The sequence below is a fragment of the Phyllobates terribilis genome, unplaced genomic scaffold, assembly GCF_046119375.1.
Source record: "Phyllobates terribilis strain yellow unplaced genomic scaffold, ASM4611937v1 Scaffold_259__1_contigs__length_2703414, whole genome shotgun sequence".
Classification (NCBI taxonomy): domain Eukaryota; kingdom Metazoa; phylum Chordata; class Amphibia; order Anura; family Dendrobatidae; genus Phyllobates; species Phyllobates terribilis.
In genome coordinates, this window is record NW_027363019.1 from 464,941 (window position 1) to 537,029 (window position 72,089).

Consider the following 72,089-nt stretch of genomic DNA (forward strand, 5'->3'; position numbering starts at 1 on the left):
CGTGACAGGTTTGTAGTTTTCAGGGAGGCCTGTAAGCTTTACTTCCGGTTACTTCCTACCTCTGCAAGTACCGAGGAGCAACAGGTGGGGATAGTAATCGCGCTCCTTTAGGGTGACCCCAAGCATGGGCTTTTTCTCTCCTGCCGGACTCCCAGTCTCTCCGGACAGTGGAGGAAATTTTTCTTACCCTGGGTCTAATATACACAGACGCCGACCGTGTCTCCCTGGCTGAATCCATGCTACGTCAGCTGCAGCAGGGAGTCCGGCCGGCAGAGGAGTATTGCTCTGAGTTTCGTAGTTGGTCCACGGACACTAAGTGTAATGACCCCGCACTCCATAGCCAATTTTGTCAAGGGCTGTCGGCATGGTTATTGGATACCCTTGCATTATATGAGACTCCAGTCTCCCTTGAAGTGGCCATGTCTCTGGCGATCCGGGTTGATCACCGTCTTCACCACAGACAAAAAGGGACACCCCAATGTGCGGGAGATCCAGGGCTAAGGGAACCCTGGTCTGAGTCATCTGAGAAGCCCATGCAGTTGGGTGGGGCAACTCATTCTAGGGATCAAACTGGAGTTTGGGCATAAAGGGGCTGTGTGTGTTTTTACTGTGGAGGGAGGGGTCATTACATAGGTGCTTGTCCTTCCTTACCTCGCCGTAAAACAGCCACCAGGAAACCAATGAACTCGGGTTGCGGGGAGGTTAGCAACCCAGGTGTACGTGTCGCCTCCGTGAGTGGTTCTCAATTCTTCCTACCAGCCGAGATCCATCTGGGCAAAAATAAAGTGACCATTTGAGCCTTTCTGGACAGTGGACGGGGTTTAATTTGATTGACGCTGAGTTCGTCCAGGCCCAGGGCCTCAAACCGCAAACACTGTCCAGACACATACCCTTGACCCGGGGGTATTTTTCTCAAGTAATCCGAGGGTTACATTTACAGGTTGGGGCCATACACTCAGAATGTATTGACTGTTTTGTGCTAGAGGGCCTGCCCTCTCCTGTGGTTCTGGGACTACTGGGGCTCACGCTGCACAACCCTGCAGTAGATTGGCAGACGTGGGAGGTGGTTAAATGGAGCGAGTATTGTCATGGTCACTGTTTGGGCACTCGGCTGGCTAGGGTGGATACCCAGTCCGTGCCTAAATACCTGTTAGACTTTGAGGACGTGTTCTCGGAGCAGGGGTGTCAAGAACTCCCTCCCCATCGTTCTTATGACTGCGCTGTTAATCTGGTTCCTGGAGCCAAGCTGCCAAAGAGCAGACTATATAATATCTCGGGTCCGGAGAGGCAGGCCATGAAGGACTATATTGTGGAAATTTTGGCTAAGGGTCATATCAGACCATCCTCATCCCCTGTTGCTGCAAAGTTTTTCTTTGTTAAGAAGAAAGATGGGGGGTTATGCCCCTGCTTATATTTCCACAAACTCAGTCTGATCATGGTCTGGGATTCATATCCGCTCCCTCTCATCCCGGGCCTATTTAATCAGATTGTGGGTGCAAAATGGTTTTCTAAACTGGATCTCAGGGGGGTATATAACCTCATTCATATTAAAGAGGGGGACGAGTGGAAGACGGACTTCAACACGCCTGAGGGTCATTATGAAAACCTTGTGATGCCATTCGGGTTAACTAATGCTCCCGCCGTTTCTCAGCATTTTGTTAATGACACCTGGCAGGTAGATTTGTGGTGATCTATCTTGATGACATATTAATTTATTCACTTGACCTTGAGTCACATCAGGTAAATGTCAGGCAGGTCCTTCAGATACTCAGAGACAATAAATTATTTGTCAAGCCAGAGAAATACATGATTTTGGTTGAGGAAATCCCTTTTTTGGGTTATATTTTATCGTCCACCGGTTTTCGCATGGATCCGGCAAAAATTCAGGAGGTACTGGATTGGGAGCGTCCTGAGGATTTAAAGGCGTTACAAAGGTTTTTGGGTTTCGCCAACTACTACCGCAAGTTCATCAAAAACTTTTCTGTGGTAGCCAAACCTCTGACGGATATGACCAGGAAAGGGACGGACTATTCTAAATGGTTCAGTCCAGCCAGGGAGGCATTTAATACCCTAAAGGAGTGTTTTGCATCTGCGCCGATTCTCATACGGCCTGACGTCACTCAGCCATTCATTGTAGAAGTTGACGCGTCTGAAGTGGTGGTGGGGGCTGTTTTGTCGCAGGGTGCGTGTCCTGGTAAATGACATCCGTGTGCATACTTTTCTAAAAAACTGTCGCCCACTGAGAGAAATTATGACATTGGTAACAGAGAACTGTTGGCAATCAAGTGGGCTTTTGAGGAGTGGCGTCATTTTTTGGAGGGGGCATTTCATCCGGTTATGGTAATCACGGATCATAAGAATCTGGTATATCTAGGGTCTTCAAAACGTCTAACGCCCAGATAAGCAAGATGGGCATTATTCTTTACCAGGTTTAACTTTTTTGTCACTGTCACGTATAGGCTGGGGAACAAGGGCATTAAGGCAGATGCCTTATCTCTCTGTTTTCCTGGAGGTGGAGATAATTGTGAACCGGTTCCTATACTTCAAAAAGGGGTTGTGGTTGTATCTACAGGTGCTTCTCACAAAATTAGAATATCATCAAAAAGTAAATTTATTTCAGTTCTTCAATACAAAAAGTACAACTCATATATTATATATAGTCATTACACACACAGGGATCTATTTCAAGCGTTTATTTCTATTAATGTTGATTATTATGGCTTACAGCCAATGAAAATACAAAAGTCATTATCTCAATAAATTAGAATAATTAACAAAAAACACCTGCAAAGGTTTCCTAAGCGTATAAAATGCCCCTTAGTCTGTTTCAGTAGGCTACACAATCATGGGGAAGACTGCTGACTTGGCAGATGTCCAGAAGGCAGTCATTGACACACTCAAGGAGGGTAAGCCACAAAAAGTCATTGCTAAAGAAGCTGGCTGTTCAATGTTCATAGAGTGCTGTATCCAAGCATATTAATGGAAAGTTGAGTGGAAGGAAAAAGTGTGGTAGGAAAAGGAGCACAAGCAACCGGGATAACCGCAGCCTTGAAATGACTGTTAAGGTCATTCAAAAATTTGGGGGAGATTCACAAGGAGTGGACTGCTGCTGGAGTCATTGCTTCAAGAGCCGCCACACACAGACGTATCCAGGACATGGGCTACAAGTGTTGCATTCCTTGTGTCAAGCCACTCATGACCAATAGACAACGCCAGAAGCGTCTTACCTGGGCCAAGGAGAAAAAGACCTGGACTGTTCTAAGTGGTCCAAGGTGTTGTTTTCAGATGAAAGGAAATTTTGCATTTTATTTGGAAATCAAGGTCCCAGAGTCTGGAGGAAGTGTGGAGAGGCCACAATCCAAGCTGCAGGAGGTCTAGTGCGAAGTCTCCACAATCAGTGATGGTTTGGGGAGCCATGTCATCTGCTGGTGGAGGTCCACTGTGTTTTACCAAGACCAAAGTCAGCGCAGCCGTCTACCAGGACATTTTACAGCTCTTCATGCTTCCCTCTGCCGACAAGCTGTTTGGAGATGGAAATGTCATTCTCCAGCAGGACTTGGCCCCTGTCCACACGACCAAAAGTACCAATACCTGGTTTACACACAACAGCATCACTGTGCTTGATTGGCAGCAAACTCGTCTGACCTTAACCCCATAAAGAATCTATGGGGTATTATCAAGAGGAAGATGAGAGACACCAGAGCCAACAATGCAGACGAGCTGAAGGCTGCTATCAAAGCCACCTGCGCTTCATAACACCTCAGCAGGGCCACAGGCTGATCCCTCCATGCCACATTGCCGCATTGATGCAGTAATTGAAGTGAAAGGAGCCGACCAAGTATTGAGGGCATTTACTGTACATAGATTTGAGTAGGACAACATTTCGGATTTTAAAATCATTTTTCAAGCTGTTGTTATAAAGTATTCTAATTTACTGAGATAATGACTTTTGTGTTTTCATTGGCTGTAAGTCATAATCATCAACATTAACAGAAATAAACACGTGAAATAGATCACTCTGCGTGTAATGACTCTATATAATAGATCCCTCTGCGTGTAATGACTCTATATAACAGATTTCTCTGCGTGTAATGACTCTATATAATAGATCCCTCTGCGTGTAATGACTCTATATAATAGATCCCTCTGTGTGTAATGACTCTATATAATAGATCGCTCTGCGTATAATGACTCTATATAATAGATCCCTCTGCGTGTAATGACTCTATATAATAGATCCCTCTGTATGTAATGACTCTATATAATAGATCCCTCTGTGTGTAATGACTCCATATAATAGATCCCTCTGCGTGTAATGACTCTATATAATAGATCACTCTGTGTGTAATGACTCTATATAATAGATCCCTCTGTGTGTAATGACTCTATATAATAGATCCCTCTGTGTGTAATGACTCTATATAATAGATCCCTCTGTGTGTAATGACTCCATATAATAGATCCCTCTGCGTGTAATGACTCTATATAATAGATCCCTCTGCGTGTAATGACTCTATATAATAGATCACTCTGTGTGTAATGACTCTATATAATAGATCACTCTGTGTGTAATGACTCTATATAATAGATCCCTCTGTGTGTAATGACTCTATATAATAGATCCCTCTGCGTGTAATGACTCTATATAATAGATCCCTCTGTGTGTAATGACTCCATATAATAGATCCCTCTGCGTGTAATGACTCTATATAATAGATCCCTCTGCGTGTAATGACTCTATATAATAGATCGCTCTGTGTGTAATGACTCTATATAATAGATCCCTCTGTGTGTAATGACTCTATATAATAGATCCCTCTGTATGTAATGACTCTATATAATAGATCCCTCTGTGTGTAATGACTCTATATAATATATGAGTTTCACTTTTGTATTGAAGAACTGAAATAAATTACCATATTTTTCGGACTATAAGACGCACTTTGTTCCTCCAGAATTTTGGAGAAAAGTTGGGGGGTGCATCTTATAGTCCGATATACATAAATACTGTGGCTGTGGGTGGTGGGGTATGTAGGGGAAGCGACAGCGGTGGAGTAGCGGGGCACAGGAGGCAGCAGCCTGCACTGTGCCCGCTACTAAATAAAATTAATATTCACTGCTCCCCACGCCCATAGGCGTGGGGAGCAGTGAATATTCATTTTCCTTAATAGCCGGCACACTGTGCCTGTAGTGCGACTCCTGGTATGTATGGCCCCCCTCATCCTGGTATGCTTGGCACCCCCTGATCCTTGTAGCACTTCACAAAAAAAAACAAAAAAAAAAAATTACACTCACCTCCTCTCTCCTCCAGCGCTGTGTCCCACTCTGTGCCGGAATAGTCACTGCTCTCCATGAAAGAATATTTTGTGTGCCTGGAGTTTTATGCTTATCCCTGTCTGTGCTACCCTGTTTTTCAGGTGGGTGTACTTCGGTGCACAGTAGCGCCCCCTCTTCCCCGAGTGGGGGAGAACAAGCGGAGGGCTAACTCAGGAGTTAGAACGAGAGTGGAGGCCTCGGCATCCTCACCTTCAGAGGTATCCTGGGGAATAGGGTGAGCTAGGGTGCCCCCTAGTGTTAGGGTCAGGATAGGAACCCCTGATCTGTGGCCACCCAACAGCTGTGTCATGACATGGATCCTTTAACTAAGGCTCTGATCACATCGACAAAATGACACCAACCACGACCGATGGATCCTGTAACTAAGGCTCCGATCACATCTAGAAAGACATCAACAACCACGAGCGATGGATCCTGTAACTAAGGCTCCGATCACATCTACAAGACGTCACCGACCACGAGCGATGGATCCTGTAACTAAGGCTCTGATCACATCTACAAGACGTCACCGACCACGACCGATGGATCCTGTAACTAAGGCTCCGATCACATCTACAAGACGTCACCGACCACGACCGATGGATCCTGTAACTAAGGCTCCGATCTCATCTACAAGACGTCACCGACCACGACCGATGGATCCTGTAACTAAGGCTCCGATCACATCTACAAGACGTCACCGACCATGACCGATGGATCCTGTATCTAAGGCTCCGATCACATCTACAAGATGTCACCGACCACGACTGATGGATCCTGTAACTAAGACTCCGATCACATCTAGAAAGACGTCACCAACCACGAGCGATGGATCCTGTAACTAAGGCTCTGATCACATCTACAAGACGTCACCGACCACGAACTATGGATCCTGTAACTAAGACTCCGATCACATCTACAAGACGTCACCGACCACGAACTATGGATCCTGTAACTAAGGCTCCGATCACATCTACAAGACGTCCACGAGCGATGGATCCTGTAACTAAGGCTCCGATCACATCTACAAGACGTCACCGACCACGAGCGATGGATCCTGTAACTAAGGCTCCGATCACATCTACAAGACGTCACCGACCACGACCGATGGATCCTGTAACTAAGGCTCCGCTCACATCTACAAGACGTCACCAACCACGACCGATGGATCCTGTAAGTAAGGCTCCGATCACATCTACAAGACGTCACCGACCACGAGCGATGGATCCTGTAACTAAGGCTCTGATCACATCTACAAGACGTCACCAACCACGACCGATGGATCCTGTAAGTAAGGCTCCGATCACATCTACAAGACGTCACCGACCACGACCGATGGATCCTGTAACTAAGGCTCCGATCACATCTACAAGACGTCACCGACCACGACCGATGGATCCTGTAACTAAGGCTCTGATCACATCTACAAGACGTCACCGACCACGAGCGATGGATCCTGTAACTAAGGCTCCGATCACATCTACAAGACGTCACCGACCACGACCGATGGATCCTGTAACTAAGGCTCCGATCTCATCTACAAGACGTCACCGATCACGAGCGATGGATCCTGTAACTAAGGCTCCAATCACATCTAAAAGACGTCACCGACCACGACCGATGGATCCTGTAACTAAGGCTCCGATCACATCTACAAGACGTCACCGACCACGACCGATGGATCCTGTAACTAAGGCTCCGATCACATCTACAAGACGTCACCGATCACGAGCGATGGATCCTGTAACTAAGGCTCCGATCACATCTACAAGACGTCACCGACCACGACCGATGGATCCTGTAACTAAGGCTCCGCTCACATCTACAAGACGTCACCAACCACGACCGATGGATCCTGTAAGTAAGGCTCCGATCACATCTACAAGACGTCACCGACCACGAGCGATGGATCCTGTAACTAAGGCTCTGATCACATCTACAAGACGTCACCAACCACGACCGATGGATCCTGTAAGTAAGGCTCCGATCACATCTACAAGACGTCACCGACCACGACCGATGGATCCTGTAACTAAGGCTCCGATCACATCTACAAGACGTCACCGACCACGACCGATGGATCCTGTAACTAAGGCTCTGATCACATCTACAAGACGTCACCGACCACGAGCGATGGATCCTGTAACTAAGGCTCCGATCACATCTACAAGACGTCACCGACCACGACCGATGGATCCTGTAACTAAGGCTCCGATCTCATCTACAAGACGTCACCGATCACGAGCGATGGATCCTGTAACTAAGGCTCCAATCACATCTAAAAGACGTCACCGACCACGACCGATGGATCCTGTAACTAAGGCTCCGATCACATCTACAAGACGTCACCGACCACGACCGATGGATCCTGTAACTAAGGCTCCGATCACATCTACAAGACGTCACCGATCACGAGCGATGGATCCTGTAACTAAGGCTCCGATCACATCTACAAGACGTCACCGACCACGACCGATGGATCCTGTAACTAAGGCTCAGATCACTGATGGATCCGGTCTCTCGGCCTCTGGTCTCCTCCTGGAATCCCCTCAGTGCTGACGTCACACAGATCCTGCTCTGTCTCCAGGAATATAATCTGCGGGGAATGTTCTCTGCTCTGTATATAATGTCTCCTGGGCGCAGGTCTCTGTATAATGGCTGATAACAGAGAGAACAGAGATCCAGGAGAAGTATGAAGTGTCTGCTGCACTGAGGGGGAGGAGCTGTGGTGACGTCATCATTATCACAGGTCCTTCACCTATCTCCTGAGCTCCGCCCCCTGATCACATGGCGGTGACATCACCACAGGTCCTCCAGCTCTCAGTGCAGATCTCCGTCCTGGTTGTGTGCAGCTCTTGCTCTCTGTTATCAGCCGGCAGGACGAGATCCCTCCAGCTGATCCAGTGCTCCTCCCTCCTTCTCCTGAATGACCCCCGGAGGATGGACGAGGACGAGACCACCAGAAGATTATTACACTTCACCCTGGAGATCATCTCCCTGCTGAGCGGAGAGGTAACTCCTCTACATTTCTATCAGCTTTATTGTGTTATGTAACAAGTCCGACATCTATCTGATATGAGAGCATCATGATGTGGGGGCAGAGACCTTGATTCGGTCGCTTACTGGGCTGCTAGCTGCAGTTCTGATGAAATCCCTGTTTATTCTGCTGTAGCTCTAGTAGTGCTCTGAGCTCTGTATAGCTTCACCCACAGCCCTGATTGGCCGCTCTCTGTACACTGTGCATAGGCAGAAAGCTGCCAGTCAGTGGCAATAACTTAGTGACAGATTCCATTTAACCTCTTCATGACATCCACCGTACATGCAGCACCTGATGCAAGCAATCCAGAGTATTAGATCAGCGATCCGGGCAGGAAAAGTTGATGTCCCGTCCAGAGACAAGGTAAACAACAACAAAGAAAGGAAAAATTATTAATTAAATACACATATTTACATAAAAATAAATAAAGTACACTTTTGGTATTGCTGTGTCCGGAACGACCTGACCTATAAAATTGTCCCACTAGTTAACCCCTTCAGTGAACACGGTAAAAAAAAAAAAAAAAGAAGCAAAAAACAATGCTTTATCACCATAGCGCCAAACAAAAAATGTAATAACACGCGATCAAAAAGGCGAATGTAAATAAAAATGGTATCGCTGAAAACACCATCTTGTCCCGCAAAAAACAAGCCGCCATACAGCTCCATCAGCTTAAAAATAAAAAAGTTATAGCTCTCAGAATAAAGCGATGAAAAAAAAATAGTTTTCTATAAAATAGCTTTTATTGTGTAAAAGCGCCAAAACATAGAAAAATGATATTAATGTGGTACCGCTGTAAACGTACTGACCCGAAGAATAAAGCTGCCTCATCAATTTTACCACACGCGGAACAGAATGAAAAAAAAAAACATAAAAAAAATTCTGGAAGTTCTGTTTTTTGTTTATTCTGCCTCCCAAAAATTGAAATAGAAAGTGATCAAAAAATGTCGCGTGCCTGAAAATGGCACCAATAAAAACGTCAACTCGTCCCGCAAAAAACAAGCTGTCACATGACTCTGTCGGCCAAAATATGGAAAAATTATAGCTCTCAAAATATGGCGATGCAAAAACTAGATTTAAAAAAAAAAAATGCGTCTTTTAGTGTGTGACAGCTGTCAATCATAAAAACCCGATATCATTCTGGTATCACTGTAATCGCACCAACCCGAAGAATAAAGCCGTCTAATCACTTATACCGCATGAGGGACGGCGTAAAAAATAAACTCTAGGGTTAGGGTTGTGATGGGGTTAGGGCTGGGTTTGGGGTTAGGGTTGTGATGGGGTTGGGATTTTTTTCAAAAGTAGAAAAAAAAAAGATGACGATATGGCGACTAGTGTCGAGCGCAAGTGCTCGCTACCTGAGTTTGCATCGGGTGCTCGGGTATGCACCGAGTATAGCGGGTGCTCGTGTCTCCGCCCCATATGCATTGTGGCCAAAAAAACCTAACGGGGATTGCCTGCCATGCACAAGCGATCCCCACATGTTTTTTTTTGGGTTTCTAATAACCATGAAACATGCGGGCGGGGACTCGAGCACTCGCGATACATGGTGCATACCCGAGTACCTGCTGCAAAATCATGTAGCGAGCACTAATGACAACTTATTCAATATGATGACCTAATATTATCAAATTCTGTGTCGTACCTCTGGGTTCAAAATGTTCACTATACTCCTTAATAAAATCCTTGAGGGGTCTAGTTTCCAAAATGGGGTCACTTGTGGGGATCAGGGGCTCTCCAAACGCAACATGGCATCGCTAATTATTCATTACATTCAAAAAGTCAAATGGCGCTCCTTCCCTTCCAAGCCCTGCCGTGCGCCCAAACAGTGTTTTTTCCTCACATATGGGGTATCTGCATGCTCAGGGGAAATTGCACAACAAATTTTGGGGTCCATTTTTTCCTGTTACCCCTGCGAAAAAAAAAATTGGGTCTAAAGTAACATTTTTGTGAAAAAAGTTAAATGTTAATTTTTTTCTTCCACATTCCAAAAATTCCTGTGAAGCACCTGATGGGTTAATAAAGTTCTTGAATGTGGGTTTGAGCACCTTGAGGGGTGCAGTTTTTAGAATGGTGTCACTTTTGGGTATTTTCTGTCATATAGACCCCTCAAAGTCACTTCAAATGTGATGTGGTCCCTAAAAAAATGGTTTTGTAAATTTTGTTGTAAAAATGAGAAATCGCTGGTCAACTTTTAACCCTTATAGCTCCCTAACAAAAAAATTTTGGTTCCAAAATTGTGCTGATGTAAAGTAGACATGTGGGAAATGTTATTTATTAACTATTTTGTGTGACATATCTCTCTGATTTAAGGGCATAAAAATTCAAATTTTGAAAATTGCTAAATTTTCCAAATTTTCGCCAAATTTCCCTTTTTTTCACAAATAAACGCAAGTGATATCGAAGAAATTTTACCACAATCATGAAGTACAATATGTCACGAAAAAACATTCTCAGAATCGGGGGATCCGTTGAAGCTCCAGAGTAATTACCTCATAAAGTGACAGTGGTCAGAATTGAAAAAATTGGCCTGGTCATTAACGTGCAGACCACCCTCGGGGGTAAAAGGGGGTTAATATTAATGATATAACTTAATATTCAGAAGAATTAAAGGGGTATTCCCATTCTCCAATGGGATACCAGATATATAGTGTGTTTCATATAAATGATGTGTTTTTTTGTGTAAACTGTGCATTTTATATAAATTGTGAGACCTGCTGACAGGCAGCACAAAAAGGGTTAATCTTCCTCTAACAGGCTTGATCATGTGACCCAACTCTGTTTAATATGCAGAAGCTTCTGGAAAAACGCCTCTGGGCAGTCAGCCAATGACTGCAGCTCTAACAGTCACATGGGAGTGGGAGGAGTTAAATCCTGTGAGGTAGTTAAGGATTGAAGAGGCAGTTGGTGGTCAGACATTTTGAGAAGAGGAAGCCATTTTGTAGGTGAAGGAGTTACCTACCTTCTCCCTGACTGCTGCGCTTAAAAAAGGGACAGACACAATAAGGGGAGCTGATAGTCTTCATATTAGGAAGAATTACCTCAGGGCAGAAACAGAGCACAGCGCTGAGGAAGAAATATTCAGATTTGATGAAACCAGAGGTTTCCATGATCTGCCTGTCTGCAGGTGTACAACAATATTCAACCATGAGTGTCATCCTGTACCTCAGCTCCCTACCGCTTGTGAATAAGGCTATGTGCCCACGATGCAGAAATGAAGCAGAAATTTTCCTGACCATTTCTGCATCTCCCTGGCAGAAAAAACGCATGCAGATTGTGCATGCGGTTTTCCTGCAGAATATATGCGGATTCACATGCAGATTGTGCATGCGGTTTTTCCTGCAGAATACATGCGGATTCACATGCGTTCCCCCATGCATTTCCGCATGTGGATTGACAAGCGCTTTCCAGGCGATTTTAGCATCACTTGGAAAGTGCTTGACAACTAGGTCACACTATATAAATCCATGCAACCGGCATGGATTTATAAAGTGTGACCCGAGAGAGTGGTAAAAATAAAAAATACATGTATACTTTACCCTCCGATGGCCCCCGGTATCCCGCTCATTCCGTTCTCCCTCGCCGGCAACTTTGAATTGAAAGACCTGCCGACGTCAGCGTCACGTGACCCGTCACATGACTCTGATGTCAGCGCAGGTCCTTCAACTCACTGCAAAGTGCCGGGAACCAAGCAGGAGCGCTGCGCGGGCCGACAGAAGGTAAATATACATTTATTTTTTATTTTATCCTTTTTTTACAGATTTTTTAATGGTACCTGGGTGCGGATGAGACTCTCCTCTCCTCCACACCCGGGTACCATCCGCACATTAGAACGCGCCAATTACGCAAGTACAGATGCAGTCTTGCGGAATTGGCGCGTTCTAATGCAAGTCAATGGCGGCGAAAACGCAGCTTTTCCGCAAAATTAATGGACATGCTGCGGATTTTTGAGCGCAGCGTTTACGCTGCGGAAAAATCCGCATCATGGGCACAGCACATGCGGATTTCAATTGGGGAACATTGCTTCCCTTCTACCATGCATTTTTAATGCGTTTCCACGGCGTTTACGCAGCTGCAAAAACGCCGTGGGAACGCATTAAAAACGCATCGTGTGAACTCAGCCTGAGTGTCATCCTGTACCTCAGCTCCCTACCGTTTGTGAATAAGGCTATGTGCCCACGATGCAGAAATGAAGCAGAAATTTTCCTGACCATTTCTGCATCTCCTTGCCGGAAAAATGCATGCAGATTCTATGTGCGTTTTTGAAGTGTTTTTGACGCTTTTTTGATGCGTTTTGTAAACGTTTTTGAAGCCAAATAAAGTTAGTGGGGAAAAAAAAAAGGCCAATAATGTAATTTCCTAGTCAAACCCCTATTCACCATTTTGGAAGTATTCAGGATGCCACAAGAACTGCAGCCCCTGTAATTAATATAAAAAAAATATATACACATACATACTCTATGCAGATATGTACGCGTGTGTATACATGGGCTCCCCCCCACACACACACTCCTCACCCAGTATCCAATTACGGCTCTTTCACACGTCAGAATCTCCGGTACGAATGGTGATGACTTTTTCCACACATACCGGAAACACACACAGACCCATTTCAATGTATGCTTGGTCACGCATACGCTGTACAATAATCTTACATTTCAATGTATTTAAAAAAAAAAAAATGTGTGGGTTCACGCGTATTTTTAATAACCAGCAGAGGGAAAGCAGACGGCTGAGGGCTGATATAGTCTGGGAAGTAGCCAAGGACCATGGCCCCTTCCCTTGCTATTAATATCAGGCCGCAGCAGTTAGCTTAGCCTTTACTGTCCATTCTACAGGGGGACCCAAAAAAAAAAATGACATAGTGTCCCCCTATAAATTGGAGCCAGCAAAGGCTCTGCGGACAGCTGCGACCTGATATTAATAGCCTAGAAAGGGGCCAAGGTTATAGGCCCCCTTCCAGGCTATAATACCAGCCCTCAGCCGCCCCAGATTTGGCGCATCATATTTTTGCGCCAAATCTGACGCTTAGCCTCGTTCTTCCACGCTGCCCTGGTGCGGTGGCAGGGGGTAATAGTAGTGGGGTTCATGTCAGCGCCAGCTGCCATAAAGCCCAGGTTAGTAATGAGGGGCGTCTATAAGACACCCCCATTGCTAACCTACAAAGAGCTAAAAAGAAAAAACACACACTACACCCAGAAAATAATTATTTATTTGAAATAAAACACACAATTTTATTTAATTATAGATTTACAAAAAAAAAATAATTACCTGTCCACGTTCCTGCGATGATCTCCCATGCACAGTTGTCACATCTGGAGATGTGACAGCTGTCATGGCTGCTGTAAGCTCACACTGCCGGGAACACTTCCGCTCCCGGCAGTGTGAGGCACTGACTGAGGTCACCAGAGTGCATTCAGTCAGCGCAGCTCCGGTGACCCCCCTTACGGCCCTGCTGTACCGTGGGAATTTCTCACGGTCAGCAGGGCCGTAAAGGAGGTCACCGGAGCAGCGCTGCCTGAACTCCGGTGAACTCACTTATGCAATGATGGGGCTGCTTTACGGCCCCGTCATTGTAGCGGTGGCAGCGGTTTAGAGCGGTCACATTTTATGTGGCTGCTCTAAACTGGAGATCTTCATGGGACACTCGTGGATTACTATGGAGGGGTAAGGATAAAATTGTGTTTTTTTATTTTATATTTTATTACAGGAGATTGAGGGCTTCGGGGAATTAGGTATATAGGTGAGTATAGGTGTATTTTTTTTATTTTTTACTTTATTTTAGGTGGCGATCGGCGGGAACAGGTAATGTATAAACTAAATTTCTTTAGGCAACCACTGGCCACCAATGAAATGTATTTTTAAAATTAATTGGGGACCAAACAAAAAAAAAATGGGGACTTTAAATTAATAAAAAAAAATAGGTTGCCAAAAAAAAAAAAAAAGGGGGCATACAAAAAATAAAAAATGTATAGGGGCAAAAATATAAACCTATGGGGGCCAAAAATAACATATGGGGCAGTTTTACGGACACATTAGGGCAATTTTAACAGCAGGATCAGGCTGATGGGAACTACTGCTCCCATCGAGCTGATCCTGCTGCCACTAGTGGACGGGGGACAGACATAGGCCGATGGGAGTAGTAGTGTCACATAGACCTATGTCTGCCTGCACGCAGACACCCGCTGACAACCGCAGACACTGCGCAGAGCCCATGCTGACACCGCGCAGGTTTCCAGCGCAGACACCCGCAGACACCAATCATGACCGGGACATTCAGGTCCATCTTGTACCACCCCAGGTGCTCAGCCATGATCCAGGAAGACAGGAATGGTATGGGATTCTCGTCTTCCTGGATTTATGGGATGGCTGGAACGCCCCCGCATGAGGTCACTTCCCATTTGCTGCAGTCTTGTGTTCCAAAATCGCAGCAAATGCGCTTTAATTCTGCAAGTAGTTTTACATATTTGCAGATTTGAAGCGTTCCAATGCAAGTCAATGGCGGCGAAAACGCAGCGCTTCTGCAAAATAATTGGTGGTGCTGCGTTTTTTTTTCCCCATGAAAAAACGGAAGTGGAAATTTGAGCAGCATGTGCAGAGCACACGCGGATTATCATTGGGGAATATGGCGGACCTTCTACCAAGCGTTTTTGAAGCGTTTCTGCAGCGTTTTTGCTGCTGCTAAACGCTTCAAAAACGCATCGTGGGCACACAGCCTAAGAATTTGACCCATTATCCCCAGTAAAGGGACTTCTGTTTAAGTTCTTTAGGCTTCTTTATGACTGGGGCTCGGGTGCACAGACTACTACCACCATCATCACCCTCTACCTGGAGGCATTTACTGGAAAAATATTATATTGTGGAGTTTAATTTGAGAAGAGAGGACTCTTCTCCTGACAGAAAACTGTCCACAGCGAGATACATTGTATACTGCGAGGAGTGCAGCCCCCTGCCATACACCACATGAGATTACCACACTTGTGCGCACTTAAAGGGGTACTCGCATCTCCAAGATCCTATCCCAATATGTAGTAGGTGTAATAATAGTAATATTAGCAAATGCCTCTAATTAGAAATGTAGTATAGTATTTTTGATTCGCTATCTCTTACCTCATGTGCAGAGCATCGCAGGACCTTAGGTATCCATGGTTACGTCCACTGATAAAATCACAGTTAGCTGGCTAGCTGCTAGTGGTCGTAACCATGGATACCTAAGGTCCTGCGATGCCTGCACATGGGGTAAGAGAGCTAGCCAACCAAAAATACTATACTACATTTCTAATTGAAGGTATTTGCTAATATTATTATTATTATTACACCTACTACATATTGGGATGGGATCTTGGAGATGGGAGGACCCCTTTAACTGAAAAAAAAACTAAAGAAATGAACTGGAATATAAATGAGTGTACATGCAGCATGTAAGAGCGTGTTCACACATGGCCCAAATAGGGTCACTGTGTAATTTTGATCAAAATTAAAGTCAAACTAGTAAGAATTGAAAAAATTGGCCTAATCAGAAAGGTGAAAACAGTCTCGTGGGTGAAAGTGTTAATAGGAACCTGTAATTAGGTTTTGGGTTAGAAAGCCACAACTATTTCATTATCTCTCTGGGGTTTTGTGTTTTACCACTTTTCTCCATACACAGGATTACACAATAGTGAGGAAGACACCGGGGGAGGGTGTGACTCCCATCATCCATCTCCAGGAGTCAGGAGGGCGGAGCCCGGACCCCATCACAGAGCCTCCCCCGCACCCCCCGATACATGAGAGGAAGAAGAAGATCCTAGAGCTCAGCAACAAGATGATTGAGCTGCTGAGCGGAGAGGTGACTGCTGGGACATTATACAGGACCGCACTGGAGGATTCTGGGTGATGACCGGAGAGGTGACTGCTGGGACATTATACAGGACAGCACTGGAGGATTCTGGGTGATGAGCGGAGAGGTGACTGCTGGGACATTATACAGGACAGCACTGGAGGATTCTGGGTGATGACAGGAGAGGTGACTGCTGGGACATTATACAGGACAGCACTGGAGGATTCCGGGTGATGACCGGAGAGGTGACTGCTGGGACATTATACAGGACAGCACTGGAGGATTCTGGGTGATGAGCGGAGAGGTGACTGCTGGGACATTATACAGGACAGCACTGGAGGATTCTGGGTGATGACCGGAGAGGTGACTGCTGGGACATTATACAGGACAGCACTGGAGGATTCTGGGTGATGAGCGGAGAGGTGACTGCTGGGACATTATACAGGACAGCACTGGAGGATTCTGGGTGATGACCGGAGAGGTGACTGCTGGGACATTATACAGGACAGCACTGGAGGATTCTGGGTGATGAGCGGAGAGGTGACTGCTGGGACATTATGCAGGACGGCACTGGAGGATTCTGGGTGATGACCGGAGAGGTGACTGCTGGGACATTATGCAGGACGGCACTGGAGGATTCTGGGTGATGACCGGAGAGGTGACTGCTGGGACATTATGCAGGACAGCACTGGAGGATTCTGGGTGATGACCGGAGAGGTGACTGCTGGGACATTACACAGGACAGCACTGGAGGATTCTGGGTGATGAGCGGAGAGGTGACTGCTGGGACATTATGCAGGACAGCACTGGAGGATTCTGGGTGATGACCGGAGAGGTGACTGCTGGGACATTATACAGGACAGCACTGGAGGATTCTGGGTGATGACGGTGTCGTTGTTGTCAGGTTCCTATAAGGTGTCAGGACGTCGCTGTCTATCTCTCCATGGAGGAGTGGGAGTATCTAGAAGGACACCAGGATCGGTACCAGGAGGTGATGATGGAGGAGCTCCGGCCTCTGACATCACCAGGTGAGAGGAGACTCTTGTTGGCTCCGGTGGATGTGATGACGTCTCTCGGCCTCGTCCTATAATAGATGATTTTTCTCCAGACTTGCTCTGGTTTTCTCTACATTTTCTCACAGCTTTCATTCCCTGATTCTTCTCTTCTGATCTGTGAGTCGCGGTTTCTCCGCTGTCGTCTTCATCAGTCTTGAGTCTTCGTCCTCGGCGGCTTCTTTCAGAATCTTTCACCTTCCTTAGAGCATCGGTCACATTTTGTCTGCAGATTTCCCAATGGAATTTTTCATAAAGTCCCACATTCAATATAACAGCGGATCGTCCTTTGCTTTCCTTATGAGGAGGTCAGAGTTCTCGTTAAGTTCTTTCAGAGCTCGTTGCTCTGATATCATTAGATTATGATATTTCTGTCCTTGAAATTTTGTGTTCTTTTTAATGTAAGTAGTTCATCTTCAATCATTTCCTAGAAAACATCCAAGACTGGTGGACGAGACTTGACCGGATAGTAATAGAGATTTTTTTATAACAAACGATTGAAAGTAACTGTCTGTTGTGTTGAATCGCTGGAGTTTTATGATCAAGAAGTGAACCCCGTTCATCAAAAGTTCCAGTTCTATTGGGAACATCATCATGAGAAACTTCTTGTAACGAGTTCTCCATGTTCTCATTCTGTTCATTGACCATGAAATGACAACGCAAAGTGAAAGTTCTCACAAACTTATTCACATCTAATAAAGTTCTATGAACGTCAAACTCAATTGTCGGGGAGAAGGTTAAGCCTTTGGATAGAACTGTAACTTCAGCCTCTGTTAATTACTGTCACTAAAGAGATGAAGCGTTTTCTTCAAAGGGCTAAAAATATATCTTTATTATTAACAAATAAAAAAAAAACATATAGAGGAATACCATATATATTCATATACAAATACAATATATACAAAAAGTGAGGTACAAGTTCAGGAAGAACAATGGTGGTATACCTGGATATAAAGCTTCGTGTACTGCACTGCTACATCTAAGGCCCAGACCAAAGGTGAAATTATCCTATTAAGTAAATACGAAATATGGGTCCAATTATATGTTAGAGAGTATACTAATGCGTAAAGGTCCATAGCATACATCACATAAGTAATATATAATATCAGTTATTTATATCATTATAATGAAAAAGTTTCTGACTAGAGAAACACTATCACAAGTAAGCATTATACCTCATAGACATAAAGGATATAGTAATAAACATATAAAGTGATAGGTTCAGTCAGTATGCTGGGCAAAGGTGATACAAATAAGCATCAACAGACCAAGTGCAATAGGACACAATAGATAGACATAATGGTAATGTTACCAGCAGTGCAGGAAACCAGGGACCCAACCAGCAAAGGCTAAACAGACAGCTGCCGGCTGATATTAATAGCCTGGGAATTGGATATTGTCCCCCTCCCAGTGCAAGAACACCAGCACTCAGCTGCCCAAGAATTGGCGCATCCATAAGATGCACCATTTCTGGCGCCTAGCCTCGGCTCTTTCCACTTGCTCTGGTGCGGTTACGAGTGGGGTAATACTATTGGGGTTGATGTTAGCTTTGTAATGTTTGCTGACTTCGAGCCCAGGGGTTAGTAATGGAGAGGCGTCTATAAGACACCCCCATTACTAACTCCGTAAGTTTAGTTAAAAAAGCACACACACAGAGCAAAGTCCTTTAATTGAAATGAACACTCCCAGACCCTCTTTTACCCTTTATAAAGATCAAATTAAAATACAAAATAATCCTCACCTGTCCGCCGATAATCCTTATGTGATGCTGTCCAACAAAAATCCCCAGCCGTGCTACATCTGGATTGTTTGATGTGACTGCTCAGCAAGCCAGTAGCGTGAGAATGCTCCTGCAGTGTCTAGCACTGCTCTGACTAAGGTCACCGGAGTTCATAGCCAATGAGCTCTGGTCACCTTACTGACGTCACTGCTCGCTGCACTGACCAGTGTGTCCTGGCTGGCGGGCTGAGCCATCGCTCAACACACCATACAGATGTAGCAGAGCTGGAGTTCGTCACGGGACATCATCAGTATGGATTATCTGCCGACAGTTCAGGATGACTTTGTTTTTTTTTATTTTTCTTTGGATATTATTAAATGGGTAAAAGGGTCGGGAAGTGTTTTGTTCAAATAAAGGACTTTGCTCTGGGTGTTTGTGTTTTTTACTTAAACTGATGGGGGTTAGTAATGTGGGTGTCTTGTAGACGCCTCTCCATTACTAACCTTGGGCTTGAGATCAGCTGACATTACAAAGCTGACATCAACCCCAATATTATTACCCCATTTGCCACCGCACCAGGGAAAGTGGGAAGAGCCGAGGCTAATGGATGCGCCATTTTTTGGGCGGCTGCAGGCTGATGTTATTAGTTTGGGAGGGGGTACAATATGCATGGCCCCTTCCTAGGCTATTAATACCAGCCTGCAGCTGTCTGCCTAGCCTTTTCTGGTTATTAAAAATAGAAGGGGCCCCCACATCATTTTTTTGGGAGGGGGTCACCCCTTGTTAATAACCAGTAAAGGCTACGCAGATGTTAATATTAATCCCCTGGGAAGATCTATGTATATTAATGTTTATTACCCGCTTCCCAGACTATAAGCATCAGCTGTCCGCTTTCCCCCTTTGCTTTTTTTACTTTAAATTCTTTAATTATTAGCTAAATCCATGTACAGCAGCTCCACACGCCCTGCACTGACGATATATCTCACTGACTCATTTCTATCTTTCTAGATCTATAAAAAATGTTTTATTAGTTAGAAAATTAGCCTGAAATGTCAGAGAATGACCGTCTGTAAAAGCTGATGTTATAAACGCGTTTGATGCGGATGTCATACAGATGCGAGACAGGTGAGAGAAGTCGCATCGTACTCGCAAGACAATCATCCTACTGTTCAGGAAGATCCGACCAATTTTATTTCAGCCGATGAGTGCGATCCCTTAAATGCGACATGTTAGTAACGGCTGATTGACGTCAAACTGGCCATAGATATAAGTATTGGGGAGCAGGACTGCAGACTTAAAATACAAAAGGGGAGAAAGGAGGAAACTTAAAATTGGTTTTGTAAATTTTGTTTGAAAAATAAGAAATTGCTGATTAAACTTTTACCAAAAAAAATAAATCTGATGTGAAGTAGACATGTGGTAAATGTTAGTTATTCCATACAAAATAGTTAATACATATCTGGTTAAAAGACATAAAAATTAAAAGTCCAACATTTTTTTTGTAAAATTTTCGATATTTTCATAAATAAACGCAAAAAAAAAGCCAAATCCTAAATTTACCACTAACATGAAGCACAATGTGTCACGAAAAAACAGTTTCAGAATCAGCGGGATCCGTTGAAGCTCCAGAGTTATTACCTCCATAAAGTGACAGAGGTCAGAACTGTAAAAAATTGGCCCGGTCAGGAAGGTGAAAACAGACTGGGGAGTGACGGGGTTAAAGGGATGTTTGTTCAGAAGAATATGTATTATGGAGCTTTTCTGTGGAGTCTGACCAGACAATCTCTCCTTGGCTCCCCGTGTGCATCAGTAAGCGCCCATGACCCCGGTGCCTGCTCTCTAGTTGTCCTTTCTACACATTGATAGGCACTAACCGCTGCGTACCGGGTGCTCCCCACAACACCGTCCTTCCCGGCGCTGTGACTTCATCCGTCAGCCGTACATGTGCCCTTTTTTCCTCCTTCAGAGACAAACGCAGAACTTGCTGCCTATTTTAGTGTTTATATCGAGGCGGATGTTGAGAGTTATCTCTATTTAAAGAAGAATAAGAAAGCGGTAACCCGTCTTTTAATAGATCAGGTTCTCTCCTCTTAGTGATCCCAGAGGATCCTGTCCAGGAGGGAGGCCGTGTCCTCATGATGACATCATGAGATCTCAAAATACAATCACTGGTAAATGGTCACCGTCCTTCCCACCAATCTACATAACGGTGAATTAGGACAGAAGAAACCGATGGATAGAAATGTGGAGCTTTCTCCAGCTCCTCTGTGGTTCCATCCCTGGAAACGAAACTTGGAGAAGTTGTGTTTCTTAGTACGGCTCCTTCATCTGACTGACGAGGGTCTTCTCTGTCCCTCTCCTCAGGGTCCTGATCCTCCGGGTGCAGAGCAGAGAGCATTAGGCTTTGGCCTCGCTGATTATCACTTCATACTTGAGGCCACAATGTGCTGGGTCCTTGGTACCGGTGGTGAGGACCACAACAATGTAATTTATTCCCTGATACATAAACATTAGAATTACTGGTACTGAGAGACGAGTCTCATATATAGACTGATACACGGCAGGTCATGTATTCAGTCTGTGTGTCTCCACAGATGGATCCAGGAGGAGAAATCCACCAGAGAGATGTCCCCGTCCTCTGTATTCACAGGACTGTCCAGAGGAGAATCACAACATCCCGGAGGATCATCAGGTAGATGACACTGAAGTCCCCACAACATCGGACCATGAAGTGATGGGACCTGAGCTCATCTTACATTTTTATTTTTAGGGTGAAGATCTGGTTGATATTAAGGTTGAGGTTATACATGGAGCACAAGACGCGATCGCAATATGGGCCGATCAGCAGGGTGAGGAGGGAGACTGTCATGTCTGTTCTGTGGTCACCTACTACTACTCCCATAATTTCATCATAACATGTGTGGTAGATCGCTCACACGGAGGTAGACACAGGTACACTGTTTCTTTAAAAACTTCTCGTTGGTTTATTAAAATGCAGCATAAACCAACACTGAGTCCATAAAAGAAATCACGGCCCTTTGGCCAAAAAGTTCTCGTTGGTTTATTAAAATGCAGCATAAACCAACACTGAGTCCATAAAAGAAATCACGGCCCTTTGGCCAAAACAGAAAACAAAGCAAAATGGTAACACAAAAGCACAGTCTTTGTGATAGCAGGGATCCACCTGCTGAGAGTTCAGCAACTCCACTTGGTTCAGGAAAAACAAACACAAGATCCTCTCTGGAGCTAGCTTCTCCAGACACTGAACACTGAATGCCTCAGTAGGACTTGTATTTAAATCAAAGACCACACTCTGAGATGGAGATATGGTGAATGACCTCCCACCCTTCACAATGATCATTCACAAAAAACACTCCCTTTTAACATGGAAGTTTAACCTCTTTAAGCAAATAACATGTTGGAGCAAATTTCATGGTTTCAATTCACAGAAGCTAATAGCCTCCGTGAAATATATCTTCCCTCTATCACTTTACCAGTGACTTTGCCACACATGACACAATCTATTCCGTCACTGTGTGTTTCCTACAGATGGATTCAGGAGGAGAAATCCACCAGAGAGATGTCCCTGTCCTCTGTATTCCCAGGACTGTCCAGAGGAGAATCACAATGTCCCGGAGGATCATCAGGTAGACTGTGCTGAGCCCTGTACTGGATCTGTATATAGGGGACATTTCTGATTGAGGTCATAGATGCCACAGATTTTCGTGGTTTCTTGTATTGTGCTGATTGTTACATCTGGTATATCAGGAGGAAGATCCAACTAAGAATAAAGTGAAGGACGAGACAGAAGAAGAAGCGATGACGGGGGGGGATCAGCCGTGTGTGAGTGACGGGAAGGAGGAGATTCCGGTAGATGTTTCCACAGGTATGTAATAATGACCAGCGTGTGATGATGATGATGATGACCGGTGTGTGATATCGTGTGGAGTCTCCGGTGCAGTGAAGCTTTATCCGCTGTCCACATCACAGCAGAAGCGTCCGGTGATGGCGCGGCTGCTCCTGTAGAGTCCGGCTGTGCTCTGATGAATACCGGGGCCGCCTCCACACCTCTTCTTAATGATTTAGGAAGCACATATTAGTTTTCCTTTACCTTCTATAATATTCTTTCCATCCTTTACGTCCATATTTTCCTTACACAAGTCCGTGCTGCCATATAAATGACTGAGCTTGTGCTCCAGGTTATGAATCTCCCCGTCCTATGGATCTCGGTGATGTAGCAGCCACTGCCTGGTGCTGACGAGTGACGACACATGTCACATGTAGAGTCGTCCTACCTGTCGCCTCTGTTTGCCTCCCACTGCCTCCTACATTGAGGCCGGCGTTCTGGTCCCTCCTCATCCAGGCCGGCTGCCCGGTGGCATGAAGACCCCTATGGTAAGTCAGTAAGTGCCGTGCTATGGAGGTGTGGGTCAGACATACTGCTGTCGTCCCTCTGCCACTATGGAGGCCATCTTGGATGTAGGAGGACCAGAACACAGGTCTTAGTCAGAGACAAGCGGAGGACACCAGGTAGGTGACAGTACATGACAGATGTTTAGTCCTCTGTGCCGGGTGGGGAATTGCTTCATCATAAAAGGGATTAGGAGCTCGTATCTACAAACAGCTGCGATGGCCGCATCTAGAGTTGTCGTTATCTTACATCATGTCGGTTTTTGAGATCTGGTTCAATCAACATATAAACATGGAGACTAAATACTGCCCAGAGGGGGCGCCCTTCACCATGCACGGATTATATCCCCTGTCAGCGTCTCATTTATGGTGAATCTTTTAATATGGAGAGATTCACTATATGGAGAATAGTATTGGGCCACACGCATTAATCACTGCATTCTGGCTTCTCCTTCAGGCCCTGTTGTCCCCCCGGTGTATAACATCCAGCCCTGTCCCACCCCCCAGTATATAACATGTGGCTCCTCGGTGTGTATTGGTTACAATTTCAACTGCTGGGTATATAGATCCTGGGGGCATACTCAGGGGGTGATATGTGCAGGAGAGGCCAGATGTTATACAGGGGTTATATTCACAATAACCAGGGTGTACTTTATTATAAGAGCACATTGTGATTTTGGGAACGTCCCTTTAGAAGAATCTTCACTCTCGGTCTCTCCAGACAAGATGTCGTCTAGGAATCGTCCCCCCATCTGAGCCTCTAACTTCAATAAATAATTCTCTTTCCAACAGTAAAATACATAAATTACCAAAAGAAGGTAAGAAGACGTCCTCATCCAGGTTCCGAAAGTTTTAAGTTTTTTTGTTTTTGTTTTTTTTACCAATAAATTGGATGAAATTCTTTTTCTGACAAGAATTGTTACCAAAGAAAGAAACTGCTGCTCAGATTCCCGGCCGTTCCTCCGACATTTATGAATGACATGATAACCGGGTGTCACCGTTCTCCATACATGTGTCCCCACACTTCTGACACTCAGCTCTGATTGGACAATGTAGGGGAACAATGGTAACGCCCAGTTGTCAGTATTTCCTTACATTTATAGGGTGAATAGGAGGAGAACTGCACAGCTTAGTGACCAATAACATTATGACTCCGGAAATGAGAGGACGAGAAAGTAAAAAAAAAATAAATTAAAAATCAATAAAGAAAAAATGTATCTGTAAGGCCGATAATGGGGGAAATGATTTACAGATAAAATGACCAAACAACTTACAATCCTAGAATGTTCTGGTTGGAGGGGACCACCTCCAGGGTCCCCGTATCCAGCCCCCTGCTCAATGCAGGACTCACCATCTCAGACAGATGTCTGTCCGGCCTCTGTTGGATTGTTTTCTCCATTCTTGATGGTTTATTTCTCATTACTGACCTCGCTGTATGAGGAGCTTTTTTGTGGGGGATGAGTTGTATTTCTCATCTTGTTACTTTATCATCTTTATTCTGCTGTTATTTTTTAGAATTTTTCTCTCTTCATGAGCTGCACAAGTTGAGTGATAAAACGACCGTCCACCCTGAGACTGAGAAGTGACTATACGGTTATCATATATAGACTCCCTTCCTTGTGTCCTCCATCTGCCTCCTGTAACGGTGAACCGATGGAGGAAACCTGGCAGTTCCTAATAATAAGGCGCTTACACACAGTCTCCATACAGCCGGTCCCAGAGGTTTCCCGGCTTCCATCTTTTTACCACTGTACAGTGATCTGGACTTACAGCACAGACACCGGGGCTGCTCCACATAGTAGTGCTGGCTGGTAGAGCGAGCTGGCAGAAGAAGGTCGACATGTCAGATCTGACCCAAAGATGGCAGGTACTAGACAATCAAGAAGCGGGACGAGGTCAGAATCAGGAAGCCGAGTAAGAATGGTCCTGTAGATGGAGGCCTAAGTCATCCCGGGGTATTATGGAAGCCAGACAAGGTTACCAAAGACAAACAGGAGCAATGAAAGCAGGTGCAGAATACATCTGTAACTGGTGACGCCCCGCAGACTGCTGGGAGATTAATAGGATGTGGCGCTGCCCTATAGGTCACAGCACAGGAAAGGCAGGGGAGGGTGGGGTAGACGTATTACTGCACTCACCATACCACTGCACTGACCGCCCTGGAAGCCGGGGGAAGGGACCACCGATCTGAGGGGGCAGCGGAGGGCAGAGGACCCCATAGGGGACTGTACAGGGAAATGTGTAGCGTTCAGTCCCGGGGTGGAGGGTCTCTGTAACTGCGGTAATACAACTAATCCAAGCCAATAACAATATATTTATTTCATTTTCTTTTAGGACTTTTCTACAATAAATACTTTGTTTCTTTTCAGACATTTTTGTGTTACCAAATCCTGGCGGCCATAAACCATAAGCGATGTATTGTTACATGGTGACAGTATTCCTCATTGTTCCCATATAATAGACACAACGTCCTGATCAGTCTTTATTACACAAGAATAAGAGGAATAAACTTCATGAATTGTAAGAATAGACGAGATGGAAATAGGAGACTTTGTCCCCGGAGTCTCCACAGAAATCTGTGTATTTCTTCTTCCGTCTCAGGATTCTCGGTTCCGGGGTAAAATCTCTATTCAGTTAGGAAACATTGTTCCATCACTGAGATCGGAGGTGACGGCCGCTACTGATAAGATTCTGTGTAGGGGGAGGGGAGAGGAGGGCGGGGCTAGAGGCTGAGCTCCTCCCATCTACATGGACTCTGACCAGTAGTGACCGTCCTCTCCTATCTCAGTAATGGGACGCGTACACCCGGCGTCAGAGGCTCAATGCAGTGAGGAGGAGAAGCCGCGCGCATGCGGTAGGTTTGTCATGTTCTCAAGCCTCCAAAGCCGTGATGACATGCTAAGTGGGACGACTACTCTGGGGTCACGAACGCCTCATCGACAAATCAAAGGCCTCATAAACTTTAGAAATACAATACTTTTTCTAAAGATCTGTTTGTGTGTTTAATGTAATAGAGATGTTAGGTGGAGAGTTTATATCTGCAGACACATCTGCTGCGGGTTCTGGGGGCACAGGGAACGGACAGTTTCCCTTTAAACATTATTTTTAAGGACATATATTTAGGGTTTCGGGCAGGGGCGGATGTATCACATGTGCACTAGGTTCAGCTGTATATAGACCAAGTAATGTAAGGAGGCTCCAGGGGATAAGGAGGATCCGTGGTGTAGGGAGGCTCCAGGGGATAAGGAGGATCCGTGGTGTAGGGAGGCTCCAGGGAGTAAGGAGGATCCGTGGTGTAGGGAGGCTCCAGGGGGTAAGGAGGATCCGTGGTGTAGGGAGGCTCCAGGGGATAAGGAGGATCCATGGTGTAGGGAGGCTCCAGGGGATAAGGAGGATCTGTGGTGTAGGGAGGCTCCAGGGGATAAGCAGGCTCTGTGGTGTAGGGAGTCTCCAGGGGATAAGCAGGCTCTGTGGTGTAGGGAGGCTCCAGGGAATAAGCAGGCTCTGTGGTGTAGGGAGGCTCCAGGGGATAAGGAGGATCCGTGGTGTAGGAAGGCTCCAGGAGATAAGCAGGCTCTGTGGTGTAGGGAGGCTCCAGGGGATAAGGAGGATCCATGATGTAGGGAGGCTCCAGGGGATAAGGAGGATCTGCGGTGTAGGGAGGCTCCAGGGAATAAGGAGGATCCATGATGTAGGGAGGCTCCAGGGGATAAGCAGGCTCTGTGGTGTAGGGAGGCTCCAGGGGATAAGCAGGCTCCGTGGTGTAGGCAGGCTCCAGGGGATAAGCAGGCTCTGTGGTGTAGGGAGGCTCCAGGGGATAAGCAGGCTCCGTGGTGTAGGGAGGCTCCAGGGAATAAGCAGGCTCCGTGGTGTAGGGAGGCTCCAGGGGATAAGGAGGTTCCGTGGTGTAGGGAGGCGCCAGGGGATAAGCAGGCTCCGTGGTGTAGGGGAGGCTCCAGGGAATACGCAGGCTCTGTGGTGTAGGGAGGCTCCAGGGGATAAGCAGGCTCTGTGGTGTAGGGAGGCTCCAGGGAATAAGCAGGCTCTGTGGTGTAGGGAGGCTCCAGGGGATAAGGAGGCACCATGGTGTAGGGAGGCTCCAGGGGATTAGGAGGATCCATGGTGTAGGGAGGCTCCAGGGGATAAGGAGGCTCTGTGGTGTAGGGAGGCTCCAGGGAATAAGCAGGCTCTGTGGTGTAGGGAGGCTCCAGGGGGTAAGGAGGATCCGTGGTGTAGGGAGGCTCCAGGGGATAAGCCGGCTCTGTGGTGTAGGGAGGCTCCAGGGGATAAAGAGGATCCGTGGTATAGGGAGGCTCCAGGGGATAAGGAGGATCCATGGTGTGGGGAGGCTCCAGGGGATAAGCAGGCTCTGTGGTGTAGGGAGGCTCCAGGAGATATGGAGGATCCATGGTGTAGGGAGGCTCCAGGGGATAAGCAGGCTCTGTGGTGTAGGGAGGCTCCAGGGGATAAGCAGGCTCCGTGGTGTAGGGAGACTCCAGGGGATAAGGAGGATCCGTGGTGTAGGGAGGCTCCAGGGGATAAGCAGGCTCCGTGGTGTAGGGAGGCTCCAGGGGATAAGGAGGATCCGTGGTGTAGGGAGGCTCCAGGGAATAAGGCGGATCTGTGGTGTAGGGAGGCTCCAGGAGATAAGGAGGATCCGTGATGTAGGGAGGCTCCAGGGGATAAGAAGGCTCTGTGGTGTAGAGAGGCTCCAGGGGGTAAGGAGAATCCATGGTGTAGGGAGGCTCCAGGGGATGATGAGGATCCGTGGTGTAGGGAAGCTCCAGGGGATGATGAGGATCCGTTGTGTAGGGAGGCTCCAAGGGATAAACAGGCTCTGTGGTGTAAGGAGGCTCCAGGGGGTAAGGAGGATCCATGGTGTAGGGAGGCTCCAGGGGATAAGGAGGATCCGTGGTGTAGGGAGGCTCTAGAGGATAAGGAGGATCCGTGGTGTAGGGAGGCTCCAGGGGATAAGGAGGATCCGTGGTATAGGGAGGCTCCAGGGGATAAGGAGGATCCATGGTGTAGGGAGGCTCCAGGGGATAAGGAGGATCCGTGGCGTAGGGAGGCTACAGGGAATAAGCAGGCTCCGTGGTGTAGGGAGGCTCCAGGGGATGATGAGGAACCGTGGTGTAGGGAGGCTCCAGGGGATGATGAGGATCCGTGGTGTAGGGAGGCTCCAGGGGATGATGAGGATCCATGTTGTAGGGAGGCTCCAGGGGATGATGAGGATCCGTGGTGTAGGGAGGCTCCAGGGGATAAGGAGGATCCGTGGTGTAGGGAAGCTCCAGGGGATAAGGAGGATCCGTGGTGTAGGGAGGCTCCAGGGGATGATGAGGATCCGTGGTGTAGGGAGGCTCTAGAGGATAACGAGGATCCGTGGTGTAGGGAGGCTCCAGGGGATAAGGTGGATCCGTGGTATAGGGAGGCTCCAGGGGATAAGGAGGATCCATGGTGTAGGGAGGCTCCAGGGGATAAGGAGGATCCGTGGCGTAGGGAGGCTACAGGGAATAAGCAGGCTCCGTGGTGTAGGGAGGCTCCAGGGGATGATGAGGATCCGTGGTGTAGGGAGGCTCCAGGGGATGATGAGGATCCGTGGTGTAGGGAGGCTCCAGGGGATGATGAGGATCCATGTTGTAGGGAGGCTCCAGGGGATGATGAGGATCCGTGGTGTAGGGAGGCTCCAGGGGATAAGGAGGATCCGTGGTGTAGGGAAGCTCCAGGGGATAAGGAGGATCCGTGGTGTAGGGAGGCTCCAGGGGATGATGAGGATCCGTGTTGTAGGGAGGCTCCAGGGGATGATGAGGATCCGTGGTGTAGGGAGGCTCCAGGGGATGATGAGGATCCGTGGTGTAGGGAGGCTCCAGGGGATAAGGAGGATCCGTGGTGTAGGGAGGCTTCAGGGGATAAGGAGGATCCGTGGTGTAGGGTGGTTAATGGAATAAGGAGGCTCCAGAGGATACATGGAGGCCCATTTGCACTACAGGTTGCTCACATACTCGAATCATTCCACTTTCTACCACTGTAGATTTTTCTTCTCAGACATTGGGAGAAGGACTCCCCTGGGTACTGTAATTAGGATTTAACCCTGTAATATGACTTCGGTGCTATTTCATTCTTCTAAGGATTCGTATCATGTCCTTACTGGGGTTGAGCGAGTATGTTCTGTCCGAGTATGCTCGGGCCAAGCTTCGAGTATTTACAGCTGCTCGGTGATAAGGTTAGATCGCTCCCGTGTGCATGATTTGCAACTGTTTGACAGTTTTATTACATGTGAGGAATATGTAAGAAATAGACATTCCTCACATGTAATAAAGCTGTCAAACAGTCGCAAATCATGCACACGGGAGGGATTCAACCTTATCACCGAGCAGCTATAAATACTCGGAGCTCGCCCGAGCATACTCACCGAAAGGGTTAACAGAACATACTCGCTCAACACTAGTCCTTAGGTATACTGTGGACATGATTACGGCGGCCACCTTTATGAGGCCCACCTTTGTGATTAGTCAGTCTCATTTGCATGCAGTAATAAAAGATTAAAACTCAATTTTTAATTGCGTGGACACTTTTCTACACTAAGGGCGAGATAGGAAGCTTGAGAGAGTGAAATGGCACTGGTGGTACATTAAGGGGGTAAATCCTGATGACAGGTTCCCTTTAAGAACTGTCTATTTGCTGTCTAATCTCTGCCACCCCTGACTTGTGCCAATGTCACCAGTTTATAAGTGTTATTCACTTTACTCGTCATTGTGTTAATGTTATGGCATGTAGTTGTCTTCCTTATTACCGGTACTTTGACTGACGAGGGTCTTCATTGTGAGATCCAGAAAATAAATGTGTAAATCTCTTTGGATATGATTTTTTTAACAACATAAATCTGTCTTTCATCCTTATAGGAAATCCCTGTGAGAATAAAGGTTTATCACTAAATTGTAAAAAAGAAGATATATGGGAGCACTCTAATGGAGGAAACCTCATCACCCTTCCTGCACCTTCTGGACTTCACAGCACTTCACTTTCTTATAATCCTCCTAATCATGAGGAATCATCTCCTGAGCAATCTCACATTGTTATCACAATTCCAGGTGACACAGATACAAGATTTCAGTGTGACAAGCAATTTACTAAAAGCTCAGATTTATTAACACACAGAAAACACAAAGGAGAAAAGTCATACTCCTGTTCAGAATGTGGGAAATGCTTTACAAATAAAACAAAACTTGTTATACATCAGAGAAGTCACACAGGAGAGAAGCCATATTCATGTTCAGAATGTGGGAAATGCTTTACAGATAAAGGGAATCTTATTTCACATCAGAGAATTCACACAGGAGAGAAGCCGTATTCATGTTCAGAATGTGGGAAATGCTTTAGACATAAATCAAGATTTATTATACATCAGAGAATTCACACAGGAGAAAAACCATTTTCATGTTCAGTATGTGAGAAATGCTTTACAGATAAAGGGACTCTTATTAGACATCAGAAAACTCACACAGGAGAAAAGCCATATTCCTGTTCAGAATGTGGGAAATGCTTTACATATAAATCAAAATGTGTTAGACATGTGAGAATTCACACAGGAGAAAAGACATTTTCATGTTCGGAATGTGGGAAGGCCTTCACAGGTAAATTAAGTCTTGTGTTGCACAAGAGAAGTCACACTGGGAAGAAGCTGTATTCATGTTCAGAATGTGGGAAATGCTTTACAGATAAATCAAGATTCATTAGACATCAGAGAATTCACACAGGAGAAAAACCATTTTCATGTTCAGTATGTGGGAAATGCTTTAATGATAAAGGGACTCTTATTAGACATCAGAAAACTCACACAGGAGAGAAGCCATATTCATGTTCAGAATGTGGGAAATGCTTTACAGATAAATCAAAATGTGTTAGACATGAGAGAATTCACACAGGAGAAAAGTCATTTTCATGTTCAGAATGTGGGAAGACCTTCACAGGTAAATTAAGTCTTGTGATGCACGAGAGAAGTCACACTGGGGAGAATCTGTATTCATGTTCAGAATGTGGGAAATGCTTTCCAACTAAATCAAGATTTATTATACATCAGAGAATTCACACAGGAGAGAAGCCATTTTCATGTTCAGTATGTGGGAAATGCTTTACTGATAAAAAGACTCTTAATAGACATCAGAAAACTCACACAGGAGAGAAGCCATATTCATGTTCAGAATGTGGGAAATGCTTTGGATATAAAGGGAGTTTTATTAGACATCAGACATTTCACACAGGAGAGAAGCCGTATTCATGTTCAGAATGTGGGAAATGCTTTCCAGCTAAATCAAGATTTATTATACATCAGAGAATTCACACAGGAGAGAAGCCATTTTCATGTTCAGTATGTGGGAAATGCTTTATTGATAAAAAGACTCTTATTAGACATCAGAAAACTCACACAGGAGAGAAGCCATATTCATGTTTAGAATGTGGGAAATGCTTTACACATAAATCAAAATGTGTTAGACATGAGAGCATTCACACAGGAATAAAGCCATTTTCATGTTTGGAATGTGGGAAGTCCTTCACAGGTAAATTAAGTCTTGTGAAACACGAGAGAAGTCACACTGGGGAGAAGCCGTATTCATGTTCACTATGTGGGAAATCTTTTGTAAATAAATCGTATCTTGTTAGACATGGGGGAAGTCATACAGGAAAGAAAGTGTAATCGTGTACACTGTGTGTTTTAAAATTTTTAATAAAATTGCTCAGAATAATCAGTACACTTCCTTTGATAAGTAAGATTGTCATTAATATCTCACTGAATACCAGAACAATTTCTAAAATTTTCCTTTCCCCCATGACCAGCGCCACACGAGAGAGGGAATTCACCCAATAAGGACAGGAAGCGTACTGAATAAGAGGGCTGCACCTCTACCCTGCATCATTTTGGTTTCCTGTCCATGAGGGAACCTGAAGCTGAAGAATCAGGAGAGGAAAGTTAAAGGAGAAACTTACCCAGGCCTTGCCTGGAAGAAAGGCTCCTTGTCTATAGTGCCGTGTCGGGTCCTGGAAGCGCCACCGCTGGTTGCTTGAGGGCTCATGTAGATGCGAGCGCCGAAGTCCTTTTGGATGCCTGCTGGCCCCAACAATGTCCCAGGCTTGCGCATGTGCAGGACGCCCTGGGATTGGTGCGCCCTGATGAAGAGCATGCCGGAGACTTCTGACCTGAAGTGTTGGATTTCACTTCCAGGGGGTCTGGAGAAGGCATGCACAAGGGTGTGCGGGAGTTGCTGTGGCTGGTCCCTCTTTTAAAATCACGCCTGACTGCCAAAAGAGTGGGTTTTCTCTGGCTCTCCTTCCCCACGTGATATGGAGAAACGTCAGTGCCAGGATCAGAGTTTACACAGCAATGGCAGTCTCATGAGTTGCAGAAGTGATAGTACGACCGACCACGAATAATGGTGTGATTTGATCCAGCCCCTGAATCTGGTACCCTTATTAAACTCCAGAATGCTGACTGATCTTTGTGAAATTTCACCATGGTAATTAAGTCCCTTTTTCTTGTCTCTAATTACTAGGAATGGCTTAAGAAATGTGGCACAAAAGAATAAGGAGTGAACCCTTTGTAGGGATAAGTTACCTGACTTGTGGCAGAAAAGACTGTGCAGATTGTATACAGAAAACCGCATGTGAAGAATCCACTAACTTCATGGATTTGAGATCCGTGATCAGGGCACAAGTTAAGAATTCCCTTGAGACCCTTATTCATAAAAAAAGGAATAGAAAGGGAAGGAAAGGGTCCAAAAAATTATCACCTGATTTAGATGAATCTATAAAGTCGGAAGGTGAATGTGGATTGGATTCTTGTTCCTTTTCATTCTTTAATGGCGATACAGGGGGTAGGCCATGCTTTCCTATAAAAGTCGCAGATAGGTTGATTAAGGCTGTGAGAGCTACCATGGGCATCTCGGATGCTAAGACCCCCAAATCCATACAAGAGTTCATGTTTTGTGGATTAGGGCAAAAAAAAGAGGCGCATATTTCTAATTAATGAAAAGATTCAGGCTCTCATTAAGAGAAAAAACAAAGAGAAACGTTTCACTACCATCATCTTCTAAGAGAAGATACCAATTTGATGAGGAGGAAACAAGACTCATGGAATAAGATCCCAAAGCTAGACGTAGCAGTGGCCAATTCATCCAGAAAATCTACCTTGCCTTTTGAGGATGTGGGTATTCTGAAAGATCATCTGGATAGAAAGGTAGATGGTTACTTAAGACACACCTGGGAGTCCTCGGTGGGTGCCCTGAAGCCAGCGGTCTCTACGACCTGTACAGCCAGATCTATGATTATCTGGTTGCAACAACTAGAAGGTCAACCGAAGGATAATGTCCCAAGGGAAAATATCCTGGCTGATGCAGGGAGCAGCAGCTTTTATTGCAGATGCCTCAGCAGACTCAGTGAGGCTGGCAGCCAGGTTAGCGGGCCTCTCTATTGCCACTCGTAGGGCGCTATGGGTAAAAAGTTGGCCTGGGGATGTCCAGTCAAAGACCAAACTGTGTTCAATCCCATGTGATGGGGGCTTTCTTTTTGGTCAAGTTCTGGATGACATCTTGGACAAAGCTGGAGATAAAAAGAAAGGATTCCCCAGTTTGTCTATCCCAGAATACAGGAGTACCTTTTGGAATAGAAGATACGGCTGAAAAAGACCTCCTAGGGATCAGGAAAAATAGGAAGTCAGAAGACTAAAAAAAAGGTTTCATGTTTGGGGGGCCGCCTTCAGGGGGAACGAAGTCTTCCCAGTGATGTCATTCCCCGGAAGGAGGAATGCTTTCCCTCTTCCTCCATGCGTATGAATAAAATTCATCCCATGCCTGGATTCTAGGGATAGTGGAAGCCGACCTAAAATTGGAATTCCAGACTATCCTTCCACCCCTGCGAACCTTCATGGTGACACCTCTCCGAAGGTCTTCCAAGCAATAGTTAGTTTTTGGTCCTCTTGGAGGTACCCATAGAAGAATAAGGAAAGGGATTATATTCCCCCCTTTTCTTGATAAAGAAGCTGGATGGCACTTTCAGAACTATAGTAAATTTGAGAGGTCTGAACAGATTTCTGGTGTATCAACCCTTCAAGATGAAGTCAAAACAATCGGCTGTAAAACTTCTGTTTCTAGGCTGCTACATCGTGAGGACCTGCGCCGCGGTCAGCTGACTGTGACGCGGGTGCCACGTGATGCCGACGCCGCCCCGCCTATCATGACGCGGTATGCATCATCAAAGGTCCTCAAACCTATCGATCAGACTATAGACATCCGTTTTTTTACACACGTGGTGATTAGCGTGGGCACATTTAAAAGGGATCACATTGACACTGACACATACCCCCTGACGAAGGTTCGCTGAAACGCGCGTTGGGGTGGATGTACACCACCCAGCCGTTGGTACGCTCCTGGCTTCCTGTACCCAAGGTAGCTATATATTTTATCTTCATACGGAAATATGACTTATAAACAACCCTAGATGGATGGGAATATTAGAGCAGTGTTATGGATTGGACCATATTTATTTAATCATCGATAATATTGTCGGGCCATAAGGGCTGGCTGTGTGATATGTCCGTTCTCTTTTCTGTACATGGTCATTGGTGTTTACTACTCCTTATGTAATCTAATTGACTTTTAACTTAGATATATTCAATAAACATTTATATATTTTTTTACATCTAAGTAATGTTTATGGGCTTTATGTCGCTATTTTTTCCTTGGTCATTTTTCTTTTTTTTGATCAAAAATAGTTCACTAAGTACCCTATATTTATTATGCAACTTTGCTTTACATTTATATATAATGATGGTAGGGTATGAGATATATTTTTTGTCTTTTGTAGGTTTTGCTTCTTTTTGCTAGTGTGAACATGCTCCTATTTCTTGCATGTCTACCATCTTAGACCTCAGTTCACATTGCTTGTTTTTTGTCTTGTTTGCATTCTGTGCAATTTAAGGGTGTGGCATCCCCTTTGTTGAGCTGATTAGTATATATGTAGCTTACCACGGGCCTAGGTGGTCTGGAGTTGGGACCCGGTCCTATTTGTCTACCCTTTTATATGCATTACTTCAACTTTGATATACAGTAAGGTTTTTAATATAGACAGTATAGGTACCGTCCCAATTTAGGGTCACCTTGCCGCTGGTGGGACGGCTTGTATACTTTTTTTGATCAAAAATAGTTCACTAAGTACCCTATATTTATTATGCAACTTTGCTTTACATTTATATATAATGATGGTAGGGTATGAGATATATTTTTTGTCTTTTGTAGGTTTTGCTTCTTTTTGCTAGTGTGAACATGCTCCTATTTCTTGCATGTCTACCATCTTAGACCTGAGTTCACATTGCTTGGTCCTTATGTAATCTAATTGACTTTTAACTAAGATACACTGTGTGCCGAATTATTAGGCAAGTTGTATTTTAGAGGATTATTTTTATTATTGATCAACAACTATGTTCTCAATTCACCCAAAAGACTCATAAATATCCAAGCTTAATATTTTTGGAAGTTGGAGTGGGTTTTTTTTTAGATTTGGCTATCTTAGGAGGATATCTGTTTGTGCAGGTAACTATTACTGTCCCGAATTATTAGGCAACTTAATAAAAAACAAATATAATCCCATCTTACTTGTTTATTTTCACCAGGTAAACCAATATCAGTGCACAAAATTTAGAAATAAACATTTCTGACATGCAAAAACCAAAATAATTCGTGATCAATATAGCCACCTTTCTTTATGATGAAACTCGGCAGCCTCCATCCATAGATTCTGTCAGTTGCTTGATCTGTTTTCGATCAACATTGCGTGCAGCAGCCACCAGAGTCTCCCAGACACTGCTCCGAGAGGTGTACTGTTTTCCCTCCCTGTTGATTTCACATTTTATGATGGACCATAGGTTCTCTATGGGGTTCAGATCAGGTGAACAAGGGGGCCATGTCATTATTTGTTCTTCTTTTAGACCTTTACTGGCCAGCCACGCTGTGGAGTAGTTGGATGCATGTGATGGAGCATTGTCCTGCATGAAAATCATGTTTTTCTTGAACGATACCGACTTCTTCCTGTACCACTGCTTGAAGAAGTTGTCTTCAGAAACTGGCAGTAGGTCTGGGAGTTGAGCTTCACTCCATCCTCAACCCGAAAAGGTCCCACAAGTTCATCTTTGATGATACCAGCTCATACTCATACCGGAGTGGAGCTCTCTGCCCTTTACTGATCCAGCCTCTGGCCCATCCATCTGGCCCATCAAGGGTTACTCTCATTTCATCAGTCCATAAAACCTTTGAAAAATCAATCTTAATATATTTCTTGAACCATTCTTGAAGTTTTATCTTATGTTTCTTGTTCAAAGGTGGTGGTTTTTCAGCCTTCCTTACCTTGGCCATGTCCCTGAGTATCACACACTTTGTGCTTTTTGATACTCCAGTAACGTTGCAGCTCTGAAATATGGAAAAACTGGTGGCGAATGGCATCTTGGCAGCTTCACGCTTGATTTTCCTCAATTCATGGGCAGTTATTTTGTGCCTTTTTTGGCCAACACGCTTCTTGCGACCTTGTTGGCTATTTTCCATGAAACGCTTGATTGTTCGGTGATCACGCTTCAAAAGTTTGGAAATTTCAAGACTGCTGCATCCCTCTGCAAGACATCTCACAATTTTGGACTTTTCAGAGCCCGTCAAATCTCTCTTCTGACCCATTTTGCCAAAGGAAAGGAAGTTGCCTAATAATTAAGCCCACCTTATATAGGGTGTTGATGTCATTAGACAACACCCCTCCTCATTACAGAGATGCACATCACCAGATATACTTAATTGGTAGTTGGCTCTCAAGCCTATGCAGCTTGGAGTAGGACGACATGTATAAAAAGTATCATGTGATCAAAATACTCATTTGCCTAATAATTCTGAACACAGTGTATATTCAATAAAGATTTATGTATTTTTTACATCTAAGTAATGTTTATGGGCTTTATGTCGCTATTTTTTCCTTGGTAATTTTTCTCAGTTGTTTTTGCGATGCCCTCTCGTTAATCATCCATGAGTCTCCCCGTTGTGGTGGTGTATTAGCTGCGTGATTATGCGGACTCTTCTGTGGTATGTCTTAATGAGAAACGATGCATACTACCATGTTTCAATCCATGCAGAAGCTGAAAAATTCCTGAGAGTGGCCCTATCCATAAACTAGAGAATCAGACATTTTCAGTTCAGGGCCCCGGCCTTTTGGTCTGTCCATGGCTCCGAGAGTATTTACAAAGATCATAGTGGAGATCAGGGCCGGCGTCAGCACCCGGCGCACCCGGGCAAATGCCGGGGCCCTGAGCACACAGAGGGGCCCACTGGCGGTCGCGCACCCCGCTGGGCTATGGGCGGAGGAGAGCGGTGTCAGCACCCGCCCTTCTCCGCCGCTTGCTCAGGGCCCCGGCAGCTGGATACTTACCTCTCCCCGTGCCTCCGCAGATCAGCTGTCTTCCTGCTCTCCGCTCCCTGTGACGTCTCAGGTCAAAGGGCGCGGTGACGTCTTACACCGCGCCCTCCCCTGAGCCGTCACAGGGAGCGGAGAGCGGGAAGACGCCGACAATGCTGGAGATCGGACCCGAGCAGCGAGCGGCGGGCAGCAGGTAGCAGGTGAGGAGAAGGGAGGTGAGTATTTGATTTTTTTTTTTAATGTATGGAGGCATGGGGCAGTATAAAGAGAAGGGGGGGGCATCCTGCATGGGGCATTATAAAGAGGGGGGGTACATCCTTTATGGGGCATTATAAAGGCGGGGGCATCCTGCATGGGGCATTATAAAGAGAGGGGGGGTACATCCTGCATGGGGCATTATAAAGAGAGGGGGGGGGTACATCCTGCATGGGGCATTATAAAGAGAGGGGGGGTACATCCTGCATGGGGCATTATAAGGTGGGGAACAGCCTGCATGGGGCATTATAAAGGGGGGGCCTGTATGGGGCATTATGTGGGGGGTAACAGCCTGCATGGAGCATTATAAGGGGGCACAGCCTGCATGCAGCATTATATGGGGGCCAGTATCCTGTATGGAGTTTTATAAGGGGACCAGTATCCTGTATGGAGCGTTATATGGGGGCCAGTATCTTGTATGGAGCTTTATAAGGGGACCAGTATTCAGTATGGAGCGTTATATGGGGGCCAGTATTCTGTATGGAACCTTATATGGGGGCCAGTATTCCGTATGGAGCCTTATATGGAGGCCAGTATTCCGTATGGAGCCTTATATGGAGGCCAGTATTCCGTATGGAGCCTTATATGGGGGCCAGTATTCCGTATGGAGCCTTATATGGGGGTCAGTATTCCTTATGGGGCCTTATATGGGGGCCAGTATTCCGTATGGGGCCTTATATGGGGGCCAGTATTCCGTATGGGGCCAGTATTCCTTATGGGGCCTTATATGGGGGCCAGTATTCCTTATGGGGCCTTATATGGGGGCCAGTATTCCGTATGGAGTGTTATATGGGGGCCAGTATTCTGTATGGAGCTTTATATGGTGGCCACTATTATGTGTGGAGCGATTCACCGGTTTCTGAGCTATTGTGGAATTTACAATAGATATCACTCATGTAATGTAAGAAGTGAAATCTTTGCATTGTACTATATATATATATATATTTCTCCGCCGTATCTCTGCATCATGAATCGTAGTATGTGTTAAAGGGGCCCACTGAGACTCTTTCGCCCAGGGCCCACAAAAACCTGGAGCCGGCCCTGGTGGAGATGACAGCGAATCTTTGTGAACAGAACACCCTAATAATTCCATACTTAGACTATTTCCTGACGGTAGGCAGATCACTAGAACCCTGCATACAGGGATGGTGGATCGGCACTCCGTTAGCGTGGTGCACGTGGAGTAGAATATGCAGAAAGGAAGTAATTCCCGGCACTCACGTATTCAGTGAATAATTGCTCACTAGATCGCTCACTCAGCTGCACACGGAGGTAGACACAGGTACGCTTTCTTTAAATCTCTTGTTGGTTTATTAGAATGTGGCATAAACCAACATTGAGTCAATGAAAATAAAACAGCCCTTTGGGCAAAACGGGAAAACAAAAAAATAAATTGGTCACGCAAAACACAGTCCTTGTGTTAGCAGGGGTCCACCTGCTCAGAGTCTAGCAACTCCACAAGGTTCAGGTCAGCTCAACACAAACATGTCTGGAGTTTGCCTCCCCAGACTTACTGAACAAGTAATGCCTCAGCAGACCTTGTATTTAGACCCCAGACCGCACCTTCAGGTGGAGATATGGAGAACAACCTCCCGCCCGCTCTATGGTTGTTCTTATAAAGACATACATTTTACAAGTGGTGACTTAACCCTTCTCAGCAAATAACATGCTGAAGGAAACTTAACGGCTTTATTTCACTAAAGCTAATGGCCTCAGGAAAACATATCTCCCCTCCAGCACTTTACCAGTGACTTTGTCACATCTTTTATTTCATTGCCAATTCCAGTGGACATTTCAGCCCGTCCCAGGCTTTTTTCAGCAATGCAGTCATCATACAATCACTAGTTTATAAAGGATTACACCTCAGAAGTGACATCAGATGTAAAACAAAAAACTGCCTACCCGATATAATTCTTCATGCATGAATCCCGTATAACATAATTTATTTTTTATTTTATGTATTTTTTGAATTATTATATTATTCACGGCTACATAGACATTATTGCATTAAATATAATTAATCAAAGCTATATTGGTGAATCATATGCTATACAGAAAGTTTATTCCTTAGAATATTATAGTGTATCAAATCTATTCTATTAGTTATTTTTAAATTAATCCTCTATTAGATTTATTTCTATTCAATTTACTAATATGAAGTTGAAACATGATTATCTCATTATATTATTATTATTATTATTATTATTATATCATACGTAAATTATCTTATGAAAATAACTTCCACTTGGACTGTGTCGAGTATCATCATTGAAATTACATCAAGTAGGGATTCATCAATATTAAATCAGCGCAACAATGTTGTCTAAAACAAAGAAATACTGTATTTTTCGGACTATAAGATGCACCTAGGTTTTAGAGGAAGAAAATAGAAAAAAAAATGTAAGCAAAAAATGTGGTCATGATGCCCTGTTAAGGGGGAGGGGGTCTGCTGCTAACACTGTTATAGGGGTAATATCCCCCAATTCTGTTAATATTCCCCATCCTGGTCTGTATGGCCCCCTCCTTCCTGTTATATGTGGCCCTCATCACCATCCTGATATGCATGGCACCCCTCATCCCCATCCTGGTCTGCATGGCACCCCAATCCCCCATCTTTGTATACATGGCACCCCAATCTCCTATCCTGGTATGCATGGCACCACTTGATCCCCATCCTGATATGCTAGGCACCCATCATCCTGGTAGGCATGGCACACCTCATCCTGGTAGGCATGGCACCCCTCATCCTGGTATGCATGGTTCTCCTCATCTTGGTATGCATGGCACCCCTCATCCCTCTTCTTGGTATGCATGGCACCCCTCATCCTGGTATGCATGGCACCCCTCATCCTGGTATGCATGGCACCCCTCATCCTAGTATACAAGGCGATCCCCTGATCCCCATCACGCTGCACACACAAAAACAAACAATTATAATCACCTCCTCTCTCCTCCAGCGCTACGTCCCACTCTGCTGTCGACACTCACTATGAAAGGCATGCATGGCGTCCCTGCCATGCGCCCTCACAGTGTGAGATGCTGTTCTGGAATAGTTACTGCTCCCTGCGCCAGAACTGTGTGTGTGTGGAGCAGTGACCATTAACTCACACAGTACCTGCAGCACAGCTCCTGCTGCGGACGGCGGTCTTTGTGCCCACTATTAAAGACCATGAATATTCAATACAACCCATGGGAGAGGATTGTAGTGAATATTCATGGTCTTTAATAGCGGGAACATAAACCGGACAGCGGCAGCAGGAGCCGCACTGCGGCTACAGTGTGAGCTTTTTTGAGGAAAATTAATCATTGTTCTCCACGCCCATGGGCGTGTGGAGCAGTGAATATTCATTTTCTTTAGCAGCGGGCACAGTGTAGGCTGCAGCAGGCGGCTCCTGCCTCTTGTGCCCCGCCGCCGCTCCCCTCACCACCCACAGCCATAGGTATATAGTACGGGGCACAGTTTGGACTATAAGACACCCCCACTTTCCTCCAAAATTTTGGTGGAAAAAAGTGCGTCTTATAGTCCGAAAAAATACGATATATTATTTAATCACAAACAAATTTAAGGTAAAAATAAAAGATAAAATTTCATATATTAATATACTAATACGCCTCACTTCATATTACCACCTCTCCTAGGAATTCTAGGAATTATCACCTGTTCCTGCACTTGGTATTTTAATTGTGCGATAGTATGTGTGTTTTTTTTTCCAGAAAATGTGCTGGAAGAGGTAATGGCAATACCAATAAAGGTAATATCTCCGCACCTTATTGTGGATTTGTGCTTATTAATCTTTGCACCAACTGATTGTGTGGTTTCTCCACTATAAGCTAAACCACAGGGACATTTTATCATATAAATCACGTTATTGGAGAGGCAAGTAAAAAAAAACTTTTCTTTTTCGTTGTTGTCCAGTTTGAGAGTCATAAAAAAAAATTCTCCTTTAGCAACATTATTACATTGGAAACATCCCAAAACATGGATATGTACCGTTTTTTCCTACTAGAAATAAAGGTTTGTTTAGATTCTCTCTTTTCACTACCTAGGTCCGCACGCACTAATTTATCTTTAATATTAGTCAACTTTTTGTTAATCAATGGGAGATTCTCAAACTGTGATATCTGAGGATACGCATGATGTCAGATATGCCGATGTTTTTTAACAATATGATCAACTTTTAAATTGATTGGATGATAATCCCTGACAAAAGGTATCCTGTGTGATAATGCACTTCTAGATCTTTTATTAGACAGAGAATCCTCTTTAACTTTCTCTAACAGGTGGCGTGGATAACCTCTCGCCATAAAATCATGTCGCATTTCAGTAAGTCTCTGTTCACAAAGAGATGGTTCGGACACAATTCTACGTATCCTTTGTAACTGTGATTTAGGGATAGCCCTCTTAAGAGAATAAGAGTGCGCACTTTCAAAGTATAAAACACTATTTTTGTCCGTATTTTTTTTTCTATATAAATCTGTATCCAGACTATTATCATTTTTAATAATTGATGTATCTAAAAAAAATTTATTCTTCCCAAATCGTTTGTCGTGGTAAAATTTAATTCATCCCAAATATTATTCAGATATTTTTCAAAATCTTGCATTGCCTCTAGTGTGGCCCCTCCCATATGCAAATGACATCGTCAATATATCTATACCACGTTTTCACGTGTGTTTGAAAATAAAGTATGTTTGTATATAAATCGTTCTTCAAAGAATGCCATATATGCATTTGCATATGGGGGGGCCACATTAGCACCCATCGCCAAACCCCTCCGTTGACAATAGAAAGTGTCCTGAAAGAGAAAATAGTTCTCATTGAGGACTAGAGTAAAAAAAACGATAATGCAATCAATTTGGAAGTGTGTAAATTCATTTCAATTCAAAATCCAATGGATCGCCTCAAGTCCCTTGTGATGTTCTCTAGAAGTGTATAAATTAGCTGCATCAATGGTAACTAATATAGTATCATCTCCACTATCATCAATCATTTTAATTTTTTTCAAAAAAATCTTTAGTATCCAGAAGAAATGCTTTTGTTTTGTTTTTTTTTATTTAATTGAGGAGGATCCTTTCCAACATGATTGATAACGGGGATAATACCGAGTTAGTTGATGCCACAATTGGCCTTGCCGGAGGATCAATTAAGGTTGTATGCACCTTTGGCAGTTTATAAAATACAGGTGTAAGGGGATCTGTCTTCACCAAAAACTCCGCTAATTTATCATCAATAATACCCAGGTTTTTATATTTATTTTATATTTATCAATCATGTTGGAAATTTTCCTCTGAATTTTGGGCAAGGGATCATGGCTCAGTGGTACATAGGTCGTCTGATCTGACAATTGTCACAAGATTTCTTTTTTTTATATTTGTAACGATCCATTACCACCACTGAACCACCCTTGGCTGCCGGTTTAATTTCGATCGAATCGTCATGCGTTAAAGAAGTCAATGTTTGTCTCTCTCTAAAACCCAAATTCATTCTTGGATAAGGACCACTTTGTCTATCTGCATACGTGAATTTTGGGTGGAGAGAAAAAGCTTCTTTGTATTAATCCCAGTTCAGATGCAGTAAAGCATTTCACCTGTAATACAGGTAAAGTGCGCGCAGGTGTAATCACATTTGAAAAATACGTTTTAATCTGACATTACGGAGAAACTTAATGTCCAAATCAAGTTGAAATGTATTAAGTTTGGACATAGCACCAAATGAAAGTCCTTTCTGCAATACTTGCATCTGAATTGCAAAAAAGTTTTTGATGAAATGTTTATAACAAGGGACTCCTCTCTACCCGAGATCTTGTTTGCATCGCAGGTGTAGCTGTGTCGGTGATGGCGACCTGCTCTCCTCCTCTTCTTGTGATGTTCTGCTTCTTTGTTCTCGCGGAAAAAGGACGTGGATTCCTCCAGGATCCTGAGAACTCGCTGCTAGATTCAGATGAATAAAAATCATTCCTAAAACATTGTCTGGGATTTCTAATCCTATTGAAAGTTTGCTCTCGCCATCTATAAACTTTATTATTTAGATAGTCTTCAGTGTCACGAGTAAATTTCCTTCTTTTTCTCTCTTGTAAATCCTTTCAATGAATATCCAGAACAGAATTCAAAGATTCCTTCATAATGGAAAGTTCATCAGATTTCAAACAGGAGGTTAATTGCTCTTCAATATTAGCACTCTGAACTTTAAGGTCAGCGATGGCTTTATGCAATCTGTCAATAGTTAGTAACATCAAATCCATAGAGCATTTATTAAGCACTTGCTCAAAATCATCGCAGAATATATTATCTTCTGAAAACAGCGTCGAGCGTAGGTTAAACCCTTAAGTCCTGCTGTATTTTCTTTTCTCGATAATATTCTACAAGTGTTTCAGCATGCAACTCATATGAAATCAACCTCTTAGTTTCCCCTCTCAAAGTCCCGTCTTTTGAACTCACTTGTTGGGATTTTCAGGAAATCTGTTGATATTGTGGATTGCACCATAATTCTAGCGGCTTCTTCCTAATTGAAAATCCGGCTTGTTGCAGCAATGGTGAAAAATGTGTGCTCGTATCCCAATATGAATACAGGGATGGTGGATCGGTGGTGGTGGTGCACGTGGAGTAGAATATGCAGAAAGGAAGTAATTCCCAGCACTCACGTGTTCAGTGAATAATTGCTCTTTTATTTCATTGCCAATTCCAAAGGATGTTTCAGCCTGTCCCAGGCTTTTTTCAACAATGCAGTCATCATACAATCACTAGTTTATATTAAATTACATTAGATTAGATAAGTCGCATTATTATTATTTATTATTATAGCACCATTAATTTACATGTTTAAAAGGGGTATACATAGCAAACAACAAGTACAATAATTGGAAAAAAAACAAGTCAGCGACTGGTACAGGAGGAGAGAGGACCCTGCACGCGAGGGCTCACAGTCTACAAGGGATGGGTGAGGATACAGTAGGTGAGGGTAGAGCTGATCGTGCAGCAGTGTGGTGGAGCAAGGGTTACTGCAGGTTGTAGTCTTTTCGGAACAGGTAGGTCTTCAGGCTCCTTTTGAAGATTTCCACGATGCGATTGTGGGAAGAGGACATAAGAGGGGAGTAGAGAATGAGATCTTGTGAGGATCAGAGGTTGCGTGCAGGTTTGTACCGGGAGACTAGGTCACAGATGTATGGAGGAGACAGGTTGTGGATGGCTTTTTATGCCATGGTTAGGGTTTTGAACTGGAGTCTCTGGGCAATGGGGATCCAGTGAAAGGATTGACAGAGAGGAGAGGCTGGGGAATAGTGGGGGGACAGGTGGATTAGTCGGGCAGCAGAGTTTAGGATAGATTAGAGTGGCAGAAGGGAGGCTACAGAGCAGGAGGTTGCAGTAGTCGAGGCGGGAGATGATGAGGGCATGCACTTGTGTTTTTGCAGATTCGTGGTTCAGGAATGTGCGGATCTGGGAAATATTTTTGAGCTGGAGTCAGCAGGAAGTGGAAAGGGCTTGGATAAGAGGTTTGAAGGAGAGATCAGAGTCAAGGGTTACCCCGAGGCAGCGAGCTTGCGGGACTGGGGAGAGTGGGCAGCCATTGACTTTGATAGATGGGGGGTTGAGTGAGATGGTGGAAAGATGATGAATTCAGTTTTATCCATATTAAGTTTTAGAAATCTAGAGAAGAAAGATGAAATAGCAGACACACATTGGGGGATTCTGGTTAGTAAGTAGGTGATATCAGGTCCAGAGAGGTAGATCTGTGTGTCATCGGCATAGAGGTGATACTGAAAGCCGTGAGACTTTATGAGCTGTCCCAGGCTGAAGGTGTAGATGGAAAAGAGCAAGGGTCTTAGAACTGAGCCTTGGGGAACACTGACAGATAGGGGGCGAGGTGAGGAGGTGGTGTGGGAGTGGGAGATGCTGAATGTCCAGTCTGTTAGGTATAAGGAGATACAAGATAGGGCCAAGTTTGTGATGCCAAGAGATGAGAGAGTCTGTAGTAGGAGGCATAGGTGGATTATAATAAGGGCAATCTGGGCTACCACCCGGGGCCCGGGCCTCCAGGGGGCCCATGGCCAATTTGCCCTCATAATGTTTTCAGCAGCGGGGGACCGTACTGTGCCTTAGAAACCGGCCGCATCAGGGAGACAATGCCCCGTCTCATGCTGCACATAACACATCTGCATCTCTGGCTGCTATGGGCATAAAAGGGAACAAACTTATGGTGTGGCACCCATGCTCCCCTGACCTCAACCCCATTGAGAACCTCTGGAGCATCATCAAAAGGAGTGTCTATGATGGCGGGAGGCAGTTCACATCTAAGCAACAGCTCTGGGAGGGTATTCTGTCCTCATGCAAAACAATTAAAGCAGAAACCATCCAAAACCTGACAAATTCAATGGACGAGAGAGTTCAGAAGCTCCTTTCGAACAAGGGGTCCTATGTGCAAATGTAACATCACCTAGAATAAAGTTTTGAGCTGAAAACTGTTTGATTTCAGTTTGTAATAACCTGCTAATGCTTATAATTTCAAAAATGACCATTTTTTTGCTTTTTATTAAAATGAAAAGGTTGAAAACTCTGCTGTGCATAATAATTTGGAACATGCATTTTGAGTGCAGTTTGAGTTTTTTATTTTTTAAAAATATACTGTTCTCATAGGCAGTTTGTACAAAAACCTTTCAATTGTACTCTAATAGTTATTTGACTGGAAAATTACAATGACTGCAATCCATATAGGTAATTTGGGAAAATCTGAGAAAATATTATTTGCATAATAATTTGGAACACAGTGTATACTACCCCATCCTGGTCTATGCCCCCCTCCCCATCCTGGTATATACTCCTTTATCCTGGTATATACTACCCCATCCTGGTCCATGGCCCCCCCTTATCCTGGTTCCCCATCCTGGTATATGCTCCCCAAGCCTGCTCCCCCATCCTGGTATATACTCCTCCATTCTAGTGTATGCTTCCTCATCCTGGTATATGCTCCCCCATTCTGGTCCATGCTCCCCCCCCATCCTGGTATATGCTCCCCCATCCTAGTCACCCATCCTGATATGTACTCCCCCATCCATAAATAAATGAAAAAAAAAAAAAAGACTCCTACTTCCTTTTCCACCTCTCCACTGCAGCGCATCGCCTGCGCTATTTCACTAACAATTGCACCGGAATCGGCGCCCACGCATAGCGCGATATCCGTTTTCATTTTAATGAATACAATTGTGCAGAGTGTATTCAACCAAATGCCGCCAGACTATGCGCATGCGCATGCCACGCTGTCCATTTTGTTGAAGACACTGTGCATATTTGTCTTCACTAAAATGCCGCCAAAAATCGCGCTATGTGCAGGCGCCGATTTTGGCGCCACACTCTTCCCCCGGCCTCTCCAGAGATGACCGGACCGAACAAGTATGTGTTTATGGTGCTGGAGATCGCGGTATGCGCTCAGTGCTTATGCATACCGCGATCTCTGGCTCCGCACTCCTCTTCCCTGTCTGGGATGTGGATGCGTCTTTCTGTCTGCGGCCGGACTGTGCAGGTATTGCACTGGCGCAGTCTATAGAGGCTTCTGACAGAAGGAAACTTCCCTGATTGTACTATAGATACCAGTCATGTATTGTCATATAGACTGTACAGGGCCATACCTAGGGGAATCGGGGGGGGGCACGTGACCTGGGTACATTCGTCAGGGGGGGCGCCTTCGGGCCACCTCATGCGATGGTCAGAGGTTTCTCCCAGGCAGCTGCATTTTGCATTCGACCATTCTCTGAGCTGGCTGTGGAACTGACAGTCGATCAGAGTAGGGAGCTATGTACGGGCTCATACTGTATATAGGGAGCTATGTGCGGGCTCATACTGTATATAGGGAGTTATGTGGGGGCTCATACTGTATATAGGGAGCTATGTGCGGGCACTTATTGTATATAGGGAGCTATGTGCGGGCACTTATTGTATATAGGGAGCTATGTGCGGGCACTTATTGTATATAGGGAGCTATGTGTGGGCACTTATTGTATATAGGGAGCTATGTGCGGGCTCTTGCTGTATATAGGGAGCTATGTATGGGCTCTTACTGTATATAGGGAGCTATGTGGGGGCTCATACTGTATAAAGGGAGCTATGTGCGGGCACTTATTGTATATAGGGAGCTATGTGTGGGCTCTTACTGTATATAGGGAGCTATGTATGGGCTCTTACTGTATATAGGGAGCTATGTGGGGGCTCATACTGTATAAAGGGAGCTATGTGCGGGCTCTTACTGTATATAGGGAGCTATGTATGGGCTCTTACTGTATATAGGGAGCTATGTGCGGGCTCTTACTGTATATAGGGAGCTATGTGCGGGCTCTTACTGTATATAGGGAGCTATGTACGGGCTCTTACTGTATATAGGGAGCTATGTACGGGCTCATACTGTATATAGGGAGCTATGTGGGGGCTCATACTGTATAAAGGGAGCTATGTGCGGGCACTTATTGTATATAGGGAGCTATGTGCGGGCACTTATTGTATATAGGGGGCTATGTGCGGGCACTTATTGTATATAGGGAGCTATGTGCGGGCACTTATTGTATATAGGGAGCTATGTATGGGCTCTTACTGTATATAGGGAGCTATGTGGGGGCTCATACTGTATAAAGGGAGCTATGTATGGGCTCTCACTGTATATAGGGAGCTATGTGGGGGCTCATACTGTATAAAGGGAGCTATGTGCGGGCACTTACTGTATATAGGGAGCTATGTGCGGGCTCTTACTGTATATAGGGAGCTATGTACGGGCTCTTACTGTATATAGGGAGCTATGTACGGGCTCATACTGTATATAGGGAGCTATGTGGGGGCTCATACTGTATAAAGGGAGCTATGTGCGGGCACTTATTGTATATAGGGAGCTATGTGCGGGCACTTATTGTATATAGGGAGCTATGTGCGGGCACTTATTGTATATAGGGGGCTATGTGCGGGCACTTATTGTATATAGGGAGCTATGTGCGGGCACTTATTGTATATAGGGAGCTATGTGCGGGCACTTATTGTATATAGGGAGCTATGTATGGGCTCTTACTTTATATAGGGAGCTATGTGGGGGCTCATACTGTATAAAGGGAGCTATGTATGGGTTCTCACTGTATATAGGGAGCTTTGTGGGGGCTCATACTGTATAAAGGGAGCTATGTGCGGGCACTTACTGTATATAGGGAGCTATGTGCGGGCTCTTACTGTATATAGGGAGCTATGTACGGGCTCTTACTGTATATAGGGAGCTATGTGCGGGCACTTATTGTATATAGGGAGCTATGTGCAGGCTCTTATTGTATATAGGGAGCTATGTGCGGGCTCTTACTGTATATAGGGAGCTATGTATGGGCTCTTACAGTATATAGGGAGCTATGTGGGGGCTCATACTGTATAAAGGGAGCTATGTGCGGGCACTTACTGTATATAGGGAGCTATGTGTGGGCTCTTACTGTATATAGGGAGCTATGTATGGGCTCTTACTGTATATAGGGAGCTATGTGGGAGCTCATACTGTATAAAGGGAGCTATGTGCGGGCACTTATTGTATATAGGGAGCTATGTGCGGGCTCCTATTGTATATAGGGAACTATGTGCGGGCTCTTACTGTATATAGGGAGCTATGTGGGGGCTCATACTGTATAAAGGGAGCTATGTGCGGGCTCCTATTGTATATAGGGAGCTATGTGCGGGCTCTTACTGTATATAGAGGGCTATGTGGGGGCTCATACTGTATGTAGGTGGCAGTGCGGGGGCTCATACTGTGTGTAGGGGGCTGTGTGTTGGCTCAAAATGTATGTATACGGCTGTGTAGGGGCTCATACTGTATCTAGGAAGCTATATGGGGGCTCATACAGTATATAGGGGGATGTCAGCATACTTAAAACTGCTCAATATTATGTCATACAATTAATATTATTTTTTATTATTTTATTAATATTATTAATATGGAGCAGAATTAATTTCAGCCTATTGGTTCGGCTTCCACAACAGTCATGGTCTCTCTTGTGGCCCCTTGGGAAAAATAATCAACCACCGCTGCTCTATTCTGTATAGCGCTATGTTATGTATAGTGCTGTACATAATGGAAAAAATTCCGTAATTTTCCGTCTACAGATGTGATCAAAGCATCTGTGTGTTACTCACATGACCTATCACATGATCTATCAAAAGGGATCATGTGACATGTCACGTGATACATCAGGTGCCCAGGGGGGGGCCCACGCCTTCTAAACTGCCCGGGGCCCTGACTACTCTTAATCCACCCCTGGTAGGAGGGAATGGTCTACTGTGTCAAAGGCAGATGACAGGTCCAGAAAGAGAAGGGCAGAGTAGTGTCGCTTGGATTTGGCGGTCAGTAGGTCGTTGGTGGCTTTAGTCAGGGCAGTTTCAGAAGAATGGTGCGGTCGGAAGCCAGATTGGAGGCGGTGAAAGAGGGAGCAGGAGGAGAGGTGGGAGGACACCTCAAGATGGACGTGTTGTTCCAGTAGTTTTGAGGCATAGTGGAGAAGTGATATGGGGCGATAGCTAGACAGAGAGGATGGGTCAAGGGATGGATTTTTGAGGATGGGTGTGATCGAGGCATGTTTGGAGCATGAGGGGAAGACACCAGTTGCTAGTGACAGGTTGAAGAGGTGGGTTAGGGTTGGGATGAAGACTGCAGGTTTGGGATGAGGTGGAACGGGATTGGGTCAAGTTCACAGGTGGTGAGATGTTACTTGGAGAGGAAAGTTGATCTTCTGTGATGGCGGAGAAGCTGGTTTTGGAGGAGGAGAGTTGAGTAGATATGAAGAGGGACTGTGGGGACTTATGGCATTATATGAAATTTTATCTAATAGAGGAGGATTAATTTAAAAAGAACTAATAGAATAGATTTGATGCACTATTATATTCTAAGGAAAAAAACTTTCTGTATAGTAGTATATGATTCATCAATATAGCTTTGATTAATTGTATTTAATGCAATAATGTCTATGTAGCTGTGAATAATCTAAAAAATATATATAGTTTTGTTTTATGTATTTTTTTAATTATGTTATACGAGATTTATGCATAAAGAATTTTATTGGGTAGGTCGTTTTTTTGTTTTACATATGATGTCACTTCCAAGGTGTAATCCTTTATAAACTAGTGATTTTATGATGTCTAGTAGATGTGATCAGAGTCTTCGTTACAGGATCCATCGGTCGTGATCGGTGACGTCTTGTAGATGTGATCGGAGCCTTAGTTACAGGCCCATCGGTCGTGATCGGTGACGTCTTGTAGATGTGATCGGAGCCTTAGTTACAGGATCCATCGGTCGTGATCGATGACGTCTTGTAGATGTGATCGGAGCCTTAGTTACAGGATCCATCGGTCGTGTTCGGTGACGTCTTGTAGATGTGATCGGAGCCTTAGTTACAGGATCCATCGGTCGTGGTTGGTGACGTCTTGTAGATGTGATCGGAGCCTTAGTTACAGGATCCATCGGTCGTGGTCGGTGACGTCTTGTAGATGTGATCGGAGCCTTAGTTACAGGATCCATCGGTCGTGGTCGGTGACGTCTTGTAGATGTGATCGGAGCCTTAGTTACAGGATCCATCGCTCGTGGTCGGTGATGTCTTGTAGATGTGATCGGAGCCTTAGTTACAGGATCCATCGCTCGTGGTTGGTGACGTCTTGTAGATGTGATCGGAGTTTTAGTTACAGGATCCATCGGTCGTGGTTGGTGACGTCTTGTAGATGTGATCGGAGCCTTAGTTACAGGATCCATCGGTCGTGGTCGGTGACGTCTTGTAGATGTGATCGGAGCCTTAGTTACAGGATCCATCGGTCGTGGCCGGTGACGTCTTGTAGATGTGATCAGAGCCTTAGTTACAGGATCCATCAGTCGTGGTTGGTGTCATTTTGTCGATGTGAGCCTTAGTTAAAGGATCCATGTCACGACACAGCTGTCAGGTGACTAGGGATCAGGGGCTCCTATCCTGACCCTAACACTAGGGGGCGCCCTAGCTCACCCTATTCCCCGGGATACCTCTGAAGGTGAGGATGCCGAGGCCTCCACCCTCGCTCTAACTCCTGAGTTAGCCCTCCGCTTGTTCTCCCCCACTCAGGGAAGAGGGGCGCTACTGTGCACCCACCCGACAAACAGGGCAGCACAGACAGGGATAAACAGAAAACTCCAGGCACACAAAATATTCTCTCATGGGGAGCAGTGACTATTCCGGCACAGAGTGGGACACAGCGCTGGAGGAGAGAGGAGGTGAGTGTAATTGTTTATTTTTTTTCTGTGAAGTGCTGCGAGGATCACGGGGTGCCAAGCATACCAGGATGAGGGTGGCCATACATACCAGGAGTCGCACTACAGGCACAGTGTTCCGGCTATTAAGGAAAATGAATGTTCACTGCTCCTGAATATTCATTTTCTTTAGTAGCGGGCACAGTGTAGGCTGCTGCAGGCTGCTGCCTCCTGTGCCTCACTACTCCGCCGCTGTCGCTTCCCCTATATACCCCACCACCCACAGCAACAGTATTTATGTATATCGGACTATAAGACGCACCCCCCCACTTTCCTCCAAAATTCTGGTGGAAAAAAGTGCGTCTTATAGTCCGAAAAATCTGGTAATTTATTTCAGTTCTTCAATACAAAAGTGAAACTCATATATTATATAGAGTCATTACACACAGAGGGATCTATTATATAGAGTCATTACACACAGAGGGATCTATTATATAGAGTCATTACACACAGAGTGATCTATTATATAGAGTCATTACACACAGAGTGATCTATTATATAGAGTCATTACACACAGAGGGATCTATTATATAGAGTCATTACACACAGAGTGATCTATTATATAGAGTCATTACACACAGAGGGATCTATTATATAGAGTCATTACACACAGAGGGATCTATTATATAGAGTCATTACACGCAGAGTGATCTATTATATAGAGTCATTACACACAGAGGGATCTATTATATAGAGTCATTACACACAGAGTGATCAATTTCACGTGTTTATTTCTGTTAATGTTGATGGTTATGGCTTACAGCCAATGAAAACACAAAAGTCATTATCTCAGTAAATTAGAATACTTTATAACAACAGCTTGAAAAATGATTTTAAAATCCGAAATGTTGTCCTACTGAAATGTCTGTTCAGCAAATGCCCTCAATACTTGGTCGGGCTCCTTGTGCATCAATGCGGCAATGTGGCATGGAGGCGATCATCCTGTGGCATGGAGGGATCAGCCTATGGCCCTGCTGAGGTGTTATGGAAGCCCAGGTGGCTTTGATAGCAGCCTTCAGCTCGTCTGTATTGTTGGCTCTGGTGTCTCTCATCTTCCTCTTGATAATACCCCATAGATTCTTTATGGAGTTAAGGTCAGGCGAGTTTGCTGCCAATCAAGCACAGTGATACTGTTGTGTGTAAACCAGGTATTGGTACTTTTGGCCGTGTGGACAGGGGCCAAGTCCTGCTGGAGAATGAAATTTCCATCTCCAAAAAGCTTGTTGGCAGAGGGAAGCATGAAGGGCTGTAAAATGTCCTGGTAGACGGCGGCGCTGACTTTGGTCTTGATAAAACACAGTGGACCTACACCGACAGATGACATGGCTCCCCAAACCATCACTGATTGTGGAGACTTCACACTAGACCTCCAGCAGCTTGGATTTTGGCCTCTCCACTCTTCCTCCAGACTCTGGGACATTGATTTCCAAATAAAATGCAAAATTTACTTTCATCTGAAAACAACACGTTGGACCACTGAGCATGAGTCCAGGTCTTTTTCTCCTTGGCCCAGGTAAGACGCTTCTGGCGTAGTCTATTGGTCATGAGTGGCATGACACAAGGAATGCGGCACTTGTAGCCCATGTCCTGGATACCTCTGTGTGTGGTGGCTCTTGAAGCAATGACTCCAGCAGCAGTCCACTCCTTGTGAATCTCCCCCACATTTTTGAATGGCCTTTTCTTAACAGTCATTTCAAGGCTGCGGTTATCCCGGTTGCTTGTGCACCTTTTCCTACCACACTTTTTCCTTCCACTCAACTTTCCATTAATATGCTTGGATACAGCACTCTATGAACATTGAACAGCCAGCTTCTTTAGCAATGACTTTTTGTGGCTTGCCCTCCTTGAGTGTGTCAATGACTGCCTTCTGGACATCTGTCAAGTCAGCAGTCTTCCCCATGATCGTGGAGCCTACTGAAACAGACTAAGGGACATTTTATACGCTTAGAAAACCTTTGCAGGTGTTTTTTGTTAATTATTTTAATTTATTGAGATAATGACTTTTGTGTTTTCATTGGCTGTAAGCCATAATCATCAACATTAATAGAAATAAACGCTTGAAATAGATCCCTCTGTTTGTAATGACTCTATATAATATATGAGTTTTACTTTTTGTATTGAAGAACTGAAATAAATTTACTTTTTGATGATATTCTAATTTTGTGAGAAGCACCTGTAGATGCAACCACAACCCCTTTTTGAAGTATAGGAACCGGTTCACAATTATCTCCACCTCCAGGAAAACAGCGAGATAAGGCATCCGCCTTAATGCCCTTGTTCCCCAGCCTTTACGTGACAGTGACAAAAAAGTTAAACCTGGTAAAGAATAACGCCCATCTTGCTTGTCTGGGCGTTAGACGTTTTGCAGACACTAGATATACCAGATTCTTATGATCCGTGATTAGCATAACCGGATGAAATGTCCCCTCCAAAAAATGACGCCACTCCTCAGAAGCCCACTTGATTGCCAACAGTTCTCTGTTACCAATGTCATAATTTCTCTCAGCGGGCGACGTCATTTACCAGGACACGCACCCTGCGACAAAACAGCCCCCACCACCACTTCAGACGCGTCAACTTCTACAATGAATGGCTGAGTGACGTCAGGCCATATGCGAATCGGCGCAGATGCAAAACACTCCTTTAGGGTATTAAATGCCTCCCTGGCTGGACTGGACCATTTAGAATAGTCTGTCCCTTTCCTGGTCCTATCCGTCAGAAGTTTGGCTACTACAGAAAAGTTTTTGATGAACTTGCGGTAGTAGTTGGCGAAACCCAAAAACCTTTGTAACGCCTTTAAATCCTCAGGACGCTTCCAATCCAGTACCTCCTGAATTTTTGCCGGATCCATGCGAAAACCGGTGGACGATAAAATATAACTCGACTTTGACTTCCGGGTCAGGCCCTGGCTGAGAGGCGATAAGAAGAAATAGCTCCGCAGCCCCGGCAGATTTCACCCCCTCAAAGCAGTAAAAACTGTTAAGAAAACATAGGATCAAAAGCACAGAACAGTGAGAAGCAGATTAACCAGCCGATGGAACGTTATCTCCTCCGCAGCAGTAAAACCCCGGTGAGTGGTATGACGGGAGATTCAGGAGATATCCAAAATGGACACCAATGAAGATTCTCAGTGTGCCTTGCCGTTATCACAGACGCCAGCACAGAAGCCAAGAGGGGAGGAATTGTGTACAGACTCCCAGCAGGAGATGGGGGTGAGAGAAGATGGGAGAGGACAGAGAGAGTCTGGCCAGCTAATGGGAGAGATGCAGGCAGACTTCAGCAGTATAAACTACAAAGAACTTACTGAATCAGTAATCGAACACCTCACCCCACAGATAAGAGTTTCCCTTGAGAATGCAATGAAACAGACGCTGATGGGTCTTAAAGAAGACATCTCACAACAAGAAGTGAGAATAGAGGAGGCAGAAGGCAGAATTGGGCGCCTGGAGGATATAAATGAACAGGCTGATAAAGACATCAGTTTACTGCAGAAGCAAGTTCATATTTTGGTAGATCGCATTGAAGATCTTGAAAACAGATCACGTAGGAATAATTTAAGGGTCGTTGGACTCCCGGAGACTATCAAGCCCAGACAACTTCAGAGAATATTTGAAGATGATTTACCAGAGGCTCTGGGAATAACCTCTCACAGGACGGTAGAAAGGGCGCACCGAATAGGCCCTCAAAGACTGAACAATACGCCAGAGACAAACCAGAGACCAAGGCAAGCAATAGCCAAGTACTTGGACTTTAACGATAAGGAAAACATTCTGCGAGCGTTTAGACGTCGAAGAGAGCCGTTAACTTTTCAAGGACACAAAATTATCATTTTCAATGACTATTCTGTGGAGGTTAATAAACGGCGCAGAATGTTCAGTGACTGTTGTTCCAGACTATTTAAAAATCATATACAGTTCCAATTACTGTACCCGGCCATATTGAAAGTAAGGCTCACAGATGGCTCAACAAAAAGCCTTCAAAATCCGAAGGATGCAGAAGAGTACATATCGAAGCTGCTGAGGAAAAACGGACAAGATGAAACAGAGGTCGGAACATCGCCGAAGCAGGGGAGAAAAGCAGAACAAAGTACAGAGAGAGAAGAGGAATCCGAAAATTGGAGGATGAGCCCACAGACCCAAAGGCAAAGAACACCCAGACATCACAAGATAATCCAGGAAGTGGATATTGAAGCAGATAAGTAATACACTATGGAGGGGATGAAGCAGGGAGAAGGACACTTTAATGAGACTGGCGACCCAAGGACTCTCCTATTTGTAGTCACTTGAGGGGGTGACCACTTAAAGAACTTAGAGGTGGTTTAACCAAAGAAATATTGCCGGGGAGGAGCTTGTGGGGGAATAAGCCAGAAAAAGGAAGTCACAGAAAAATGCTATTGAGTGATTGTTTGTTGTTGGTTGTTAACTTGTTTTTTGTTCAAAGGGGAGACATGCAGGAACACAATGTAAGTCAGAGCAAAATTGTGATTATTTGGTGTGAGCAGCCAACATATAATCAAAAATGAAAATATCATAGTATGCCTATTGTATCATGGGGTGTAAAGGGGCTTAGAGCCCCGACTAAAAGAATGATGGTTCTGCGACATGTAAAGAAACTAGAAGCAGATATTGCATTATTGCAGAAACGCATTTGAGAAATGAAGATATGTTTAGGATGAAAAAATTGTGGGTGGGAGAGGTGTATGGTTCAGAGGGGGTGGGAAGAAAGGCAGGTGTTCTAATATGGCTGCACAAAAATCTACCGTACAAAGTAACGCAGGTAGAACGGGATACAGATGGAAGGTACATAATGCTAAAGCTAGAAAGAAATGAGGAAGAAATTGGTGGAATCAATATATATGCGCCCAACACAGAGCAAAAACCTTTTTTTGAACAACTACGTTTTAAAACACAACAAAGAACATGATAGTAGGAGGAGATTACAACAACACACAGTCTATAGAGGAAGATCGACTGAGTCACGTGAGGACAAGAGGGGGAAAGCTAGTGCGAAATCAACTCTATTGGCAGAGTTCATAGAGGACACAGATTTGTCGGATATTTGGAGGTTGGAATCACCCAATGAACGAGAATTTACACACTTTTCCCACCCACATCAAACTTGGTCTAGAATTGACTATATATTGGTGAGTAGAGGGCTACTAGACAGATGCAAAAAGTCAAAAATTGAGGAAATGGTGATTTCGGATCATGCGCCAATCTCTCTAAATTTAATTCAGCAATATCCAAGGGGAACGGACTACATATGGAGATTCCCATCGTTTCTTCTTGGAGACGAGCGATTTAAAGTGATATTACAGCAATGGTGGGAGGAGTATTCTTACCACAATTCGGTGGATGGTCTGAAACCACAAACATACTGGGAAGCAGGAAAGGCGGTCCTGAGAGGGCAACTAATAGCGTATGTGCATACATTACAAAAACCAACCAACACTAAATATGAGGAATTTAGTAGGAAATTAAGGGAGAAATGCTTGCACTTTCAACAACAAAAAACAGCTAAAAATAGGGATGAATGGAGGGAGGCCAAAAGGGATTTTGACATATGGGCGGAAAAAAAAGAATTATTTAGAAAGACGCAAATGGAAATAGAGTTGAGGAGATTTGGAGATAAAGCAGGAAAGCTATTAGCAAACTTGGCAAAGGGCAAGAAGGGAAAGAGTAATATCTTAAAGCTTAAGACAAGAGAGGGTTTAATGGTGGATAACCCTAGGGAAATAAACTCAACCCTGCGGGAGTATTATGCTAACTTATATTTAGAAGAGGCCAAGGGCACAAGTAGGGGTGAGGACTTTCTAAAAAAAATTAACATACCTTGTGTCTCAGAGCCACAGTTAAATATGCTAAATGCTCCCATTACAGAGGGGGAAGTGAAGAGTACCATTGGGGGATTGCCAGCTGGAAAAGCACATGGGCCGGATGGGTTCACGGGCGATTTTTATAAGGTCATGTCCCAACAAATAACCCCTACTTTGACTGCATGGTATAACGAATTGTTACAGGGGGGGGGATCTGTTGGTGGGCACTAATGTGGCTCATATTAGCTTAATACCAAAAGAAGGGAAAAGTGTGGAGGACCCAGCATCTTATAGACCTATATCCTTGATAAATCAAGATGTTAAAATAATATCCAAACTCATGGCAAACAGATTAGCAGAGATACTCCCAACATTAGTAACACCCGCACAGGTGGGCTTTGTGAAAGGTAGGAGTGCAGTTACTAATGTAAGACGTACATTGTTAGCCATAGATGCAATAAATAAAGAAGAAAACAGTCGAGGTAAGCCGGCTCTGGTTACACTAGACGCAGAGAAGGCCTTTGATAAGGTGAAGTGGAGCTGGGTAGGTCAAGTTTTGGACAAAATTGGGCTTGTGGGAAACTTCAGAAATGTTATAAAAGCCCTATATGCTAACCCCGCAGCAAGAATTCAAACCCCAGGTCATTTATCGGCAAATTTCCCTCTTGAAAAGGGAACACGTCAGGGATGTCCTTTGTCCCTGCTAATGTTTGATCTGGAATTAGAACCCCTTGCGCGATACCTAGAACAACATGAAGTTTATGAAGGGATACCAATAGAGGGCATGAAGCTTAAGGCCTCGTATTTCGCAGACGATATCAAACTTTCCTCCAGTCATCTCCAAAATTCAACAGGAATTAGAACGGTGGCAAAATTTGCCTTTGAGTCTATTGGGCAGGATTCACCTTTTAAAAATGATGAGTTTTCCGAAACTCATGTATCCACTGCAGACCATTCCTGTTCTCCTAAAACATGTAGATGTGCAGAAAGTATACTCGGCTATTAGGAAATTTATATGGAGAGGTCGAAGACCTCGTATAAAACTGAATACACTGATGACTTCCAGGGAAGAGGGAGGGGTAAACTTGCCAGACATAAGAGGATATAATCTAGCGTGTATTTCCCGTCACATAGTAGATTGGTTTAAAGACACTAGTGGGTTCTCTGATACGGTCCTGGAAAAATCGTATGCGTACCCGTGGAACTTAGTCGCCTTATTACACACGCCACAAAGCCTAATGCCTAAAAAAATAAAAAACTCAATAGTGTATCGGGATACAATAGCTACATGGAAGGAATTTAGGAGAAAACTTAAATTATCATGGAGAATATCCAGAGATTTACCCATATGGGGAAATCCTGTGTTCCAACAAATAGCAGAGAACAAACTATTTCAGGAATGGAGGGTGAGGAGGATCCATAAAATAGCTAATCTACTACATGAAGAAGAAAATAGGTGGCTGAGTAGGGAAGAGGTAATATTAAAATTCAAGCTAAGTGAACAACAATTCCAACAATTCGGACAAATAAAAGGGACAATTATGATGCATTTGATAAATGTGAGTGAAGAGACGAGAAGGAATGCAATGGATAATCTATTATTTGACCGAACAGGTACATGCAATTGACACGCCCCTGGGCCGGTGTTGCGCTGCGTTGCGCACGCGTGAGCTTACCCGGAGCCGGATCTGTTGAGGGTTGTAGTCTCGTGGCGGTGACCCGGTCCGTGCCCAGGGAGTCAGACTAAGCGGCGCTGTATCAGCGGTAGATGTAGGACGACTACGCCACCCGTTGAATGCAGCTATGGAGCTGCCGCTGCAGGGCAGACCGCTGAGGCCGGTGGTAGGATAGTGCAGCGTAGATGGTATAACCCCCAACGGGAGGGGTATGGCCTCAGGGCAGCCGACGTGGATGATGGGGGTAGCAGGAATCACTCAGAGACGATGCGGTGTGATTCAGGGTCTTTACTGGTGACAAAGATAGACCCTCCCGGAGTACTGGCTAGCGATCGGGGCCTGGTCAGTCCTTGAGCAGATGGGATCTCCCCTGGCCAGGCGGAGTTGTAGGCCTCCCAAACTGACAGTACTCTTCTGGCTACCTTGCTAGAGGCGGGTATAAGTAGCCCACGTCCCTGAGTGTACCGTGTGGTGCTCACCCGTATGGCCGGTGACTCGGGGCCTTCTAGTAGCTTCCGCTCCATGACGGCGGTGCTGGTCCCATGCGTGTGACCGTGCCTTCGGGTTTCTTGGCCAGAGGACCTGAAATCCCCTGCCTGACGGATTCTGCTGCTGGGTAGGAGTTAGTCCCCACAGCCTCGGACTCCGGGTCCGGTAAGAAATCTTCTCAGTCAGGGCGAGCTCTGCAGCTGCCAGCCCCTGACTCCTTGTAACACTGCTCCCACAGAGCTCCTGTTGTTTCTTCCCATTGCTGCTTCTCTTCTCTGTCTCTACTTCTGGCATGCATAGGATCCCTGACCAAGAGACCTCCCACCTGCTCTCAGACGTAATATCTCTATCACTGTGGCAACCAGACCCCTGGGGTGCCACATTCCCCCCTAGTGAAATTTAGTACTCCGGGACTAAACATATTTTTTAGAAAAAACATAACAAGGTATAAACAATAATAATACAATAAGAAAAACACATAAAGATGGTTACGGCGTGTCTGCAACCGGGTGCAGTTTTGAAGAAAAGCAAGGTGTCCATTTCACCAAAACAGGGAGTCGTAACCAGGTAGGGGTCTGTCCTGCCCCGAGTCCTTAACAGTCTTTAGTCCATTCCTAGGTTACGCTCCAACCATGTACAAGGATTCCCGGTAAATCCACCAAGGACTCCTATAAATAACTAGAAACACATAATTATTTACAGGATATGGCCGCTCTCAGTCCTCGGTCAGTGGGGATAAGGAATGGCTGCTCACAGTCCTCAGCCTGGTTTAAGATAGGGGCACATGGGGAACAATTCACTAATCCCAACGGGGACCATATTTTAATTAGCAGCAGTCCTTGTACCCTTACGGGTAACTATTTACAGCTCTTTATTCACGCTACTTCCCTTCAGTAGCTATGTCCTCTTTGTGCTCCCTCCTGAGGGTAGTCCTCAGACCCGTCCGGGTCCTCTTGGCCTTCCTCGTATTGGTAGTACTGCAGCTCCTCCTCGGTTAGCTGGGTTAGTATCTCTGCGACAGTCCTCCTCCCAGGTGGCCAGGACTTTACCTCCCTTTGGGCTGCCCCGGTTAATTGGGCCACCAGGATGCTCACTTTTTGCTCCTCTGTGAGGGGGTACACCTGGAAGAGGCTATCCAGCTTTTCTCTAAAGTCATGCAGGGTATGTGACTCCCCTGAGTACTGGGGTAGCCAGGCTGCCCCCGGGATATAGGGCATGGTGAAAGGCATGACTGCAGCAGCGCTGGCGCTGGCGGGGGTTGAGGCAGTGAAGCTCTCCTCCGTATCCGACATCCTTCTCCCCCCTAGTGGACCGTGGCCTACCTTGCGATGATCCTCTTCCGTAGGCCGCGGCTCCGCAGTGGATCGTCAGGGTTGAGGACCTTCCGTCGCGCTCCTGTGACGTCGGCGTCTGCTGGGCTCCTTCCAGGACCTTACGCAACTTCCGGACGTGAGGCGGGGCTTCAGTTCTCGCGCGCTTTCGGAGTCCACGCCCCTCTTCTTCCCGCGCGGCGTCCTCAAGATGGCGTCCAATGGCGGGAAAACTCCACGTATGGCGGGAAGAAGGCTGAAGATGGCGCCGGATGGCGGGAAAACTCCACCGATGGCGGGAAGAAGGCTGAAGATGGCGCCGGATGGCGGGAATCTTCACCGATGGCGGGAAGAAGGCTGAAGATGGCGCCGGATGGCGGGAATCTTCACCACTGGTAAGTTTGAACAGTCTTTTTCAGGCACGCAGTACCCGGTGGTTGCGGGCACGTCATCCTGCCGACTACGCCAAAAGTTGACGCGCCCCTGGGCCGGTGTTGCGCTGCGTTGCGCACGCGGGAGCTTACCCGGAGCCGGATCTGTTGAGGGTTGTAGTCTCGTGGCGGTGACCCGGTCCGTGCCCAGGGAGTCAGACTAAGCGGCGCTGTATCAGCGGTAGATGTAGGACGACTACGCCACCCGTTGAATGCAGCTATGGAGCTGCCGCTGCAGGGCAGACCGCTGAGGCCGGTGGTAGGATAGTGCAGCGTAGATGGTATAACCCCCAACGGGAGGGGTATGGCCTCAGGGCAGCCGACGTGGATGATGGGGGTAGCAGGAATCACTCAGAGATGATGCGGTGTGATTCAGGGTCTTTACTGGTGACAAAGATAGACCCTCCCGGAGTACTGGCTAGCGATCGGGGCCTGGTCAGTCCTTGAGCAGATGGGATCTCCCCTGGCCAGGCGGAGTTGTAGGCCTCCCAAACTGACTGTACTCTTCTGGCTACCTTGCTAGAGGCGGGTATAAGTAGCCCACGTCCCTGAGTGTACCGTGTGGTGCTCACCCGTATGGCCGGTGACTCGGGGCCTTCTAGTAGCTTCCGCTCCATGACGGCGGTGCTGGTCCCATGCGTGTGACCGTGCCTTCGGGTTTCTTGGCCAGAGGACCTGAAATCCCCTGCCTGACGGATTCTGCTGCTGGGTAGGAGTTAGTCCCCACAGCCTCGGACTCCGGGTCCGGTAAGAAATCTTCTCAGTCAGGGCGAGCTCTGTAGCTGCCAGCCCCTGACTCCTTGTAACACTGCTCCCACAGAGCTCCTGTTGTTTCTTCCCATAGCTGCTTCTCTTCTCTGTCTCTACTTCTGGCATGCATAGGATCCCTGACCAAGAGACCTCCCACCTGCTCTCAGACGTAATATCTCTATCACTGTGGCAACCAGACCCCTGGGGTGCCACACAATATATACGCAATATACAGAAATCTGAAAGGCATCCTTGGAAAAATAGACATAGAGAAAACATTCAGATCCTGGGCCAAACAAATAGAGGGTGAGGAAATCGGGAAAAAAATGCTGGCGGGTTGGCAGGCAGTACGGAAAAACATCTTAAGTGAGGTTTGGAGAGACACACAATTTAGGATTTTGCACAGAGCTGTACTGGCCTTCAACATACCAGTATCTAGAACAATGAGGGATCGTCTGGTACATTGTCCAAAATGCAAACTCGGAAAATCTGATCTGTTACATGGACTCTGGGGATGCCCTAAAGTACAGGAATTCTGGGAAGATATATGTAGCACCCAGAGGAAGATGGGGGATAACTCGGTACCCGGGCCTTTAGCCTGACCTTCAGGGATGTCGCGGTGGTCGGCTCCCGGGCTCGTACCCTGGGGTCTCTCCTAAAATAGGGGTTGATTTAGTAAAAGAAATAGTTTGTGACGCCACCTGCTGTTTCTGGTGAGGATCACCAGCGCTGCGCAGTCCACTGAGGCTGATGATAGGGCAGCTTGATGGTATTGCTCTCCACAGGTAGAGCTGGGCCTCAGGGCAGTATAGGTACGGGGATGAAGGACAAAGAGACTCCGCCGGGCCAGAGCAAGTACAGGGACGGACACAATAGTCACTTCAGTACCTTTTACTGGTGGAATTTCAGGCACTCCCCGGAGCACTGTAGGGTGAAGGGTGTATGTCTGGATCCTCCCCAATGAGCAGGTTTTGGGCCTCCTGGTTCTGGCTTCTGCGTAGTAAGTTTCTGACCTGCCTGGAGCTAGGCCTAACTTTGTCTCTGTCCTGCGCTGGCTGACCTTGTGGTAGAGCCTTCTCTTGGATTGCACGCTCCCGACTTACGGGGCCTATGTGTCTCCTGGCTCTGGTACGTATCAGCACTTTAGCGATCCTGGGACCTGTAGTTCTCCAGGGATTCCGGTTTCTCTTGCTGGGTCGTGGAGATCCCAGCAAGCTTCGGACCCGGTGTCCGGTAACTGATTCTCCTTCTGGGGTGAGCTAGTTAAGCTCCTCTGCCCCCTATGTACTAACTCTCTACTCCTTCGCCTTCGGCCTACTCGAGCCCTCAATAGGCTACTCACACAAACGGCAGCGTGCCGCGTTTCACCGATCTTTTGGCGCCGGCACACCTACAGCTCACCTCACTGAGCTACACCGAGTCTTGATCTGGATAAGCTCCACTGCAGACTGACCTCTCTCAGGCTTCTTTACTGCAGGAACTCTCTCAACAGGTTTGCTCTCTGTCAGTTCCAGTCTAGACTAGACTAACGGCTGCCTGGCCCCACCTTCCCTTATATATCTCCCTAAGGAGCTCCCTCTGGTGGTCTGAGGTGGAAGGTGGAGATGTGTGAATGGTTATGGGGGCCTCTTGTGGAGGAATCCTTAAATACACCCTTCTGGGTCTGTGATGCCAAGCACAGCTGGGCTTCACATATAAAACATATGATGGAAAATATAGATATTGGGAACATATCATTGCACCCATTACCGTTCCTCTTCCATTACTGGAAAGGAGAAGAAGCCCCACAACAAAAAGGAAAGGACACATTAACTCCAATGTTCCACTTAATTTGTACGATAGCCAAAAGAAGCCTATTAAAGGATTGGTTGAGCGATTCCATTCCAAATCGGAAAGTTATAATGGGACAAATGAAAACTTTGTTTCACTTAGAATGGTTGGAAGCCGAGCGTAACAAGGAAAAGAGTATAAAATCGCTCATAATGAAATGGAAAAGCTTCTTACTTAGACATTACACAAACCAAGAACTTCAGGGAATTATGAAACCCTTTGAACAGACCAGTTGGTCCATACTGGAAGACTTGGGTGGAACATTGGGGAAGTGGAAAATAGTTGATCTGAATGTTGATGGAAAAGGTGGAAGGGAAACAGGTTAAGACGTAGTATAAAATATGGATACAGACTAAATATTCAATAATGTTTAAGGGACTAAGAAGAAGACGAAAAGAAAGGAGAGGTGCACACAAGAAATATACAAGTGTTTCCTGCATGTTGGGGAAGAGGGACGGCAATGGGGAGGGGTTTTGTTTTTTTTCTTCAATGTTTACTTTGTACTTAGACCATACAATTAGTAAGGTGATAATCAAAACTGAAATGATGAATACTTAAGCTAAGAATAATGCATTGGAATGTACATTTACATACTTATGTTATATGTTAAAATCAATAAATAATATTATTTAACAAAAAAAAAATTCCGCCACTATTTCAGTCATAGGAATCTCATTCAAAAATTGTAATAAAACTAATAGAATTAAGAAGTATAAATAGAAATTAAATAAATTCATGAATATATTAAACAGAGGTACTCTAGAAATAACTTATTAAAGAATCAATTGAATCTTAATATGACATAATTTTATACTTACACTCCATGATTTGATGAAATAACACATATCTTAGGGTATTTGACCCTCATTGCAAAACAGGAGTTCTAGTAGGCTAGGTAAAAAAGGCTTTATTCTGTAAGTATAAGAGAAGCTTTCCACAGAGCTTCACTATTGGGAGGACATGTCTTCCTGCTATATCATTTTGTGGTAGGTGAGACAGAAGCAGGGGCGGACTGGCTCACCGGAGGATCGGGAAAACCCCCAGTGGGCCCCTGGTCCTGATGGCCACGCCCCCAAGCCCCACCCCCTACCCCCCTGGGACCTGTACTAGTCAGCAGTCGGCTTTCTATAATACCCGGCTATTACTGCGCTGAAACAGCGGAGAACAGTTTATCATATATTATAAGAAATACAAGTGTTCTGCCTGCGGCCCTCCTGGAAATCCCGTACTCCCCCCTGGTTGTATCTGAGTTATAGGCTCAGAACCTGCAGACCACTAATATAATGGCCGTCCTAGTCCAACCATTAGTGGGATTCCAGACATTGCCTAATTTGTATCACATGAACGGCAATAAATCATCTCCAGCTGTAATGTACTGATACATATATGCCGATAAGAATGTAAAGAGTCATAAAGAGAAGAACAATAGAAACTGAAATGATACAACGGCTTCTGCTTCTGACGTCTAATTGTGGAAAAGTATTTCACTAAATATAAGAGGATTTAATTATATATATATATGTGTCTATACTGTGTATATATATATATTATAGAATGTTATCACTTCATGTAATCCACTTATATACATTCTAATCCATATATATATATATATACATACAGCCTTGACTCTTACAAAACTAAAGGGTTTTTCCCAAAATTCTAAGTTGTCCCATATCAATAATAAAACTTACTAATCGTTTGGGGTCCAACCACTGGCCCCCTTAGCAATCCAGACAATGGGTCCCTAGATCCCAGGAACCAGGCTCTGCATAACCCTGTAGTGAATGGAGTGGAGGTGTACATGCTAGACCACAACTTTATTCATTGTCTATAAGACTGTCAGATTACAGCCCCGACTATTCCCTACAGTCCCATAGGGCAGAGGTCCCCAACCGCCGGTCCGCGGACCAGGACCGGGCCGTTGGGGTTTTTCAGCCGGTCCGCGGGGAGAGGGGGCCCCTCCAGCCTCCAGCAGGGCCGCCATCAGGGCATGACTGCCCTGACTCCAGTATGGGGCCCGGCCGGTAGGAGCCCCCTCGGAGCCCCCCTCTTGTGCGTCTCTCTCCTCATGGGGCCCCCGGCCGCATGCTAAGCGCCGGGTCCGGGACATCTTAGCGCTGCGCTGCTGCGGCAGCACCTTCATGATTCCCCTGACTTCCGGTCATGTGACGGCGCCGTCACATGGCCGGAAGTCAGGAGAACCTGGTGTCAGCGATTTGGACGAGCGCCAGGATTCTGCAGGGATCGCATGGGGGTAAGTATAACAAGTTTTATTTTTTTTTAAATACAATTAACTAGGAGTGGGGGGAATGGGAGATGCACATGGGGGGAGGGGAGAGATGAGAGATGCACATGGGGGAGGGGAGAGATGAGAGATCCACATGGGGGGGAGGGGAGAGATGAGAGATGCACATGGGGGAGGGGAGAGATGAGAGATCCACATGGGGGGGAGGGGAGAGATGAGAGATGCACATGGGGGAGGGGAGAGGTGAGAGATCCACATGGGGGGAGGGGAGAGATGAGAGATGCACATGGGGGGAGGGGAGAGATGAGAGATGCACATGGGGGGAGGGGAGAGATGAGAGATGCACATGGGGGGAGGGGAGAGATGAGAGATGCACATGGGGGAGGGGAGAGATGAGAGATGCACATGGGAGGGAGGGGAGAGATGAGAGATGCACGGGGGGGGTGAGAGATGCACGGGGGGATGAGAGATGCACGGGGGGTGGATGAGAGATGCACGGGGGGGTGAGAGATGCACGGGGGGATGAGAGATGCACGGGGGGGATGAGAGATGCACGGGGGGTGGATGAGAGATGCACGGGGGGGATGAGAGATGCACGGAGGGTGGATGAGAGATGCACGGGGGGTGGATGAGAGATGCACGGGGGGGATGAGAGATGCACGGAGGGGATGAGAGATGCACGGGGGTGAGCTGCACATGGGGGGGTGAGAGATGCACATGGGGGGGTTATGTTTACATAACTTTGTTGCCTTATGAAGGGCGGGGGGGGCCCCCAAAAATTTCTTGCACAGGGGCCCACTACAGTCTGTGTCCGCCCCTGGGATGAAGTAAATGCAGCTGAACAGCAGCTGTCAGGACAGCTGCCCTGTCCTGCTGCAGGGCGTGATGGGGCCTCAGTGATGCGGCTCCTGGCACAGCACATTATGTGGGGCTCCTGGCATAGCTCCTGGCGGGGACCTGGTCTACACTATATGATAAGTATGCACTAAACTCCAAATCCCTCCATTACCCCGCCCCCATATGACCAAAGCCCCGCCCACCCCACCCCCTCCTTGCTGGGCCATGGAAAAATGATCTTGCTTCAAGCCGGTCCCTGGTGCAAAAAAGGTTGGGGACCACTGCCATAGGGAATAAATGACGATTTTTGGAATAACCTTTTTAATCTAAGCAGCTTTAAATGTTTATTGGAATCTCGCACGTCCTGTCTGCCGTGTAAGTGAGCGCAGCTCTAATAATCGTGAACATCCCAAAATCCAGAGAGCGCTTGCGGCCGATGAAAGCAGAGGGGAGAGGGAAAGCGCGCACTTGATTTTGGAGTGATACTGGATGGAAGGGGGCATTATAGAATGTAGCGGACCACCTCTTTAAGCTTAAAAATAATCATTCTCAGAATTTTATCGTCCTGTAAACAAGAGATGTCAAGAAAAATGACCGTCTATGTGCACACAATGATGTGTTACTGATAGGGATGTGTGGATCCATGGATGTTCAGGTTCAGCAGATTCTACCAAGCTACAGTTAAAAGTTTGGTTTTGGACCGAACTTGACCCCGAACCCAATAGAAGTCAATAGGGACCCTAACTTCAGTGCTTAAAAAGGGCTGCAAAATGTTCATAGTAAGGGCTAAGGGGCTGCAAAAGGAAGCCAAATGGGGGTAAGTGCAGGACAATTGCCCTGAAAACAAATGTTGATAGGAAAATGACTTAAAATAACACAATAAAAAAAAAAGAAACAATTATAATCTTGAACCAGGAGGCAGAGGTCCAAGTGAAGCAGGAGGTTGAGGAGGAGGAGGAGGTGGAGGTGGCGGTGTAGGTGGGAAAAGTGGAGGAGGAGTAGGTAGCCAAAACTGTATTTTTTTTTGTTTTTTTTAGGGGGTACTCTGAAAACAGGCAGTGTAATAATCTGCGAGCCACTCTCTCTCTGAAAACAGGCAGTGTAATAATCTGCGAGCCACTCTCTCTCTGAATACAGGCAGTGTAATAATCTGCGAGCCACTCTCTCTCTGAATACAGGCAGTGTAATAATCTGCGAGCCACTCTCTCTCTGAATACAGGCCGTGTAATAATCTGCGATCCACTCTCTCTCTCTGAATACTGGCCGTGTAACACTCTGCAGTTTTTTGGGTTGAAAACAAAGCGGAGAGCATCAAATAGATGTGTCAGTTTTGCTGGTGGTGGTGAATGTAGCTGCTGCGGGGAGAGAAAGGCCGTGGTCGATCTGTGTCGGCTACGTGCCCAAATGAAACACCTTCCTTTGCTGCAAGTAGGCGACAGGATGCTCTGTGTAATTTCGTAGGCCCGAGTATCGTTGGGTGAATGGTGAGGCCAGAACAAGTAGAAGTGGTTTTAGGTTGGTTGGCTGAGAGTGCCTTCAGTCCCATTGCTTTGTCTTCCACCTAATCCCCTGCTGAAAGCGCAGATTTGGCACCTGCGGCTCATGGGCATCTGTCTTCCACCTCACCCCCTGGCAAGCAGTCTGAGCCCCAAGTCATGCAGCGGTGTCTTCCGCTTTTTGATGACTGCTGGCTGTGGTTCCGTGGGCCATCCATCTGGCCCTGGCCAACAATTGGAAGAGATTGAGTGCACTGATGCCCAACCACTTGTTTTATTGGAGGATGAGTACGTGGGATGGGTGGTGTAAACGGTCAGCAGACCGCTGCAGCCCATCTCTGATGATGCTGACGATGAAACACTGTGCCAACTACTGCTGCAGCTTCCTGCAGTGTGCACACCGGCATGGAGGGCAGGGGTGAAGACTGGGGGGAACATCATGTGGGGGATTATTGTTATTATTTATTTTTAGAGCACCATTGATTCTATGGTGCTGTACATGAGGAGGAGTTACATACAAACACAAATAGAAATTGCAATGAACAAACTAATAGTGACGGACAAGTACAAAGGGGAGAGGACCCTACCATTGCGGCCTTACGTTCTACAGGATAATGGGGAAGGATAGTAGTCTTGGGGGGTGCAACAGCTCTGCTGTTGGTAAGGTGGCAGTGGGGTCATTGCAGGCTGTAAGCTGTTCTGAAGACATGGGTTTTAAAGTTCCGCTTGAAAGTTCCAAATGAGGGGATAATCGGATGTGTTGGGCCACAGAATTCTACAGGATGGGGAATACTCGGGAGAAGTCTTGCAGGCGATTGGATGAGGAACGTACGATTGTGGAGGAGAGAAGGAGGTCTTGGGAGGACCAGAGATTACGTGGTGGGAGATATCAGCAGATTAGTTCAGAGACAGGGGCGGACCTACCGCTGGTGCAGCTGCACCGGAGCCTGGCCGTGCAAGGGTGCAGGGGGGCCCTTACCGGGCGGTTAATATTGAGGGCAATCTGGCCTGCTTCTCGGAGCCCCAGGTTCTGGGGGGCCCATGGCCAGATTGCCCTCTCATGTGCGGCGAGCAGCGAGCGATCCCTCCAGCTCCGCTGCTGACAGAAGGAAAATGGCAGTGGAGCTGAGGAATCCGTTCTCTGCTTCCTGCCCGGCGCTTCCTCCCTGACACAGGCTCGTACAGCTTGATGACGTCATCAAGCAGCTCGGGCCTGTGTAAGGGAGGAAGTTACCGGCAAGAAGGAGGATGCTGCAGGAGCGTGCTGAGAGGTAAGTTGTGTTTTTTGTTTTGTTTTTTTTTTGTACTGATACACTGGGGAGAGGAACAGGAGAATGAGGGGAGGTGGGGGGAGAGCAATGATGGGCAGAGCAATGATGGGCTGATCAGTGATGGGAAGAGCAGTGATGAGCAGAGCAGTGATGGGCAGAGCAATGATGGGGACAGCAATGATGGGAGAGCAATGATGGGAGAGCAATGATGGGAGAGCAATGATGGGGACAGCAATGATGGGGACAACAATGATGGGGACAGCAATGATGGGAGAGCAATGATGGGAGAGCAATGATGGGAGAGCAATGATGGGCATAGCAGTGATTGGCAAAGCAATGATGGGGAGAGAAATGATGGGCAAAGCTATGATGGGGACAGTGGGGATGAGCAGAGCAATGATGGGGATGGGGAAAGCAAAGATAAGGATGGTGGGGATGGGGAGAGCAATGATGGGGATGGTGGGGATGGGGAGAGCAATGATGAGGATGGTGGGGATGGGAGAGCAATGATGAGGATGGTGGAGAAGGGGAGAGCAATGATGGGGATGGTGGGGATGGGTAGAGCAATAATGGGGATGTGAGAATGGTGGGGATTGGGAGAGCAATGATGGTGCTGGGGAGAGCAATGATGGGGGTTGCTGGGAGAGAGCAATGATGGGGGTGCAGTGCTGGGAGAGAGCAATGATGGGGTACTGGGAGAGAGCAATGATGGGGGTGCCGGGAGAGCAATGATGGGGGTGCTGGGAGAGAACAATGATGGGGTGCTGGGAAAGAGCAATGATGGGGGTGCTGGGAGAGAGCAATGACAGGGGTGCTGAGAGAGAGCAATGATGGGGGTGTTGGGAAAAAGCAATGATGGGGTGCTCGGAAAGAGCAATGATGGGGGTGCTTGTAAAGAGTAATGACTGGGGTACTTGGGGAGAGCAGTGATGGGGGTGCTGGGAGAGAGCAATGATGGGGGTGCTGGGAGGGAGCAATGATGGAGGTGCTCGGAAAGAGCAATGACGGGGGTACTTGGGGAGAGTAGTGATTGGGATGCTGGGAGAGAGCAATGATGGAGGTGCCTGGAAAGAGCAATGACGGGGGTACTGGGAGAGAGCAGTGATGGGTGTGCTGGGGGAGAGCAATGATGAGGGTGCTGGGAGAGAGCAGCGATGGGGGTTTCACTTTGCTTGTACTGTAAAACCTGGTATATTTTCCGTGTGCACATAGCCTTACAGTTAATTGGGGAGAGTCACAGAGACTGAATAATTTATACTATTGGCCGGTGGAGATTATAGTTAATGGGGGGCACAGTGCTGCTTATCACTTTATATTTTGATTACTAAGTGGCTAATAGTATATTAATGGGGGGGGTCTACATATCTGTATTCAGGGGCGCAGTGTGGGGGAAACACGTGTATATATACAATATATGTGACCTTGTTATTTTCTAGACTGGAGATCATCGTGACAAGACGAGTCGTGGCTGGGAGATGTCGACATGAAGGTCCGACCAGATGGAGAAGAAACAGCAGAAACCGGCTCTGATCAGATGAGACGACAGCGGTAAGGGCCTGGATGTAAATATTATTCTATATCTGCACTGTGTGACTTGGAGTGATAATGTTATCTGTAAAATCCCT

At 45.8% G+C, this 72,089-nt stretch overlaps 1 protein-coding gene across 1 annotated transcript; it reads left to right on the plus strand.

The window, feature by feature from the left end:
* Positions 1 to 8,064: 8,064 nt before the first annotated feature.
* LOC141219267 (uncharacterized) lies at positions 8,065 to 32,076 on the plus strand. The gene is made up of 8 exons (XM_073666041.1): positions 8,065 to 8,328; positions 16,002 to 16,181; positions 17,077 to 17,200; positions 21,539 to 21,636; positions 21,715 to 21,793; positions 22,494 to 22,591; positions 22,713 to 22,830; positions 30,254 to 32,076. The coding sequence occupies exons 1-8, from the start codon at positions 8,104 to 8,106 to the stop codon at positions 32,044 to 32,046; spliced, it is 2,715 nt and encodes a 904-aa protein (XP_073522142.1). The 5' UTR covers positions 8,065 to 8,103; the 3' UTR covers positions 32,047 to 32,076.
* Positions 32,077 to 72,089: the final 40,013 nt, after the last annotated feature.

Coding starts and splice junctions, on each gene's coding strand:
- LOC141219267 (XM_073666041.1), top strand. CDS start 8,104: ATGGCGGTGACATCACCACAGGTCCTCCAGCTCTCAGTGCAGATCTCC. Junction 21,637..21,714: donor ACATCCCGGAGGATCATCAG/GTAGATGACACT, acceptor TTTTATTTTTAG/GGTGAAGATCTGGTTGATAT. Junction 22,592..22,712: donor ATGTCCCGGAGGATCATCAG/GTAGACTGTGCT, acceptor CTGGTATATCAG/GAGGAAGATCCAACTAAGAA.